This window comes from Coenobita brevimanus, chromosome 75 (genome assembly GCF_032717465.1).
Source record: "Coenobita brevimanus isolate Jiangsu-jjx chromosome 75, ASM3271746v2, whole genome shotgun sequence".
Lineage (NCBI taxonomy): Eukaryota > Metazoa > Arthropoda > Malacostraca > Decapoda > Coenobitidae > Coenobita > Coenobita brevimanus.
In genome coordinates this window covers 13,598,807-13,670,895 of record NC_137028.1, presented here as the reverse complement: position 1 = coordinate 13,670,895, position 72,089 = coordinate 13,598,807, and positions in this window count along the sequence as shown.

Below are 72,089 nucleotides of genomic sequence, written 5' to 3'. Positions count from 1 at the left end.
ACCTCTTTCAAAGACCATCACTTTACTCTTCCCTACATTCACCTTCAGATTTCGTTTCTTACACACTCTCCCAAACTCATCCACCAAGCCTTGGAGCTCCCCTTCGTCTTCACTCAACAACACAGTATCATCTGCAAACAACAGTACAGGGAGTTTCCAAACACTATCCTCTCTCACCAGGGCCACTCCAACATCCACTACCCTACCTTGTACCTCTTTTATTACCCCATCCATGTACAGATTGAACAACCATGGAGACATGACACATCCCTGTTTCAACCCGACTTTCAAAGAGAAAAATTCACTTAGTTCACCATCCACACGCACTGCAGCCTTCGCACCATAAGATGTGCAAAAAAAAAAAAAAAAAAAAAAAAAAAAAAAAGAGAGAGAGAGAGAAAAGAGAAAAATAACACGATATCAGAGGGAACAAGAAGGAAAAGTATGAAGAAATGGAAGGGGAGAGCTGGAGGAAGGCGAGAAAGAGAGAAAACTACCGTAAAATATGAGGGAAGAATGAAGGATAGGAAGCAAGGAAAGAAGTGCATCTGGGAGAAGAGAACATTAACGCTAAAAATGATGGAAGAGAAAGGAAGAGAGAACGCCAAAATATGAAAGAAGGAAAATGAGAAGGGAAAAGTGTTGGTGGTATTTTTGTTCTGACCCTTCTGGATGAACCCTGTGATTACAGGTCTGACAATAGTTAAATACGATGACAGATAAACCAGTAAATAGTTTGACAGGTAGACAGACAGACAGACAGATAGATCGATAGGTAGATATAGAAAGATAAATCCAGAGACACAGGTAGGTAGAGGCAAACAGATATCTAGATGTTAACTGAGAGAGAGGTATAGATATAGATAGTCATTTAAACAGATGGTTTAAAAAAGATGGATAGACAGAAGGACAGAAACAGGCAGATAGATATATAAAGAGACCGATATTAAAGATGGATAGACAGACCGACAGATAGAAACATAGACAGAGACAGTAGGTTACGTACGCCAGTGTGACAAAAATTAGATTACAGTAGTTGAAAAAAAGGTAAAAGAAAAAACTCCCAGCCACGGAAGATAAGAAAAGATTATAAAGAAAACACTACAACAAAGTAACAGAAAATCATGAATACATAAATGGGCGACCCTCCAATAACCACGAGTGGTAAACAAACTTTGAAGAAGAAGAAGAAGAAAAAAAAAGGAGAGAGAGAGAGAGAGAGAGAGAGAGAGAGAGAGAGAGAGAGATTCTGCCGACACATCTCTGGTCATCTTTTGGGTCACGGGCGAGTGAGTGAGTGGGTGCCGCCTCCGCCCAGACCCACGCCTCTCCCTCAAATCTGCGCCAACATCATCTCCACCACTCATACTCTATCTCCACCACTCTCCTGTATCAAAACAGCCTTCAAAATAAACCAAAACACATTCTAACCGCTAAACAGTCTTCCGTCAGTGCTGTGGTGGCAATGTTTAGCCGAATACGGGAATGCGCCGAAGACGTTTGTTTACATCGTCGTTAAGTTCTCGCCCCTCTGGCATCCCAGCTCGGATCGGTTATATATAAAAAACGAGTCTGGTGATCCGGGTGTCAGCACGAGCGGCCGGCGATAAATCACACATCACAACAGATTTTTCCAGGAATGGTCAAAGGGCCCAGCTTCCCTTCCTAATTGATTGATACGAGGCGGCTTTTATTGCCCTCTGCGCGTCCTACACCCCAGCCCTGGCCCGGGCCTGTCATGAACACTCCCAAAGATCATTTGGTACGCATCCCCACCTTACTAGTAATTAGCCCTTCACCGCTAGGATGAGGGCGCACTTAACCTCCCCACTACTACGCATTTCCTCCAATTACGAAGTTGTTCTCAGGTTGTCTACTGCTAGGATGGGGATGCACTTTATCTCCTCACCATCACTAATATCCACTACACATTTTTGCTTTGAATCAGTGCTGAGTTTCGTCCTTTTGCAGCTTATTTCACTTTGCTCAGGGGCAGACCCCCCCCCTAAAAAAAAAAAAGTACAACGGTTCCAACTATATTTCTTCGCAACAATTTTTGTAATAAAATGCATTGTTCTAAGCCTTCTTTTCTGATCCATATTCATTATACATATTTGTAAGAAAAAAAGTGTACTACCGGTATTTGCTTTCCGTCCCCATACAGTCATCATCACATCATATTTAATATTTTATATTGAAATAGGTTTATCATCAACACATCCATCTCGGTACGTAAAGGATGCGATGTCTGGATACATTAGGAGGCCATCCATCTCCACTAGTTCACCAGCACACTACACCGCGACGAATTCTTCCCCTCTCCCGGCACCCCTCCCCCTCATCCGCCCTTCCACACTCTTCCCCTCCACATTCTCCCTCCTTCCTCTCCTCTCCTCTCCTTCTCAACTACCCAGCCATCTTCTCTCCCTCTCCCCTCTTCCCTTCTTCCAGCTCCCTCGTATCCTTCCCCACCTTCTGTTTACATACTATTGTTGCCTTTATCAATCTATCTATCTATCTGTATCTGTCCATCTAATCATCTCTCCTACCTGATAAATTAAGCTGTGAATTTCATACACACCTATACAACTACCTCTATTTACCACTCTACTCTCACCTAGTCTCTCTCATGTGTGTGTGTGTGTGTATATATATATATATATATATATATATATATATATATATATATATATATGTAATATCGTATGTATGTATGTATTTGTATAATATATTTCTTTATATATTTTCATCTCCATTTCCCGTTATTTTTATATATCTTTATCTCAATTTCCCGTTATCTCAAATAAGCACTTGTTTTCTCTATCTCATATATTTCTAGTTACATTCTTGTATATAATTTACTCTTCCTCATACATTACTCCCCTTCTGTCCCACAGAACATCTTCCCTACTCTTACAGTACCCCTCCACCTGTTTCTCTTCTTCTCTTTGCCTCTCATAGGCCTACAGCTCTCCTCTTATAGATTCTCTTCTTTTTCATATGCAGTACATCACACTTCTCTCTCTTATAACTTTTCCTTTCTCCCTCTCTCTCTCTCTCTCTCTCACTCTCTCTCTTTCTCTCTCTCTCTCTCTCTCTCTCTCTCTCTCTCTCGCAACATCCCCACCCTCAAGCCGTGGTCTGGTCAGTACAGGCTATGAGGCGGCCCAATAGACTGGATACAGTATTTATGACCACAGCCAAATGGGAGATGTGAATCACTTCCCTTCCTCCCTCCCTCCCTTCTTTACTTCTCTTTCCTCTCTCACTCCCTCCTCCCCTACCTCCCTTGCTTCTTTACCCTCCCCCTTCCTTTATCCCTTCCTTCCTTCTCTCTCCCCAGCTTCTCTTCCTTCCCCCCTTTTTCTGCTCCTCCATCTATCCCTCCTTCCCTTCCTTCTTCATTCACTCTCCCTTTTTTTCTCCATCGACCTCTCCTTCACTTTTTACTTTCTGCGTTCATTTTCTCCGTTGTTTCATCACACACACACACACACACACACACACACACAACTTCCTTCCTCGCTTCTTTACTCACTCCCTTGTATTCTCCGTCCCCTTCTCTAAAATACCAACAGTTGCATCCATTTCCTGTTGATATTACATTATGAATTCAGATTTTGTTATTTCCAGGTTGTTTAAAAAAATGGCACAGAAAATTATAAAACTGAGTAAACAAAATGGGCACCCACGACAGCGACCACAACATCAACGACAAGGACAAAAACATCAATGATGAGGAAGAAGAAGAAGAAGAAGAAGACGAAGAAGGTTATGTTATTAACTATTGTTGTAGGCTATACAACACGTATAAAGCATCACCAAATGCAGTGATTAGTGATTTTGTTATTCTTGAGTCAGGTTAGATTTCCTTCCGTCATCCTCAGTTATTTCGGTCATAAAGCCTTAGAGTTAGATTTTCGCCATCTTGTAATGTTGTAACAATATATATATGTGGATCAGTTATCCATTTACCGCATACTTCAGCCACCAGTATAGGGAATATAATTTTAACTATTCCACGTGATCTTATCGTATTACCTCGAATCTTTGATATTAATATTGTGAATGACGATATATATTTCCCCACAAACCATCTTGCGTTGCCCGTACTGAAGAAGTGAAAATAATAAAAGGCTTGATTTATGTAAAACAGTTTCCCGTCCCAGCCCCGAAGAGGCTCGGTGATGGATATTGTTTTCACTTGGTTTGTTTGTATGTCTGTCTGTCTGTCTGTCTTAACAACTTGACACGAAAACTACTGGTGCTATACTGACTAAAATTACAGGGATGATGAACTATGACCTTCTGACCACCTGATTAAATTTTGGGCCAAATTGGGCCAAGGCCGTGGCTGTAGGCCCCAAAAATGTCAAAAAAAAAAAATCGTTTTTTTTTTTTGCCATAACTCCTTTCAGATTCGTCATATCGACGCGAAACCCAAACCTTTAGTTGCATCTTTCAAATCTGCATCCTATATGATGCCTCATCACATCAGGTGAGTCACCCCAGTTTGCGGTTGAGAGGTCAATGTCAGGTTGGTCGAGCCTAAACTTTCAAATGGGCACAAAATCGTCAATTTTCACCTGATTTACTCCAAATTTGATATGCGACATCTTTGACTAGATATCCTGTTGTGTTTATGTCAGCACTAAAATGACTGCCGGGAAAGGGTTTATTGTGTCCTGGCACCGCTTCTTGTTTTCAATGTTACATTATTGGAGGTGGTCGCGCAAGTGAGCTAGAAAAACAAAGTGCTGAGAGGTGTATATTAATTCCTGCTTGCATTGACATATATATTGTAGGTATGTATATACTGTCTTCAAAAACTATCATTATCCTGGTAATCTGTGGTTTGACACTGTCCTTCCATGCTATTTGCTTTTTTTTTCTTTTTTTTTCCCACACAGTCCGGCCAAATACAGTGTATGTCCCTCACAGTGTTAAACAATTACTGACACTGCACGCTTTTGAAGGTTGGGGTCCACATCCTATTGGGGGTATGCCGTTTTACCTCGGAGAGGGAAAGATAACACAATGTTAGACCTCCACCCACACTAGGTTTTAAGCATTGAGGCACCCCTGGCTAGGCTTCCACGGGGGACGGATGCCCATCAGAGATCCAGAACAGTGCCGGTACGCACAGCTACAGCTTTTTTTTTTTCTTTCTTTTTTTTATAGCTAGAGACACGACATTTTGCACAGCAGTACAGCTCTACCTAGACCAGGTTCAAAGTAGGATGGTACTCTCATGGACCACCCCTCATGGGAGTAGGTGGCCCGAGAGAGTCCCAGGCAAAGCTGTTATCTCTGGCTATTCCCCCCCACCCCCCCGAAGAACATGAAAAATGACACGCATTGGTAGACCTCCACCTGGTGCAGGTTCTAGGCAAAGTGGGATCTCAGACGACCGCAACCCACAGGAGTAGGGTTAAAGTCTGGTTAGGTTAGGTTAGGTTAGTTTACATTATGTCATGATACCTTGTATAATGTTAGGTTACATTAAGCTTGATTGGGATGATATACCGGTAATATACTTGTCACAAGATTGGGATATAATCAATAATTACTGAAAACGAAACCTCATGACTTCCCAGTAAAAAATGAGAAAAAAAATAAAATTAATATAAACTTCCGTTAGAAAAACGTTCGTTTAGCCAATTGTCAGTTTGTAAATGACGAACTGTGAGTTCGGAACATGTCCGACTGGAGAATACATACAAAGAGTTTTTGGTCATCAAATGTGGTGCCAGGCACAACAAACCTCGCCCAACAGAAGCTATTTTTATTGCTGTTAAATAATGAATCGGTACTAAGGCAATGGCGCAAATGAAATGGAACATGGTATCTGTCAATTCACTCAAGGTCAAAGGTCACGGTACCAATTAAAAACCCACATGGGACTTCCTACATGTTGATAATAGTATATATCTATCTGCAACCATTTTCGAGTTATTGCCCCCTGAATGATCGTGACCTTGAGTTTGACCTTTCAAGGTTCCTAAAGGTCAAAGGTCTTGGTGTCAAATGAAACCCCATATGGGAGTTCCTGTATGCTGATAATATATATATATATATATATATATATATATATATATATATATATATATATATATATATATATATATATAGATAGATAGATAGATAGATAGATAAATAGACAGACAGATATAGATACAGATATAGATATATATAGATATATATATAGAAAGATAGATAGATAGATATATCTATTGCCAGACGCCTCAATCCCGTTTGGGGTGGCCACAAACAAATCGCCTCCACGTCGTCCTATCCCCAGCCATTTCATTGCCCTGCTCCCAACTCACACCCCCCTCTCTCATATACCTCTCCACCCCATCCCTCCATCTCATCCTCGGCCTCCCCCTCCCTCTTTCCCCCTCCACCTCACTCACATACACTCTCTTCGTCAGTCTTTCACCCTCCATCCTCTCCACATGGCCAAACCACCTCAGTGTGTTCCTCATAACACTTCCTATCACATCCACATCCATACCACAACGCTCCTTTATATCCTCATTCGTCAGCCTGTCTCTCCATGTGACTCTAGAGGCTCCTCTTAAATAACTCATTTCTACATATATCTTCACCCGGGTTTGTTATAGCCCTCTGAATATCCGTGACCTTGATTTTGATCTTTCAAGGTCACTATTACCTCCAAATTTTAATTACTTCCTTTTTGAACCAGTGCTCACATATCCTGAAAGTTTTTTCATATAATTTCATTCAGCGGTTTTCCCGTAATGTTGCTAAGAAACAAAGACAGAAACAAACAAACAAACAAACAAACAACAAAACTCGACCAAAAACAATACCTCGCCGGACTCCGTCCCGGACGAGGCAATAATATTTTGTGCTGCACTGATCTTGATTAGACAAACTGGAAGAGTATGCTAGAATCCGAAAGCAGAAACAAGACAGGAGGACAGAAGGAAGACGTGGGTAGGGTGAGGACGTGAAAGGAATTCAGAAAAAAAAAAAAAAAAAAAAAAAACTTTCCAGTTTTGAGTGAAATAATGAGATTATGAAGACTTGAAGAAACGTCAATGCAGACTCTCAGAAAAGTGGAAACTGTTAGGGAGAATGAATGTGGGAAAAAGTGGGTAGATATGATAGAAGAAATCAATACTCACAGATGAAAAAAGAACTAAGGGAGAAAATGATAAATGGGAATGACAAAAGAAAATGCAGTGATAATGGCAGCAGAGTTGGGTAAACAGATGGAATTTTGTGTCCGAGAATAAATCAGTGGGAAGAGTGATGACCGGAAATTCTGAAAAAATGGAAGGCAGATACTTGATAATGAGCAGGATAATATGTTGGAAGAAATGCAATGACCACTTTATAATTTACATGCCAACTGCCTGTATGAATGGAGATATACTATACCACTGAACTTAAAAAAGGGCTGTGGTCGGACCCTTTTACAAAAATCATAAGAGTGCAATGACAATCGTTGAATAAACCTATCGAGTGTTGCAGGTAGAGTTACGGAAGAACAATGACTTAGAATGTACGACAGTTACTTCGTACAGAAAATCAGGTAAGTGATGAACAAGATTCTTTCCTAAGTGATGCTGGGTTAGTAAAAGTGTGAAAAAAAAGGATTGCAATATACTGATGGTATTTATAAGGCGGTGGTAGAACTGGCAGATAGGTGGTCTGGAGTCCTAATGGACCCAGGTTCGAATCCCGGCTGGGGCAGGGAACAGTTTAAGGATTTGAATGTCTAAAAAGCAGACTTTTCTGATCTACCAGATGACCCGCCGACATGTCATAAAAGTACCCCCGCTAAGTACACCAGTCCTGTATGAGACAGCCCTAGAATGTATTCAATATGGATGGTGGATGTTAGCGCCGAAGTGGTGACATATGGAGATGTAGGAGGGCTACTGGGCCCCAGGGAGGACTACTGAGACTTGAGAATAACCCTGAAGCTTTTGCCCAGAGTCGGACAAGTAAAAAAAAAAAAAAGTTAAAAGAAAAAAGAAGTGATTGGGAGAGATTATAAAGGTTGCTTATGTATTACGTGGAAGGAAAAATGAGTTGTAAATATTTCCCTTTCTCTTTCTAATGGTAGTGATGCATATGCAAATGTAGATGGATGTGTGAATGACCAGTTCAGTATCATTTTTACAATGATGGGAAAATGTGGATTTTAAAATAGCTATGCTCTTTTTTTAGTAGATAAGCTGTTCATGTGGGTATGGCTTTGTAAAATCAAAATACAGTACGCCTGACGGAAACTAGAGTGAAGAAGGCGAGGGGTAGTAAAAGATGAAAATTTCATCATATAGCTGCAGATAAGAGTATATTGCTTGGCGACTGTATAGAATCTTCGTAGACTGCTCTAGGCTTCTATAAAAGTTTGAGGTTTGTGGGATCTATTGGCTGGAAGTGAATGCAGATAAGAGTATAAACTATTGACTGCTAAGGATGGTAACACAGTATGATATGTTGACGAATGGAGTTCACACTGATAGTGAAAGTAGTCACAGGAAAGTGTGACTTGGAAGTAGAGTTGACAGGTGCAATAAAGAAAAGTGGCGGGAATTATGAATAACTTGATACGAAACAAGATATTTATTGCTATGATTGCAAGAGAACTGCCTGAGAATTAACGTACATTATGGGTGTGAGACAAAGGTAGGAATATAGCTTGATTATGAAAAGTCGAAAGTGACAGGTAGGAAATAACTTGTTGGGTAATATATTAAGCTACAAGGACTAGATAAACATGAACTGAAGAACATACTGAACAAAAGGCAGAAGAGTGTTTGCTAAAATTGTATGGTCGCATAGACAGAATCGTAGTGAAAAAAGGTGATATGAGTTAGACTTAAGGAATGGCTTGACATGGTGAGTAAATTTCTAGAAAGTTATGTATGTAAGACAAGGAAATTAGAGATACCGGCACGACGAAAGACGGAAATGAACGTATAAAGCATTTAAGCTCTGCCAACGTACTGTATATGCCAAAGGTTCCATCCCATATTTAAGCTGATATTGTTTTATAGACCTTCGTTTAAATTACTCAGGTGAAACAAATGCAGTGTGAATGGTTTCGGCTGTGTGGTGCAACCGAATATTTCATGGGCCTGAAAAATGAGTTCATGAATGCAATGGCTCATTTCACTGGGAACTGGCAATAGTGGGCTAAATGTTTGTTTTCATTTTTTGTAGGTGCTGGAACATTTCTAGAAGCACCCATTTCCTACGGTCTCTAACGATTTTTCGATGCTAGATGTTTCACTTCAGTAGACTTTAGCTACTTCAACGAAGCCCCACCACATAACATAACACTATGCCATAAAATATCGCCCTGCCAAACAACACAGCATCACACTACACCAAAGGCATAAACCAAAGGGACCATATGGCTCCTACATTAAAATACTTTCGTACTTCACTGTCCCCCACCCCTCCAGCACTGAATGTGCAATTGATAATGTCTGTTAGTAAGAAATATGAGTTGTGTTAATGATGATGATGATATTATTTTCCTACTGATATGGGAGCATTTAGATTCATGTAGAAGTAACACAGTGATGACTATCTGGTGATCCTTAAGGAGACATAGGACTATATACAATATTTTCCATTTTTATTTCCTTACCCTAGCTCTTCAAGGGATTCTTGAGTATTTTCTGACTGAATTAATTCAAAGATAGGAAATTTTTTAAAAAGAGGTGTTCTTATGTCTTCTTATTGATTACAGACTATCGTTCTTCACGAGCTCACAGTCAATTGATTTGTAATCTTTGCAAGGACGGTTTCTTCCAGGCTATTTCGGTTGAAACTAATATTTTATAAGCAGGAGACACTAACGGAATCTGAGTGTATTATGAAACTGGTTCTGGGTTCCTGAACATAAAAGTATAATTCGAGAACTAAAAGTTTTTGTCTAGTTAATGAATGTTTTACTTGTCAAGATAAGAACAGAAGTGATCGTATTTGCGTATCCTGTGGTATCGCAACGGAAAAGATGCCTGAACAGCAGCGACCACAGAATCCGCTTGAGTACTCACTAAACTAAAAGCGCAAGGAATGGTAATGAGGACAAATGTCGTGACAATACCAGTGTACCGGCAGCAGTGGGGGTGGCAGGCTGGGTGTCAGATCATTGACCAAAGTGGAGTATTTGAGTCAGTCTCGGTCACCCCAGCCTTTTCTAGCGGCCTGGATGGTAAAACTTATGTCGAAAATATAGATTCTTCAGTGAAATGATGTTCCGTATTTCCTTCACAAGAAAATGTCCTGAAATACCGAGTTTTGAAGCTGCTCTCTCTCTCTCTCTCTCTCTCTCTCTCTCTCTCTCTCTCTCTCTCTCTCTCTCTCTCTCTCTCCCCCGGGCGCGCGCGCACTTGTGTGTGTGTGTGTGTGTGTGTGTGTGTGTGTGTGTGTGTGTGTGTGTGTGTGTGTGTGTGTGTGTGTGTGTGTGTGTGTGTGTGTGTGTGTGTGTGTGTGTGTGTGTGTGTGTGTGTGTGTGTGTGTGTCAACAAATACATCATCATTATATCTTTGGCGTGTGGTCAGGGATTTATGATGAAGATTTAGTTATGGTGGTGCCATAAATATACTTCTCTTGAAAACTTCGTGGAAATGATGTCAACCGTCGACGGCAGTTATTCTCAAATTTGTTATTGCTTAATGGGTTTCTTAGAGCAAATATTAACGTTACATAAACCGACTGCACAGCATGCACACCTGAGGCAAGGCTTATTCTGTCATACGAGAGCTGTGGGAAGACGATTACAGACACAAGACTTCAGCCATGGTCAGCAAAAAGAACTTTGTTTAATTTATCACCTACCTAGCTTTTTCCTCCAGAAGCTGGCTTATTAAAGGTATAATTCTCCCCTCCAGCGAACAGTTTGTTGCAGCCGGCGGTGACTGCATCTTCAAAATAGCATATGATCACCGTCAAAAGCAGCAGCCGGCTCTCTAAACAGGATCCCGAATACTGACGCGTGTTTGCTTACCTCAAGTATCGAACCATTCAATCGAGACAGAGCTTTAAAAGCTTCGGAGGATCGCTAGGAGCATTCGCTGGTTATGAGAGAAAACGGTGGAGTATGGGTCCGATACTATCCTAACCTTCTGCAAAGTTAACTATTCCATACACAGAGTATTTAGGGGTTCCCGAATTCACGAGAACGTCACAAATAAAGTATATGAAAAGTTGACTGGCATTATGGTATGCTTGTAACGGGAAAATTAATAAATTACTGGAGACGGATTTTATAATCTACATTGTCACAGTTTGCTTGATTCGATTTATATGTCACGAGCTGTCAGTGTGAGTGGAGGAGTAAGGAAGTTTAGGTATTTGTATATTATTTTTTTTTAATACGTTTAATCCTGAATTTAATATGCTGTAGTAGCATCCGTTGGCAGGGCCAGTTCTTTTCACAACTGTGTTCATCACGTGATGATATTCCTGGTTAATGGATAGAACGGTGCTCTTGGGATTAGACACTGGAATACTGATCAAAATCCTTCATAATATCTGTATGTACAGTCAACAAGAGTTCCACCTGGAGCACCTAGTCGCGGGATATGGCTAACGTGGCAACAGCGCGTGAGTGTGTGTTCGTGTGTACATGCCCGAGAATTTATCGAATCATCAAGATTCATCCTCTTTGCCGTATTATTATATGGTCATTGTATTATGCTGTGATATTGGCTAATAAATACTGTGTGATTGGGATAATGAGTTGTGCACTATGCTATTTATAAAGTCTGATTTATATAAAATAATTTTTTTATCTTGTAGTGTGAACCACGATACAGGCTGAGCTGTGGTCCAGAAACAGTAAGCAAGTTCACACATAAATGGCGCGATGTTTCTGAACCACAACTCAACCTGTATCGCAGCTCACGCTAAAATATAAGAGAAGAATTATTTTATATAAATCAGACTTTATCAATAGCATTGTGCACAGCTCATTATCCCAATCACACAGTATTTATTAGTTAATATCACAGCATAATACAATGACCACATAATAATATTATAATACAGCAAAGAGGATGAAGCTTGATGATTCGATAAATTCTCGGGCATGTACATACGAACACACACACACGATGATGCCACATTAGCCATATCCCGCGACAAGGTGGTCCAGGTGCAACTCTTGCTGACTGTACTGTACATCACTGCAGTTTCGGAAAGTTTCGTGTTACCGAACGTAAGGGAAAATTACGGTGAAGAATAAATTTCAGGAACAGTCTGCATTTTCAGATTATGTACGACTACTTACGGAATAATACGCCATCTTATACTTTAAAGCTTATGAGTATTAATCAGGCAAGCTATATCCTGCATGCACATCCATTGTCTCTACTAAAGTGACCTTCTGGTTACGAAAAAGAAAACGCGTGACTCAGAATCTGAAGAATACAGGAGTAATTAGCTTTAGTGCAGCCAGAAAGCGTATCTAGAGTCAATGATAAATATGTGTTGTAGCTTGATATACGGTATGATGGTGCTATGATATACTAATATGTGCTTTGGGATATGTCAAGTGTTTTATAGCGTCGCTGTGAAGATCCACTCTAGCCCTTTGTTTCCGGGTAATGTCCTTCTTCGTTTATTCCTCCCGCTGTCAGACTGTCCTAATAATTTCAGGAAAGACCTCTCGTACTGAACGGGTTAGTTAACCCCTTGAACCGGGGGACGTCCTCTTTAGGTTTCTCGTGCAGCTACGGGACGGTTTTATACTGCTTAGGAAAGGCTTCCCGTACAGTACAGTCGGTTAGATAACTCAAACTCTAATCCTTTCAGTTCCAAAAGCCTCCTCAAAGTTGAATAAAATCTTCTAAGCTTTGCAAGGATAAAACGGAAAATGTGTCATAGGACTGAAAAGGCTAACCCTTTGAAGCTGATGACCTACTTTTGGTTCATTCTTGCTACTACCAGACGATTTTGTTCAGCATGATTAAAAGTTAACATAACAAAGGGACTGGCGGTAACATTTTTTTTTTCTGCAAAAGCTCACTCTTTAGTCGAACAATATCGTCTGGCAGCAACAAGAATAAGATCAAAGTAACTGACTCGGGTTGAAGAAGTAAAATTTTCATTATATCAGATGACTCTCAGTACAGTAATAATGATACTCAAATGAGTGGCATAATTTGAAGCGTTACACAGCTACTGAAAAAAAAAAAAAATTGTGGAGTGTGGTGTTGCCATGTCTCATAATGTCGAGTCAAAGATGGTAACGATACTTTTATATTTTAATCGACTTAATTGGTCCAGCTACTGCAACAGTTCATGGCGATTATCTTCCTACATGTCTCACCTTCACCTCGGCCTTCTACTTGCTCTTGTTAATCCAGTGTTTAGAACATTCAGCCTGGAGACGTTTTTAAAATGTTGTTCTTGATATCCCCTGATGCTTTTATTCAGGCTATGATACACTTTTATAACAGAAGGTGGTTAGTTTAACCCTTAAAGCAGCAGTACAACAGTGTATTTTCACTGAACCTGTGCGTAACGGTACTTTTATCAGCCCAACGTGTGGGGGAAGATACTATTATTCATGGAGATTATGGTCAACGATATTTTTGTTGCTGTTTGCATTGAATCTTTATTCACATGAGCTCACATCTGGTATAATTCTCTCGTTGGTTTAGAAGGCTCCCTTGCATCTCTTCCTTGCCAGGTTACTTTCGTCTGCGATATTTATGCAAACTGTGTCGACTTAAAAAGTCCATGACGGATTCAAAGGAGGATGTCAAGAAGCAACGTGCGAAGAAAAAATATCTAAGGAAAAGGTGCTCCATGAGACTACCGTGTCTGGGGTGCAGTTCCACCTGGTGCTACAATGTATTGTTCCCGCGATATTCCTGCCCACCTCTTGATTAGTATTGTAACCAGGCTGCCGCTGCTTCCATTTAGTTTTCGTTCTCTAATATGCAACTTAATTGTAGTGCTTAAGTATCTAGTTCGAAATGTTGCATATGGAAGTGAGGAACTGAGGGATTGCAGAATCTCGAGGATACTGCAACACACCGCCGCACCACAAGAGCACACACGTTACTGTCATTTCAAACGCTAAGTTATATTCTTTTAAATTCACCTGTTATAATCATTACATTACTTGAATTTTTTGCTCATAGATCCATCACTATCCAGAAAGTTATGATTAAGGGAAACAATTGTCATAAGAGTAAAGAAGGCTACCACCTACTGAAAAAATAGTCTGAATAATTACGTCTCTAAGAATGAACAGTACTTGATGTTCTGTATGTTATGTTCCAGGGGACAAAAACCCCATTAAGTTCAGAATTACTGTTAAGTATAAAACCGAAAGGTAACCATCGATTTTATTACCTGACTTGCTTAATTCCAGTAGTAAGTTTCATCAGCTCTTATTATCTTTTCCCATACCTGCGAACGTTTCGTTTGCGCCTCGATTTAGGAAAAAGTCTCACATTCATCATTATATTAAAGCAATACTAATCCGTGGCATTAGTAGCACTACTTTTGACTATATTTCGTCAATATATTCTACAAATATTTCAGCTAAAGAAATATATCACAAGCAGTACCAATGTATACCTGTAAGAACACGTTTTTTCTGTATATTTCCAGCATTACTTTCTGCAGATACTCAAGGCTTATTTATGCCACTAGGAAAATCAGTACGAGCCTATTATAACGTTCTCATTTAGTTTACATTCATTATCACTTTCTTTAGATATTCCAGGTAAATATATATCCGTGACAGGGATAAAACAGGCCGCCCGTGCCAGTCCAGCTCACGGCGGGAGTACAGGAACACACTTATCTCGTGAAACCCACCATCCCTCTGCATATCCCGCCTCTATCTCCAGCCACGCCACAAATTATCTCTCCGCTCATCTTAACGCCAAAAGCAGGGACGGGAGGACGGGGGGAGGGGCAGGAGTGAAAGAAAAAAGGATGGTGAGAAGGATGTGAGGGCGGAAAGGGTACGTGCGATAAATAAAGGAAGGCAAAAATGGAAAGGATCGGGAGACGGAAACGAAAGTGTGAAGAATTTTGCGATAAGCCAAGACAGGATATTTGGAGGAAAAGGAAAGGGAGGATAAAGCAAAAAGTAAAAGAAAGATGGAGATGAAGAAAAATGAGAGAGAGAGAGAGAGAGAGAGAGAGAGAGAGAGAGAGAGAAAGAGAGAGAGAGAGAGAGCTGCTTAATGCCTAGCCACATAATCTACCCACAATCCCCCTGCCCTCACGCCCGCCATTTTACACTGCCACGACCACGACCCTCACAGCCCCCACCTTGTGTCCCTCCCTCAGTCCCCACTCCATCCCCTCTTCCACCCCTCCATCAGTCCTCTCTCCACCTCATTCCCCATTCCCACTCCTCCCCCAGGCCCCACTCCAGGCTTTTTTACCTCAGTCCCCTCACAAGCCCCTCCCTCCCTCAGTCCCCTCTCCAGCCCTTCCTATCTCCGTTCCCTTTCCAGTCCCTTCTTCCATTAGTCCCCTTTCCACTCTCTCTCTCCTCAATCCCCTCACCAAACCCTCTCTCCCTCAGTCCCCTCTCCAGCCCCTCTCTCCCTCAATTCCCTCTCCAGCCCCTTCCTCCCTGTCATCTCGCCAGTTCTTCGCTTCCTCAGGCTCCTCTCCAACCCTTCCTTCGCTCAGTCTCCTCTCCAGCCCTGCTCTCCCTCAGCCTCTTCTCCATCCCTTCCCTCCCTCAGTTTCCTCTACAGCTCCTCCTTCCCTCGATCCCCCCTCTAACTCCCATTCCCTTAGCCATCTCCTCATCTGTCTGTCTGAACCATCTCCTCATCTGTCTGTCTGAACCATCTCCTCATCTGTCTGTCTGTCTATCTCTGTCTGACTATCTGTCTGTCTGTCTATCTGTCTGCCTCTCTTCTCCAACCTCTCACCTGCCAACGTCCCCTTTCTGGTACCTTCACTTAGCCAGCTCTCCAACTCACCTCCTCATCTCCCTTTCTCCCTCAGTCCCCTCACCAGTCCCCTTCCTTCCTCCCCAGTCCCCTCTCGCAGCCCCTTCCCTCCCTCAGTCCTTTCTCTATCCTTCTGCCTTCAGTTAGCTTCATCCCCACATCAGTTACATCACCAGACCCAACCCTCTCTCACTCCAGTTGCATCCCTCAGTCCCTTCCCCTCCCTCAGTTACCTCCCTTTCCTCATTTCATTTCCCTCTCCTCCTTCATCTCCCCCCTCTTCCTTAGTTCTCTCCCCTACCTTAATTTCCTGCCCTCCCTTAGTTCCCTCTTCTTTTCATAGTTTAAAATTTCAAAAGGATGCTGGTATTACGTGTTCATTATATCAATATCATGAATCTATTTTTCGAATATGATATTACTTTTGTACAAATCTGTGTATTATTATTTTGCTGTCTTGGTCACATGTATGTTTTGATATTTCTCCTTTAGTTTCTATGAGTAAATATATGGCTTCTGCCTACGGTATCTCAGCTTTATTTTCAAATTGCTCCAGTCCTTAGATGTTATTAGTTTTGTCTCTGTTAAGCTCCTGGATATTTCATTCTTCTTACTGCTGATGATTTTCCCTACATTCTGCTGCTTGTGTGACCTCTTACTGCCCATGGTTACCATGGTCTTTCAGAATCTCCTTCTTGCTTTCAGAAAGTTAATTCCTGATATTGTTTCTTTATCCTTACTCCTTGTGCTGCTTAGTTTCTTATTCACGTGAAATTTAATTCATCTGATCTTTGTTGTCACTTGCTTCATTCATTGACTGAAAGTGCGTGTTCTGAACTCTGCTGCCTCATCCTCTCACAGCAAAGAGGTGTCAACTTTATTTCCTTTGAATCAGTCTATTTCTCTCTTTTTCTTGACATCTCACCATTCAGGAGTAACGTCGTGGGGTTAGTATATTCTATCACTGATATATTTCACTGTATCTGCCGTCGAATTCTGTTCTGTTCTTCCTTTCACCATTTTGCTCTTTCATTGTTAAGTTTTTCTACTTTCTCTTCACTCGAAGAGGGTATTCATGATCTATGAAACTGTTTCTGTAATCATGTCCTATTATCGTATCTTACATTCCAGGTACCCTTTCTAAAACGTCCTACAAGTCGCACCAACCTCTTTCTTACCTTGTTGTAAGCTGAAATCTCTCATCACGAATATATACTGCATTTTGTATATGCTTATTGCTCCTTGACATCGGCGTAACGCGTTTATGTTTCGCCATATGCCTGGGTCAGTGTTAGTTCATCTGTTTGAATTATCTTACCTTTTAATATTTTATACTCACCTTTATTATTAGACCTGCTACCACTTCATTTATGCTTAAAAATTGTTAATTGTTGCCACCTAGGTGTTTGTTGATACTAATCTACATCATGTTCTTCTTTTCCTATTTCTATCACAGCGTTAGTGCACACTAGGTATAGGGATGGAGCTGACGCGCCTATAAACTTTAACAAAATTATCCTTCGTAACTTCCAAACACGGAGGTGTAAAAAAAAAAAAAAAAAAAAAACATTTAGCCTTAATCATCATGTTTGTCTATACCTAAATAATCTCCTACAGCAACCAAAACATAAGGCTAACACACTAAAATACAATCGACAAAAATTCCCATTTCTCAACATCCTTCCTCTCCTTTCTTTCTTTCTTAGGCGCCACTAGCTCTAAATTATCAAAACTGATCACGTTTCTCTTTTCATAAAGAGGTTTCATACCCCACTGGGTCGGAAGCACTGGAAAATTGCCCGATAAAGGCCAAACGTAATATGTCCAGAATAAGTCAACTTTTACAATTTTGACCATAGCGAAGACAGTCCATCATGAGTATCAGCTGAGCATCCACTGCTGGAACGAGCAAAACCACTTTCCTCAAGTGAGCCTGTTGCACTGGATCTCTGAAAAGGGTGAAGACTGTAGTGTTCCAATAGCTTTAAGCAGTGACCCTATGTGCTGAAGTAGGGCACTGGTGAAAGAACGTTTACCTAAACAATATCATGTCATTACTACTGCAATGTGTACTGCAATGGTAGAGGGTGGACTATGGCATTCTGGTACAAGAAAAGACAATAAGGCCAACACCAAGGCTTGCGAGTGAGTCGCCAGTCCCCCAGAATACAAGAATATAAGGAAGACTCACTAGCAAAACTCGTATCGGCGTGTCGAGAGCATGGTCCTCAATTATGTCTCTGTGCAAGTGGCTCTTGGATGGAGCAGCAAAATTTCACACAGATAGGCAGAAGGAAATTTCCACCCTGGTTGAGTGTGGATCTCTCAGGAATGCATCACAGAAAAGGAGCAGCGGCTCTGTAGTTATGAAAAACAGAGCTGAGCTGGTCAGTTCAATGATGGTTTGAATTGGTTAGTATAATGCCACTGAGAATACCTTACCGTGACTCCTGGGCCTGTGGCAAACCTTTGGCAGAATCCTAGAGGAAGGAAGTTAGAAAAGGTACATTTGACTTCATCATTTTTAGTGCTTCGAGAAAGTAGCTGAATCCTAGTGAGTTGTTCACTTATCCCTGTAAAGAGAATTAAGCAGTTGGTGCAACTGCTTGGAGGAGAAGGGGCCCACTTCTGACAGGCTTCACCTGATAACCAGAGTGAGGAAGATCAGCACCCTCCACTGTTGTACCTCCAGACATGGCGAGTGTGTCTGTACACCTTTTCTCTTGCGGCGATTTACCTGGCTGAGAGGCAGACACTCTTTCCCGACTTCCTCAAACAAATCATCCATGAAGGGCAGAATTCTTTCAACCGTTTCAGTCCACGCTTGTTTATGCAGAAGGTTGTCATGGGGATGTCCATCTCAGACAGGACTACAGACGACCCTACTGCCAGGCTGTCTTTGGAGAGATTCCATGCCCCTCAAAGTTGTTTGTTGTTGACGTGAGAGGTATTCAAGGGCTCTCCCCCTCCCCCCGATTCCTTGATTTCCGGTGGCCTCCTGATGACTGGTAATAGGTCTCCATTTGTAGTGTTGGCGAACAGGAATAATAAGGACACAAACTTTAACCAGCAATCTGACCTTTCTGTGAATCAAGCCCAGATATATCTAGCTGTGAGCTGGATACGCTAACTAATGCTCCACTGGCTCCTACTAGAAATGAATTTCAGGAGAAAGTTTAACTAGTAAAGGAAGCAAGAAAGACACATTCCCCCAGACTACAACATGCAACTAGTATCTGTATCAACCCATAGTAGGTTCACGGTAGGGATGGATCGCTTGCGTGGAGGAAGACTGATAGCCAGAATTAAGCTTTCCCCGTACTGACGAAGTACAAATGGGAATGCGGTGTCCGTAGGAGGAGGAGTTCATGTGAAAATCGTGCCGCTGTGGTGGCTATATCTGTGAGTGTCGGAGTCTGTAAATTGTACGTCATCAGCAGAAGTGATGATGTGCGAACATGATGCGTGAATACGAACAGACATACAACCAGCACCCACTGTCAGTGTTCACCACGGCGTGGGCTTGAAGCCAGACTCAGCTTACGTACCACCAAGCCACTGCAGTTCTCATCGATTTACAAGTCCAGGTCCTTATTTCAGTTCTTAGTGGAATATGTGTGCTGGGAGTTGAGGGGGGGGGGGTGGAGGCATTCTTCACATACAATATAGTTATAGACAGAAATGAGTGTAAGTCTTTTAGGCTCCTTAGCTTCCCTCGTCTCTGTGACTCCTTCAATCTCCCTTCCTCTCTCTTTACCGTAATTTGCATTTTTCTCCCTCTTCTATCACAGTTTTTCTGGTTACTATTCATCTTAGCTTTTACTTCGATTCCTCCCTCTTACGAGAGGCACTCATCACCTGTTTTAACTAGGCATTCTTGTCAAGAATCTGTCTAATTTTCTGATAAATCCCCCCAAATATGATTATTTTTTATAAATCAAGTCTGTTTATCAGCTCCAGATGCTAAGAACTTGGGGTAAATGAGGCCTTCACAAAGGTCTCATTGTCAGTCCGGGAACTGAATTCAAGACATCTTGAATGCAAATCGAGAGTGATGCCTAATACACCACCGGCATTCCTCAAAGGTCTTGTGGCCGGCACAATAAACATACAAAATTACTGAGGTCCCTTACATATGAAGAAAGGAATTCTGTGTTTTGTGTCGTTACTTGTATAGTTCACATGATCAATGAGGGGGGGGGGGATCTTGAATCTTTTAGAATGTAACACGTGCTCTTGCAAGTTGTTCAAAGAATAATGAAGGTAGCAATATTCTGGCTTACAATCTGTTTTAGAGAAGATGCATAATGTATGTCCATTCTCCTGTTACTGAACGGCATTAAAATAGTATATCAGACACATTTGTGCGGCCATTTTAAAAGTAATATTAGAACAATATTAGCACTATTAACTGAACACCGGAACATTAACCTTAGCATGTTCTCTCTAATGTGGGAAGGTTCGAAAGCAGTGCTGCTATCATCAAAACTATAAATATACAGTCTTCTGTAATTATATTTGTTCCTAAAATATACCATTTTAGATTTTTTTTTTTTTTAATAATAACAGCAAGGTGGACTCGTGGAAGGACGAAAAAGATTGCTCATTTTGTCTCAGATGCGGGTTATGCCCTGCTCTTGCAAGATTTAGGATATTTTTCTTACATCACGTGTGATTATTTCGATTCTGGATTCTAAAAGTAATAAAATTACTATAAATATGAATATTTCATCTTTGTGTTGAAGGTCTGCGGCGTGCGTGAAAGGTCTCGCTTACTCAGGTGATGCTGGAAAATAATACCCACCTGAATGAATTCTCAATGGCAGCACTACTATTTATTTCTGCCAGACTGTTAGCTTTAGAGATTTAAAAAAATCTCTTCCCCACTGTCTTACAAAACACCGTATATTATGATGGGGAAGGATGCAGGTGTCCAAGGCGCAAATGATGACAATACCAGCTACAGTGATTTCGGTCAAATCTCAGGTCAGGCCGTTGATGTATATTACTTTCCGGAAGACATAACAGAGCCTACACTGTTTTCACTTTCCATGTCTGTTATCCATCTATTTTCTTACTGAAGAACAGCTCCCAGCAATGCACACTCCAGCAGCCACTTTTGGGTAGATCCTTAATGGGTTTAATCTTTGTCCCTTATTCTGGCTAACATCAGATGTTTATATTCAAGTGATGAAAGATCCTTTAAGTTGAAGGGGAGAAAACAACCACCAGTAATCCTTTTAACATATTCCCAGTACATAAAAGCACCTGGGAATTTTGTTCTGAAAACCACCAACCAAAACCCATGGCAAGTGGTCATATAACTGTTAGGGTCTCTCTCAGCGAATAGCTATTGTGTTACCTGATTCGAAATAGTGTGTCATTCATGTTGGTGGTAGATGATACTGGGTAAGGCTCCTGTGGTTTCACATCACATAATCTCACCCGTTCCCCTTCAGTCCCTTGCCTCATAATGCTGACGGTCTCTCACCTTCATGAAGGTGATACATGGTGTCCTGGGTGAGGTTCCACTGGTTCGACATCACAGGTGGCTGTCATGTCCACAGATACACCGCACCAAGCCTATTCTCACCAATGACCTCATCTGCTTTCTGGACCAATATCTGTAACTTCAGTTTAAATACCTAGGCATTTACTATGCACTTACACACCAAGATTATTGGCAGCGTAAGAGATTGAAAGCTATACGTATAAGTACGAGATATGTAGTAGTAACTCTTGTAATCCCAGGTTTATCTGAATGTGAACCCGGCAGATTGCAGGCTGAAGTTGCCCACCCCCTACAGCCCGCTATTCCCTTTTGAGAGGCTAGGCAGGGAGCTGAGCGGCGTTTGTATAACCTGGCAGGGAAGCCAGCCAGCTATAGGGGTGCTACTGTTAGCAAGAAAATTAAGTACACAAAAGATGCGGTCTGACAACTAGGACTTAAATACAGATATCGATTTGCTGACCAAGCTGCTCTAAGTATCGCAAAGTATTTCAGCTCTACTGTCACCAAATGATGTACCAGTACTCCCTTCGGAGTGATACAACAGCTTCCTTGAAGAAGGTAAAGATCGAATGAACAGAGCAGCCCAAGTATGATTGAAGAGTCTCGGCTGTTGTAGAGAACAGTTTGAGAACATGAACTCCTTAATACAGCATCCACAGCTCTCCCAGAAGGCGAAACCATCCAATAATAAAAACACCCACAACAACACGGTTACATATCCTTAAGTGTACTGCACACCACAACAGCAATGGTTGGTTCTAGAACCGAAGAAATGATATTATATGAGCCTCTCTCTCTCTCTCTCTCTCTCTCTCTCTCTGTAAGTGCCTGAAGAGATTTGTCCCTTAACTAGACTCTTGTAGGAAAGAGAAGCCAAGATTAGAATACACCCATTTAAAGGTCCTATACCTAGATACATGGCATATGTGTTGTGTGTATAGTACTTGATGAAATTTGAATCTTGGAAATGGGCTTCCAAGACTATATCCAGTCCATTGCATAAACAGTAGAATACAGCCTAATCAAAGAATGTTTATGATGGGTTTAATTCTACGAAAAACTTGTGTGCGAAATGTTTGAGTTTAGAGTGTGTGTGTGTGTGTGTGTGTGTGTGTGTGTGTGTGTGTGTGTGTGTGTGTGTGTGTGTGTGTGTGTGTGTGTGTGTGTGTGTGTGTGTGTGTGTGTGTGTGTGTGTGTGTGTGTGTGTGTGTGTGTGTGTGTGTGTGTGTGTGTGTGTGTGTGTGTGTGTGTGATGCCTGGCATGCAACAGAGAGAATATATTAGTTTGTGTGTTGTTTCATACTCTCTCTGTGTCTGTGTCCGTGTGGCGTGTATGTAGGTGTGAAATTGCTTGTTCGTATGGATCCCGTTCAAATGCAACAGTATTAGTACAAATATATAGGTACGTGTGTACAAAGGTATATGTACTCCTTTTTATTCTCCTCTCTCTCTCTCTCTCTCTCTCTCTCTCTCTCTCTCTCTCTCTCTCTAAGGTATCGTGGCTGGCATGCTTCACGGGTGTTAGTCTGTTTACCTGGTCTTGCTGCCTTTCTTCCTCCACGCCTCATATTTTGTCTATTTTAATTCATAACCTGTTGGCTGTCATGGAGCTGTCTATTTTCTTAACTCTCCCTCATTTTGTTTTTCTCCTCCTTAGCTTTTAGCATCACTCTTGTTTCCTTTCACCGTTACTACTGTATTAGTATTCTCGTTCTTCGTTATTTTCTCTTATGCTCCTTGCCTTTCCCAGTGCTACTTTCGAACTTATCTGTTATTCTCTTACTGAGATCTACTTCTCCGTTTTGTCTTTTATTCATGGTCTTTCTTTTGTCCTCTTCCTTTTCCGTTCCTCCTTCCTTATCTTTCACTCCTCTTTTTCTTTCATAATATTATCTTCGTTCTTTTAATGTCTTTTATTTTCTCTCTCTCCCTGCTTTCATTCCGTAACTTTCCTAATCCCGCCTCTTGTTATTCTCCCATCTTCCCATTGCTGCCCGTCCTTTCCTTTCCTTTTTTTTTTTTTTTTACCTTCACCTTACCTTCACCTTTTTTCTTCCCATCCTGTTTCCTCCTTTATTGACATTTTTTAAGCCTCGCAGTTGTTATTATTTCTCATTTACCCTATTCCCTTCTCTTTGCCATAATGCTTCTCTTTTCACCGCCTTCATGGACTCTCCTTCCTTTTCTCCCATTATCATTCTCGTGCTTTCATCTCACGACCGTTTCCCCCATAAATTCTTGTTACCATCCACTCTGCTTCATTCTGAATTTTCACTTGTAAGTCTTCTTCCTCTGTGTCTTGGCTTTAGTTCTCTTTCATTACTTGATTATATTTCACTCTTGCAGCAGTATATGTGCTAAATTCTCATATTTCCTAATAATGAACTGCACTTGTTTCAATCCATTTCTTCCAGTATTAATGAGATGCAACTGTCTACTATTTTTTGCTTTCTTTTTTTTTCAGAAACGTAGTAGCTTTCTTGCTGTGGTATATGCTAACAGTTTGATTCAGTATTAACGTAATACTTTTTTTTTTTTTTTAGCAACTTCATCGATCAAAATAATAACCAGAAGTTTCTTTGTATTGACTTTTGGATCGGTTGCACCAACCTTCGATTTTAAGATCTCATATCATGGCAGATTTGTCTCTATGTAGACGTGTAATATAGTAATCCCATTCATTATGACTGCGCCTTTTATATTTTTTTCTTTTGTTACGATTATGTCTTTTATACTTCATTCTGTGTTAGACTTTTCAAACTCGAGTTTATTATAGTCTTTATGAAATCGTTCTCTACTAGGGAGCTTTTTTAAGCAGAATGCAATCGTCCGGTAGCAACAAGAATAAGCAACATAGAAACGTCACCACATTGAAGAGCTTTAGGATGCAAAACCAAAATCCTGAGTTCGTTTTAGATCGATGACCAAATGCAACAATTTTGCTAAGAATAATCTTGGCAGATTTGCTAACATACATAATTCTGATAATGACAAAAAACTAGATTCTGAAGTCGCTCGAGGATTGCATACGAGGAACATGAATGTGGAAGAGTTCAGTTTGCACTAACTTAAGGTTAACAGCTTCAGCTGTACTAAATGTTCCTCGTATGGTTCACAGTAGTTCCACTAATGTCATTTTTATCACTCTTCACTGTACTCTCCCGAGTTTATCCACATCTTATCTGTGATATGGTGACAGAACTTGACGTAATAATCAATGTGCGGGCATACTGGGGAATTAAAGTGAGGATGATATATTCCGATATATATTTTATTGATCTACCTAAGTAAGAATTCGAACTACTTGTCTTTCTTAACAGCATCTGTATGCTGTTTCCTGGTTTTAATCATTTGTTTATTATAAATCAAGTCTTTAATAAACAATTATATATATATATATATATATATATATATATATATATATATATATATATATATATATATATATATATATATATATATATATATAAAGTAGGTTCCAAACATGCTCTAAAATTTCCCCTGTAAGTCTTCTTTCGTTATTCCTTTTTAGATTATCGCAAGGTTTTCCTGAAAACTCGGTGTGCCGCTGTGGAAATAAATGTAAACATTCAATAACCTTGTTTCAATTTATCTTTTTCTGGTTTTCCTCGTGTAGGTTTTAGGTTACACTGACCTCACTGCATTTAGATGGACATATATATTCAGCAAGACACGACCATCACTGACCCTGGGCCTCCCACTTCACTCAAAGCTCTAAAATCCACTAGTTGAATTGAAGAGGCGCCAACCAGCCCTTGCATAGCCAATGAAAACCTCTCTCGGACTCCGTTTTGTCAGTCTCGTGCTCATGATTGGCCAGATTTCCCACGAGCCCGAGCTTCACAGAGAATACTCGAGAACCAATCAGCATACGGCTTTTAAACTTCCCTTTGGCTTGGCGGGAGTTGAAAGGAAGACGCACGATGAGTACTAAATTATTTTGACGGGATGGTTATGAGAGCGTGAAGCTTTTAGACGATGTTATGGTGAGCAGCCGAGGGATGACCGAGATGATGGAGTACGAGAGACCTAGTGAAGCTAAATGAGGCTGCGAGGAAATATGAAAATGACAGGAAGAAGTGACTGCTTAGTTGACACATACAGGACTAAATGCAGGGTTTGGGTTAAGCTACAATACTGCACCTTTGTTACTCTACGCTGCCTAATACCATCGCACCAGTTGCCAATGCCGTATAACAATGCAAATAGTACATTAAGTTCTCGTGATATCTCGACGATGTGTTAAAAAATATCACAACATCTGGCACCGTAAATTCAAGAAAACAGACAAACCTGGTTATAGGTAGCAATGAAAATTAAATAAGTAATCTTTCTCTAGTTTTCTATGGACATCAAAGCAATAATAACTAGAAAGCACTCAGAGAGCGCATACCTCCCCCAATACCATTGCAGGATCCTGATGCTGATCCGGATCCGTCCCACAACGTAATCAATTCTTTCTTGGTCCATGGCCCACCCTTCCACAAAATTTTATTGTAATTCACTGAGAACTTTTGGAAACATCGTCTAGACAGACAAACAGACAGACAAACATAGGTGAATACATAACCTCACCCAACAGTTGGCGGAGTAATAATAATAATAATAATAATAATAATAATAATAATAATAATAATAATAATAATAATAATAATGATGATGATGATGATGATGATGATGACAATACTACTACTACAACTACTACTACTTCTACTACTACTACTACTACTACTACTACTTCTACTACTACTACTACTACTTCTACTACTACTACTACTACTACTACTACTAATAATAATAATAATAATAATAATAATAACTAGAACTCTGTAATTGTCCTGCGGACAGTCACTAGTCTCCACCTACAGTTTCTTACAATGACCTTAAGCCCACTGGGGAGAGTTGGATTTTTTTCCTATCAGCAATGGTCCATACCAGGACACGTAACCTGAGCCATTCAGATCCCTTGCACAGGTTCTACTGAAACCTCCAGTAAACACGACCAACTTATCACGTTCACAACATAAAACTGATATGACTCTTCCTGACATGCCCTTCCACTGTTCATATAGGAATTGGATTTTTTTTTTTTTTTTTTTTTTTTTTTTCTGTTAGCAACGGCCCATGCCAGGACACAACCTGGACCCTTCAGATTCCTAGCGCAGTTTCCGATTCTCCTGGAATCGTTGCGGGGCTCTGAGGGAGGAATTATAATAATAATAATAATACCTGCGAAAACAATAGTCTATAATAAAAGACGATACATAACGAGGGCTGTCTGTGTTCATTAGTGGTCAGATGGTGGCGGCTGAGGTAAAGCAGTACAACGTGTTAGCACAGTGGGTGAAGTGCTGGATATAAGAACGACTTTACCAGCATATATTTAGAGCCGCAGTTTATTTATATTCTTGTATTTTATCTCTGTCCGTAAAAGAATAAGGTATCTATTCCCAGAGTTCCAGCAATTCTCCCACGTGCACCGGATGACATACACATACCTTGGCATGTCACCTTTTTGGCACTAATGCTCACAGTCCATAATGAGTATATGTAATATTATTTAAAAATGGTGTAACGCAAGGTCGCTGGGTCTAATCGAAGGTCACTTACGAAATTAGGTTCATCGGCCTGTTCTCTGCTGCACCTTCGGATCGATCTCGCGTCCTTTTGGTTCGCAGTTCATTCTACAGTGCTAGTATGCGAAAACTTTCCCCATATAAAATGGAGATAACCGAGTGAAAGAAGAGACGGATATTAAATAGGGATTACTAACGACGATAAAGGCTAGTAAATCTCTCTCTCTCTCTCTCTCTCTCTCTCTCTCTCTCACACGCACACACACACACACACACACACACACACACACACACACACACATCTACTGTGTTTTCGTAATGGTTCAAATCGTAGCATCGAGGGATGAGAGAGAGATACGGAGGAAGAGTGAGAATACAGTATATAAACTGAGGATGTTACGATAAAAAAAATGGTGACAAATTTAGGCAAATACGATCACGGCATGTGGAGACGGAAGGAAAAGGAATATCTTTATGTGTGTGTGTGTGTGTGTGTGTGTGTGTGTGTGTGTGTGTGTGTGTGTGTGTGTGTGTGTGTGTGTGTGTGTGTGTGTGTGTGAGAGAGAGAGAGAGAGAGAAAGAGAATCACCAATAATGTATAATATTTAACATGGACCATAGCTTCAAGTATGGAAAGAAAATCTGGAAAAAAAATATTAACAGGTCAGGAGACATTACAAAAAATCACACATCGTTCTAGGGACCGTGATAGGTTGTATAGGCCGACATACAAATTAATGCCGTGTCTTTGTCATGGGCGCTCGCTGGTGTTTCAGTCAGAGTAAATACAGACGATTTAGACAACTGAAGGAGTCCTAAGAGTCGAGGGTTACAGAGGACCTTCACTCTCCCTAATGTGGCCACGGAGGCACTTAGGTGTTTTGATTTTGACGAATACAAGATAGATTTATAACACAGCTGACATTCTAACAACCAAAGGCTTACCATGAGATGTGAGATAACAAAGGGGGAAAGAGAGATCAAACAAATGAACAAAAAGATGGCAAGGGTAATACCAAAGACTTGATGAAGTGATGAAAAGGCCACAATAAATTTTAAGAGTTAAGAATAGACGAGATTCGAGGCCACAGAAAATGAAGAGAATAATAATCATGGAGAAACGTACTGACTGTGGTCGACTGAAAAGATATGAATAAGTGATAAGATTGGCAGAAAATAAAAAAAAGTTACATGGGTGAGGGAGGCACGAAGTATGCTCGTATGCTATGGTGAGTAAGGCATAAAGATGTTAAAAACGGAGAGTTTGAACGAAGGTATGGTGAAAAGCCTGACAGCAAGAAATGATAGGTTTGAAAGGGATGGTTTGAAGGGCAAGGATGCAAGCAGACTGAAGTGAGACGTAATGAAGACTCTTTGGAAGACTACTGTACGTATGATGCGGGAAGGAGTGTTTTTTAAGAAGCTGGAAGAGGGATGGTATCAAAATGAAGAAGAGAAGCAACTTGGGAAAAATGCGAGGAGAAGACAGGGATCGCATGGGGAGTATGACGGGGGGAAGGGAGGACAAAGGTGAGAGTTGGTGGGGATTTGATAGGGTGAGGGATTATACGGAATTGCACAGGTAAAAAATGAAGGACAGTTGGACTGTGTCGAGGCCATATAATAAATAAACAGAACGACAATTTAAGTAGGTTATTATTATTATTATTTTTTTTATAACCATACCTTGACTCATGTATTCGCAACTCTGACGTCAATGCAACACACGAAGTGTAGACAAAAAAAAAAAAAAGGAAAGGGAAGATTACTGTAAAGGATTAATGAAATATTCTACCTATAATCATCGCGACGTAAGGGAACTATACTGATATGACAAACTGGTTTTATATATATTTCGAGTGGCAAGATTTGTTTTTGATGGAGTTAAGGAAAAAATTCTTTACTGCATAGCTAGATTTTCTCCGTTTTTATTTTTGTGGGAATACGAGTATATAAAAAGGTGCGCTGTAGGTGAGTGTGACCAATGCGTTGAGACCAAGAGTCGTGAAACTTGTTCAGTACTTGCTTGCTCTGGGCGGTAACCTTGTATAGCATGGTATGCTCGTCGCAGTGCATGTCATTATTACTGACTGTTTCTTTACGCTGTCACTATCGGCTACTTGAAGTCCTGACATACAGGACAATATATACTAGGACATATTGCCATTTCAAGGATAGAAGACATTTTTGATTGCCAACACATTTCATAAAGTGTCTCGTGGTCAGTGACCCATCTCGCTGTTCAGACAAAAAGAAAAGCCTTTGCAGCACTCCGCTTGTTGGTGTAAGCCACAGTGATGGCTCAAGGTAAAGGAGGGGTAAGGTGGGTGTGGGTGTAGGTGTGGGTGTGTGAAGGGTGGCGTGACCCAGCCTTCGTGTCACCACCACCCACACCTACTCCGGTGGGCAGGTGGGTCGCTATCTCAGGTGCATCAGCCGCACAGTCCCGCCCGCCTCTCACCACGAGTCACCTGCACCCCCATCATGCTCTGCTCCACCGCCCTCCCTCATACTCACTACGGTTTCCCTCTTGTGTTCCTGTTGCCTTTCCTTATTGTTGTTATTGTTACTTTTGACTTGTTGTTCGTCTTTTCCTTACAAGGACTTCTGTTTGCGGATTTTGCCATATACTTCCTCATACTCAATTCACATTCTTTCTTCGACCTTGGAATGCACTTGCACAGAGAAAAAATTAGATTTTAATCCATCATTCAGTCCTGTGCTCCTACATAACGAGCACAGGGGGCAGGGTCTAGGTTATTCACTCTCGACACTGAGGGTGAGGGGATCAGCCATTTGTCAATGAGCAGTATTCAGCGAGCGATATTAACCCCAACCATCACTAGAACTGAACCCTTCTGTGCCGCATCCAGATGGAGTGCCTTAATTCATTAGAACACCAGGCTTCCAGTTTTAGGGTATGTGGTTTTCATCCAGCAACGTCAATTGATTCCTGGAGTATGTGAAATCATTTGGCTTTTCACTCAATGTATGTTCACCTGAATGTTGCACAACACTGAATAAGCGAATGTTGTTTTGAGAATACACCATTCCTGATTGCTGAGGTTAAGATGAGGTGTGGCTGTTAGATGTGGATGAACAGTGGATGTAGAGTGAGCTGGGAACATTTGGTGAGGCTTGGGTACTGGGTGTGGAAGTAGTGGATGTGAGCTTTTGGTGTTGGATGTGAGTATGGATTGAGGAAGAGGTGTTGGTGAGATGAAAATGAAGCATGGGTGGAAGGTGGGTGTTAAGTGTGGTTGGTGAGTGAGGATGTGCTATGGGTGTTTGATGAGGGTGCTAGGTGTGGATGCTTGGTGTGAAATGAATGTGAATGTAGGAATGACTGTTCGATGTGAGTGTTGGTGTTGGAAGTAGGTGTTAGGAATGGTGTGGATGACGTTGGGTGTGGCGTGGACGTTGTGCGTGGTGTGAATGTTGGATGAGGTTTGGATGTTGGGTGTGATGTGGGTGACAGGTGTGATGTGGGTGACAGGTGTGGTGTGGGTGTAGTATGGCTTGGATGTTGGAAGTTGTGTGGATGTTGTGTGTCTCACTCTCACTCTCTCTCTCTCTCTCTCTGCCAGTTTCAGTGTCAGTCTCTCTCTCTCTCTCTCTCTCTCTCTCTCTGCCAGTTTCAGTGTCAGTCTCTCTCTCTCTCTCTCTCTCTCTCTCTCTCTCTCTCTCTGTTATTTGTCTATCTTTCTGTCTGTTTGTCTTTTATCTTTGTCTTTTTATCTGTCCGTATTTCTGTCTGTTTCTCTGTTTGCCTGTCTGTCTCTGTCTGTGTGTCTGCTTCAGTGTCTGTCTCCCGCTGTCTCTGTCTGTTTGTCTATCTGCCTGTTTCCCTCCCTCTCTCTCTGTTTTCATCTATCTGTCTTTCTCCTCCCCTTTCTCTCTCTCTCTCTCTCTCTCTCTCTCTCTCTCTCTCTCTCTCTCTCTCTCTCTCTCTCTCTCTCTGTTGTTTGTCTGTATTTCTGTCTGTCTTTTTATCCGCCTGTTTGTCTTTATATCTGTTTCTCTGTTTGTCTGTCTCTCTCTCTGTTGGTGTGTCTGTTTCAGTGTCTGTCTCCGTCTCTGTCTATTTACCTGTTTCCTCTCTCTCTCTCTCTCTCTCTCTCTCTCTCTCTCTCTCTCTCTCTCTCTCTCTCTCGTCTATCCATCTCCCCTCACTTATAGCTATACCACCACACCAGCGGGGAGGCCGTCTTGTCGCATCCATCACGCGGCCTCTCACACGATTTCTTTTCAATTACGAATATCTGAGGACCGTGACGAGGGAATTAGGGGCTCCTCATAGATATTGTTTTTTTACTGGGGAACATGAGAGATGAGGACTTGTATGGTGGGATATCGCTGTCGAAAAAGAATTATTTTATCGGATACAATCAATTTTTTATATATGTGTGTTGTAGACGTTTAGTGCACATTTCTATTATTGAAAGTAGTAGCTAAAATACTTCGAAATTTTGCTGACTATAGGAATGCATCATACATCCTAGCTGTTATTGTTCTGTTCTGTGAAGTTGTTTATGTATTAATCATTCTTCCTTCTGTGTCTGCTCTCTCCTACAATGTCTTTTAAAAGCCTATGTAAGGCCTTCAGACATGATAGGAGGCAGGAGCACCAAGATTCACAACTGCCTGCTTTAAGACTGACTTCGGAAATGATACGAGATTAAGTATTGCTTGTGACTGTTAGCCAGATTGTACGGTAATGCAAGACCTGACCGGAACCAAATACGAGTATTATGTTTGTTTCAACGGAGACTGCTGACAGGAATATTTTAGCTTCTTAGCTTCTTGGAAGTGACTCCCCATTTCTTGGCAGCTACAGCTGTTACAGGCAGAAGTACACAATTTCTAATAATCGAATTCAGGCCTGAACATTTAAACAATAAGACCGTCTCCATGATTTAACAGACATCCTTTGTCCCCTAGAGAAAATCATTCATAGCTGTGAACTATCAGCTGTTTTAAGTTTGGATGACTGGCTGATGATAATAATAATAATAATAATAATTAGTTACCAACTTACTTATTTTGTAGCCACAATAAGGAAGCTTCGCCATAACTATTTATGATATTGGTTGTCTTTGTAAGCATGGGTACATTTTACATTTGTCTTAATAACTGGCTAACTGTATGCTTAATTGTAACCATATTCCATTCAGATAATGAATGTAAAGTTACAGCCTTACAGCTTTTGTGGTTTTCTCTAAAACGTGTTACAAAGAAAACACTGAGAAGATTTGAATTCAGTACTTTCCACTAGACTAAATGGCAGAATATTCAGCCAAATTTCTCAGCAATCTTCTTTATCACAGGATTTTCAACCAAATAGCTGTATCTCAATTAGTTTCTGAGATATTTCAATTTCAAATATGCAATCTTTGCACCAAAAATGAGTATATGGCCTTCAAAAATAGGTCTAGGTCATTTATATTTGGCACAACTACATGGGTTACCTTAGGATACCTTCTTGTATAATATCATCAAGATCTATGAAAAAATGGAAAGAAAAATAATATTTACCAAAACAGGAAGCTTCGCCATATACAGTATATGGCGAAGATTAATAACAATACAGAAAAATTTTATTTATGGAGAGATTGTGAAACCGCAGTTGTTGTGTATTTGCACATACATATATAACATCACAGCTATAACTAAGGCATAAACATGACGAACCAGTAAAACTGTAACAAAAATCACACACACACACACACACATACCCTACCCCGCTTATCACCACCGTCACCCTCAAACATTCGCTCCCCCCATTTTTTTTTTTTTCCCCGCACACCCGTAGCATTTCCGCCGGTGAACTAAAACAGAATTTCGGCCCCTCTCTCTGTCTCTTACACTCGCTCTCTACCACCACCACCACCACCAGCACAGCACCACCACCAGCACCACCATCGCTCGCCTCGCACCGTAATATTTGTACTCCATAACGTATTCCGGGGCCTCTACCGCTGATCCCATTCAAATATGCGGCTCGGGGTGTTGATCTCTATGCATATATGTAAAGTCTTTTTAGCAGGTGTGTCCAGGGGCCGGGCGTCACGAAACTCCTGACGATGCAAGCTGCCAGGGTATTTGAGGGCGCGAGTCAAGGGTGCAGGGGCGAGGGTGTGTGTGTGTGTGTGTGCGTGTGCGAGTGTGTGTGTGTGTGAGGCAGGTGGGATGGACTGAAAGCGAGTACGACTGAGAGGGGAAAGAGTGGGAGAAAAATGAGAAGGGAAAGAAAGAGTGAGGGACTGAGAATGGGGAAGGAATGAGACGAGAAAGAGAGGGAGAAGGACTGACAGTGGGAAAGGAATGAGAAGGGAAAGAAAGGGGGAAGGACTGAGAGTGGGGAAAGAGAGGAATGGGAGAGGAAAGAGAGGAAAAGGTGTGACATATAAGGCGAAAGGATAGAGTGCAAAGGTTTGTGACTTGCAGAGGAGGCTAAAATTGAGTGGTAATGAGAGGGGAAGGAGTGGGAGAAGGACAGAGTGGGGAAGAAAAGGAATGAGAGGGGATAGAGCGTGAAGAAGAGTGAGACTGGGTAAGAAGAGAGGTGAGAGAGGAAAGAATGGGAGAAGGATTGAGAGTGGGGATGGAAAAGAGTAATAGGGAAAAGAGTGGGAGACGGACTGAGAGGGATGAGAGGGGAAAGAGTGGAAGAGGGAAGGAGGAATGGTAGGGCAGAAAGTGAAAGAAGGATTGAAAAGGGGGAAGGAGAAGAATGAGAGGGGAAAAAGTGGAAAAGGTGTGATATAAATGACGAAACGGGTGTAAAGATTTGAGACTTGCAGCGGGGAATAAAAGTGAGTGCGAATGAAAGGGTAAAGAATGAGAGAGCGATTGGGAGTGGAGTAAGGGAGTAATGAGAATGAACGTGAGAGGAAGGGTCAAAATGAGAGGGGTAAACAGAATTCAAGTGAAGACGAACGAGAGGGGATGGAGTGGGAGAAAAGAAGGGGGAGTGGGAAAGGGGCAGGAGAGGGTAAGAGTGACAGTGGAGCAAGATATTATGAGAGAGGGAGTGAGTGGAAGAGAAAGAAGGATTATTGTTAAAGGGAAGGGAGAAATGTGAGGATGTAAGGCAGGCAGAAGTTACTGAAAAGGAGTTGTAATGAGGAGTACAAGAGTGGAAGAAGGACTGAAAAAAGGGATGCGGAGGAATGAAGAGAAAGAGAGGGAAATAAAAAGTTGGCAGAAAGGATTAAATGTGTGTGTGTGTGTGTGTGTGTGTGTGTGTGTGTGTGTGTGTGTGTGTGTGTGTGTGTGTGTGTGTGTGTGTGTGTGTGTGTGTGTGTGTGTGTGTGTGTGTGTGTGTGTGTGTGTGTGTGTGTGTGTGTGTGTGTGTGTGTGTGTGAGAGAGAGAGAGAGAGAGAGAATGGGCAAAATGAAAGGGAAGACTGGAAGAGAGAATGAAATTGTAAATGACTGAAAGCAAGTTAGCGAAAACGGGACTGAAAGGGCGAAGTGAAACAGTGGGAGGGAAGGGGAAGCATGGGAGGGAAAGAGTGAGAGAGTGTGTTTGGTGAGAGGTCAAGAGTGTCTGCGAGGATGAGTAAGGGACCGAGCGAGTGTGATAGGAAGCTTGTGAGAGATTCAGAAATAGTGGGGAAGAGAATTAGGAATAGGGTACCAGGGTGAAAACTGAGAGAGAGAGAGAGAGAGAGAGAGAGAGAGAATTAAACAATACAAACGTTAACTAAGAGGAAAGAAAAAAGTGAGCTGAAAAGGAACTGGGCAGGGGAGAGGGTCGAAATAAAAGAGAAAGCGCGGTAGAGGAATGACAGTGACAAAAAGGATTTAGAGAAATATGAAAGGGAAAAAGTCAGTAGAAACGTGAAGAGGGTAAGGAATAAGTGGGAGTTAACAGATAACAACGCACACCACACCACACAACAAGAAGCAGTGCCGGGCACAGCAAACCCGTCCCCGGCAGTCACTTTAGTGCTGACGTATAAACACAACAGGATTTCTAGTCAAAGATGTCACATATCAAATATGGAGTTAGTCAGGTGAAAATTGACGATTTTATGTCCATTTGAAATCTTAGGCCAGACCCACCTGACAGTGACCCCCCTACCGCTAACACTGACCTCCCTGATGTAATGAGGCATGTTACAGGATGCAGATTTGAAAGATGCACCTTTAGGGGTTGATTTCATGTCGATATGACGAATTTGAAAAAGAGTTATGGCGAAAAAACGATTTCTTCCTACATTTTTAAAATTTTGGGTGGCCTACAGCTTGGGCTTTGGCCCAATTTGGCCCAAAATTTAATCGGGTGATCAGAAGGTCGTAGCCCATCATCCCTGTAATTTTAGTCAAAATCGCACCAGTAGTTTTCGCACAGAGCTGTTAACAGAGACAAACTGACAGACAGACAGACAGACAGACAGACAGACAAACAGACAAACAAACAGACAAACCGAGTGAAAACAATACCGCTCCTCAAGCCCTTCCGGTGCGGGGACGGGTAAAAAGGAACAAATTCTTAGCAACGACAAGTAATTACCCATCCCTCCGCCACCAGTACCCACCGCTCAGCAGTCAATGGCCGCATCCTTGTCGACTTTGAAGGCTCTCTAGCTCCACTCCCTAATCGGTTTATTTCTGCATGAGCCACAAAGAACTCCCTTCAGTGTTATTAACGTAACTATGCTGGTGTTAAAAAGAAATAAACAGCATAAAAGAGAACAGTGAGTATGATAACCAAGATAAATCGTTAAGAAAGAGATATTAGCAATCCTCCTAAGCCGACGAGAAGACGTGTTCAATCCTCCCTGGGGCCTGATAAGTACACGACTAATTACGCCTTGATAATTACGTCTTGCTAACTAATTGCGCCTTGCTAACCAATTGCCGGATGTCTTGTAGCACCAAGGTCGTTTGAGTCTCGGGTGCCAGTGCAAAATTAACTCCCTCAATACAACTTTTTTGTTCTTTTTAATTTCATTCTTTCTACAACCAAAGAATTTTATTCGTCTTATCGGTGGCCCCTCATAGTGATGGGATTAGAGTCTCCATTCACCTTTTCAGTAATGTGACTTTTGAATTCCTTCTGCTATCGATATTATCATATTTCTTTCTCTCTCACACTGAAGATATTGAACTGGCCTGATTGCGACAAAGTTGATGAAGCCTGTACAGTAAGCTGGTGTGTTGAAACGATTTGAGAATGCGGATATAGTGGGTACGGCAATGAATGTGAGTGATATTTACGGCAATGTACAGTTTGCTGGAATTATGTGATGAAAAACGGGGAGCTACAAAATAAATCGTGGAGAAAAATAACAGTAATAATATGCGTACTGTAGAATACATGGAAAGGAAGAAAATACTTCTTTAAAGCAAAAAGAAAGTATTTTATTCTACTTGCAATCTTTAGGAAGAGCCTGTGAAAAAATAATAAACCAACAAATACGACTGATTACAATGAACAGACTACTGTACAGTAAAACCACAGTGCATAAAGGATTTTTAAAAATGTATACCGGTATGCTCTATAAACAGGCTTCGTGTGCTAATAGAAGACACCTCTGTTCTTACCCAAGGAGAGACCAGAAAAGTTAAAACGCCCTCGAGACAAGCTTTAATGTCCATGATGTCTGACCTATGCCCTTCATACCTGAATATGATGTAAGTGTGGTCAACAGCTACCTACCTACCTAAAAAAAAAAAAAAAAAAAAAAAGTAGCACTCAGAGAGTCCATTACCTTCAACCGGCAATTTGTAAAAAAATCGAATATTTAATTTTTCCCTGTGACACTGACTTTGAACAGATTACTCTAACTGAACTACTTCATTCTTCCCTGACCCTTAACCCTTCCACCAACTATGGTGACGTTGACCTAGCCCACTGAGTTTGACTATGGACCTTTCACAACCTTTGATGTTTGTTCCAAAAATAGTCTCTTTAGTCTTGATTGGACCTGAACCCCTCAGCAACAAAGTTTAGTCTACGTTATATTAAAAAAAAGAAAAAAAAAATAAGGTGATCCTGCCATGTCACCTTGACCTTTGACTTACTGTTCTCAAAAAAAGCACCAACCCTCTGGGTGACTCCCAACTCATCCACCAAGTTAGCTTCAAATCAGAACAAATCTGTATTAGTTATTTTCTTCACACACAAACACACTGGGTGAATTTTGTCTTTGCCAAGTGATCTTGATCTTTGACTGTGTGATCTCAAAATTGATTCATTTAATTCTTCCCTGACCCTTAACCATTCCACCAAGTTTGGTCCAAACCAGATCAGAACTGGGCCTTTGACCTTTTCCTGTGACCTTGACGTTTGACTAATTATTCTCAAAATCATATCTCTTTATTTTTTCTTTTTCCTCAGACCTTCCAGAAAGTCTTACCTAAATCGGATAAAAACTGTTTAAGTTGACCCCTGTGGCCTTGATATTTCACAAACTGATCTGAAAAACAAGATGTTTACTCCACTACTGACCTTCAGTTCTTCCACTAAGTGTTGTTAAAATAAGATCAGAATTATTTGAGTTATTCTGTAAACATCCATGCGCACGAGTCGAACTATGACACTGCCCTGTGACCTTGATCTCGGAGTGAGTGTTCTCTAATAAAGTCTTTTTACCTTACCGTCAGTATTTCCCCTAAGTTTGGTCTAAGCTGGGCAAATGCTGTTGAAGTTGATTTTGCTAGGTCAGACTTTGACTTAGCTGGGATAATGACCTTCGATCAAGTAGTCTCGAAAATATTACGTTTACTCCTAGGCCACCCAGCTTTTCACTACATTGGGTTAAAATATATATATAAAAAAGTCATTTTGTTCACACACACACACACACACACACACGCACACACACACACACACACACACACACACACACACACACACACACACACACACACTGATCGAAACATAAGAACAGTAACACGACCGTTAAAAAAAAAAAAAAATCGTTTAGACTTCTTAAAAGCTGTGGCCAAAGCAGACAGAAAATCACACAGGTACGTTCACAGCCTGACAGAGGCCACAGAAGTACATTACACACCCGGCTGGCAATAGAAGTTAAGTACCACCTCTGTACCATTTCGGCTTCACTAAATGGTTAAGTGCATAAAGGAATAAGTGGCAAATATATCTGCAAATCACAAGAAGGATGCACAAAAATAAGATATAATTCAAGGGCATATTGGTAGGCCAGGAGTCATTACCAAGCAACATCTAAACAAACAGATCTCGTCGAGGACAAGGACATCATCTTGCTGCAAGTACCAAAGTTCTTATAATTTCGGTTCCAGTCTTTGATACATTCGTGCACATAACATCAGGTGATCACCATCTTTTCTTCTTGTTTTGGTACTGTTTGAAGTACCGAGCGCACTTGGAAGAGGATGACCTATGTCCCTGGCATGCAATAACTGGCTTCATTATAAAAGTTGGTTGCCACAGTCTGCCTCCTCGCTTTGGGGGACATATGAAACGTGAAGAACATTTGTATCTTGTGATATATATCATAATCTTAGATGCGTCATATCACAAACAAAGGCGTTCTTCATTACCGCCTGCTTTTTTTTTTTTAATTATAAAAGTACTTTGCAACATACTGAGGTCTTATTATATACCAAAAAAGGGTCTTTTGTCCTTTTACGATATAATATAAATATGTCTTTCCTGAAAAAGTAATTATAAATGGAGCAATATACAATACGACCGTGGTTTCGCAGATACTCGTGTGTAATCGAGAAGTACCGGTAAGAGTATAAACGAAATGTCAGAGGTACTAGATTTGGATGAGGAATGTGAAGGGGGAGTGGCAATGAACGGAACAGGAGGCGAATAGTAGGCTGGGAAGGTAAAATACAGTTTGGAATAAGAGGAGAAAACGAAGAGAGATGGGAACTGGGAGAGAAAATTAAAGGGTGTTGCAGAGGATGAAGGGAAAATGAAAGGCTTAGGGAGTAAGAAAAGAAAATGAAAGGCTTGGGGAGTAAGAAGGGAAAATGAAAGGATTGGGGAGTAAGACGAGAATATAAAGGGCTTGGGGAGTAGGAAGGGAAAATGAAAGGGTTGGGGAGTAAGACGAGAACATGAAGGGCTTGCGGAGTAGGAAGGGAAAATGAAAGGCTTGGGGAGTACGATGGGAAAATGAATGGCGGTGTTGAACAAGATGAGAAATCGGAGGAGGTGAGGGGTAGTCGGTGTAATAGTAATTGTAGCGCCAAGTTCATCTGAAACGGGAACCAGGTGGACTTCAAGATGAAGCTACCTTTTTCTGGCAGTCCACCATTCTCGGTTGGGGGGATGGGGAGGCAATTATCAAGAGACGTTTATATACTTGGTCAGCAGAACTGCCCGGCTGTATCGGTGCCACGGTATGAAAGCACCCCTCTTTAGTGTCAGGTGAGGGGGTAAGAATAGAAAATGAAAGGTGATAGGGGTTAATAGGGGGGAAAAAAATGGAAATGGGGTGCAGAAAAGGAAATGAATGAAGAGGGAATATCTAGTGAGAGAAGATTTACAACATGCAGGGTGTGAGAAAGTGTATACAAGGTAGCGAGAAGAAACAGACTGCACTGATTTTGCTAATTTTGCTTGTTTGTTTGGCGTATGCGTGTGAGATAGATACATAGACAAAAAGGTACATAGTATATATATATATATATATATATATATATATTAGAGAGAGAGAGAGAGAGAGAGAGAGAGAGAGTAAACCTTTTACTACGATGACATCTTTTGTGCTTTTTTCTTCCCACAACTAGAGAGTTCTATTCAGCTTGCAAGATACTTTTCTGACAGGAGTTTAGATTCTGTGTTCAGATAATCCTGTCACTACTAGAAATTTGTCCAAAAGTGAATTATCTGGATCAAGGTACAAACCCTAAAAATATCATCGTAGTAAAAGGTTAAATATGTCTTGGCTCTCTCGACAGACTGAATCTCGGAGGCATTGTAGTGTGACATTACTTTTGACGCTGGAGGCAGACGCCTTCCTGGGTGGCTCTACTACCCTCTTATACGAATGTCCCTCAACTCCCTTCCTATCGCCTGAGACAAGGATGGTGGATTGCAGAAGTTCTGTTTCAGCCTGCAGTACACCGAGTTCGCGTTCACACAAGCCTGGAGCCACAACAGCAACTTTTGACGTTACACCAATGAAATACACCAATACATGAGTTTGACTGAATAGTAGTACTGATTCCTTACGAACGATGACATATTATTATATTTTGTTGCGGCTACCTCAGCGTTATTATTTTATGCCCTCAAGAAGATCCCTCTGACTAAAATGCTGAAGAGTAGCCTCCATCAACTCCTTACAGAATGATTTTTTTTTTTCCTGTTATTATGTAGGGTAACTCAGGAAGGAGGTCTTACGGTGAAGGGGTAAAAATCGGTACGTAGCTGTTTTATTTGGACATTAATATCTGTCTTTGTTTTCATTCATGTTTAGGAGCATCATTTGTGGGGTCCATGAAATTTGTGAGTGTGTATTGTTTTGCTAAAAATAATAAAAAAAATAATAAAGAAGTTTAATGTTTCATAATCACCACTTACAAATGCAGAACAATAAAATTGCATTAAATATCTGCAAAGCTAACATTCGTTGATGATTTTTAGCCAGAAAAATCTCTATGGCTTCAACTGAAACTGCCTTAATTATTTTAGAGGGTGTACAATAATATGTTATGTTAAAAAAAAAAAAAAAAAATAAAGCATAAACATTCAATTTATTTTGGAGAACAAACTTTCTCTTTCCTTTTACAATGTACCACAGTACGATCTTCTCGATCTAAAATCCCAAATTATCAGCAAAGCAAGCAGGCAAACAACGAAAAAAAAAAAAAGGAATAAAGCAAAAAAAAAATTACTTCCGGAAGCCATGGCAGCAAGGTGAAGGGAGACTAAAGTCGAACATTCTAAGGTCAGTAGATATGCAGCATTCTTATCAAGGTTAGAAACTTGTTTCTCTTATGCGTTAGTATTTTGCCATAAAAAAATATCCAGCCAACACACACAGCGCACGGACTGAAATTTAAAGCAGGAACTATCTCAGTGAAACTGAGTATTGCTCGATCGGTGTTTCCCCACACAGCTTGCTACTGTAGCCTAAAAAAAAAAAAAAAAAATCTGATTAGTACCTTATGTTGTGCCTAATATCGACAGTGCACGGTGCTAAACACACTGTACACAATCCTGCGTGTATACACGTAATTGTGTGTGTGTGTGTGTGTGTGTGTGTGTGTGTGTGTGTGTGTGTGTGTGTGTGTGTGTGTGTGTGTGTGTGTGTGTGTGTGTGTGTGTGTGTGTGTGTGTGTGTGTGTGTGTGTGTGTGTGTGTGTGTGTGTGTGTGTGTGTGTGTGTGTGTGTGTAACAGGTCTGAAAATAGTTAACTGGACAAGTACTCTTGAGATTGAACGAGGGAGGGAGGGAGGGCGGAAGGAAAGAGAAGCTGGGTTGGAGAATCAGTGAGAGAAAAGAGAGAAAAAGAGGAAGAGGGGAGGGAGGAGAAGGTGGCTAGGTGGCAGGCTGGTAGGAATGTAAAAGGTCTCCAAGGCAGAGAAGGATGGCAGGTCGGCAGATGCACACCAGGAGTTAGCAGGTAGCAGAGTACCGCGTTGAAATGCGGCAAGGTACCAGAATAGCAAATGGCAGAGCGACTGGTGGCAGACAGGCAGGTGGCAGAGTGGCAGTGAAAATCGGTAGAAAAATAGGCAGGAATATTGGCCCGTAAAAGAAGAGAGCAAGATACTGTTCACAGATAAACTGATAGATAATGGCAGGTGGTAGGGTAGTCGACAGACAGGTAGGAAGATCAGTAAGGAAGTAAATAGAGGAGGAAGACAGGATATTGCTTACAGATATTGATGGGTAAACAGGCAGATTTAAGGCGGGAAGGTAGGAAGATCGGAATGCAGGTAGGTTAAGGATGAAGACAGGGTATTGCTCACACACAGACTGATGGGTAAATAGGCAGGTGGTAGGTCAGTAGGTAGACATACAGGTAGGGAAGATAAGAGGGTAAGTTGGCAGGTCGGTAGAAAGATCGATTTGTAGGTAAGTAAGCCCGTCAGCAGTTAGCAGTCCGATAACTCGGTAAGATAGGACGGGAGACAAAGTGGATGGCAGGTAAGAGTAGAAGGTGAACAGACAGGTGGAAAGGGAATGTGTAGGCAAGTAAGCAGGAAAGAGTGGCATGTGAGTCGGCATGTGAGTAGGCAAATGGAAGGCAGGTAAGAGTGAGAGGTAAACTGGCAGGTAAGCAGACACATAAAAGTGGGAGCTGAAAGAAGGTAAGTGTGGCAAGTGGAAGGCAGATAAGAGTGGCAGGTGAGTAGGCAGGGGTTGGGCAGGTCGGCAGGCAGGTCGGTAGGAGCCAGGCATCCCTCGGTGGTGTATCTCTCCGCGACCAACACTATAATTAAATGCAAATTCAAGTAATACATTACCGGTATAGGACAGCACTCAATGACAAAGTGGAGGGCAAGGCTGTGATTACCTGGGCCCCGACACGCTGCCCCGGCCTCTCTTTTATGGCCCACCGCCCCGACCCACCACCACCCTCACCTCCCTCTGCACCCTCCCTCACCCATCCCATCACCTCCCTCACTCAGCCTCCCTCTACACCCTCCCTCACTCACCACTGTTCCCCTTACTCACTCCCTTACTCACCACCTCTCTTCCTGTGCATCTTCCTCCACCCACTATCCCCCTCTCAGTGCACCCAACCCCCCCTCACCCACAACCTCCTTCCTTCCTGTGCACCCTCCCTCACCCACCAACTCCATCCCAATGCACTCTCCCTTACCCACCGCCTTTCTTCCTGTACACTCTCCCCCCCACCACCACCAACTCCCTCCTTGTGCACCCTCCCTCACCAACCACCTACCAACTCCATCCCAGTGCACTTTTCCTCACCCACCACCTCCTTACTGTACACCCTCCCTCACCCACCCCATTACCTCCCTCACCCACATCTCCCTACATATGCAATCTTCCTCACCTCCTTCCGTACATTCTCCATCACTCACCTCACCATTAACCTCCCGATCCATATTTCCTCACTCTCCACACCCACAACCTACTTAGAGAATAGTTTCCTCCATTCACTTTCATTCACAGCCATTCACCCGCACTAATATCCACGGGCCGGATTAATTAACCCCTTCATGACGATGACGCCGTTTAATTTATTTCCTGTTACGGTCAAAAGATTTTACTCAAGTTAAAAAAAGATTTCTCGTGATGAGGGGTTACCTCTCTGCCCTCTTCCATCTACACAGAACACCCTTCCCTAACACCCTCCGTCACTCATCCATGCCCTACCCCAGCCACCGACCTCAGCCAATACTTTACTCAGGAACTTCAGCCTTCACCTTCTTCACCTAGCCCTGTCAGTCACCTACCTCATTCACCCAAATCCGTCCATACCCATCACTTCCTTCTGTACCCTCATCCATCACCTCCACGTTCACCCTCATCCACTTCCTTGACATGTCACCTTCGGTCGATGCTCCTGTTTTTAATCTTTGTCCACCTATACTCTGCTTCCAACATGTCAATCATTTCGTTACCCTTACTAACCACTACTGCATAATACAATATGCCACGTGTGTGTGTGTGTGTGTGTGTGTGTGTGTGTGTGTGTGTGTGTGTGTGTGTGTGTGTGTGTGTGTGTGTGTGTGTGTGTGTGTGTGTGTGTGTGTGTGTGTGTGTGTGTGTGTGTGTGTGTGTGTGTGTGTGTGTGTGTGTGTGTGTGTGTGTGTGTGTGTGTGTGTGTGTGTGTGTGTGTGTGTGTGTGTGTGTGTGTGTGTGTGTGTGTGTGTGTGTGTGTGTGTGTGTGTGTGTGTGTGTGTGTGTGTGTGTGTGTGTGTGTGTGTGTGTGTGTGTGTGTGTGTGTGTGTGTGTGTGTGTGTGTGTGTGTGTGTGTGTGTGTGTGTGTGTGTGTGTGTGTGTGTGTGTGTGTGTGTGTGTGTGTGTGTGTGTGTGTGTGTGTGTGTGTGTGTGTGTGTGTGTGTGTGTGTGTGTGTGTGTGTGTGTGTGTGTGTGTGTGTGTGTGTGTGTGTGTGTGTGTGTGTGTGTGTGTGTGTGTGTGTGTGTGTGTGTGTGTGTGTGTGTGTGTGTGTGTGTGTGTGTGTGTTCTACCTAACATATCTCTAGAACTTCTTTGTCCGTACATTTTCCCTCCCTCACCTGTGCTTCTTTGTACGGCCTCACCTTCCTTACCCCCCATCCTCTCCCCCATTCACACCCACCAATCCTCTCTCTGGCTTACAACCACCGGCCTTCTCTCATCCATTCAGGGTCACATAGCTACTTACATCTTCTCACGGAAATTGCCTAAGCACACCACAGATTCCAAGGGCGGCCTCTTAACCTTCGAGGATTTACTTTAAAAGAAATACTATATGCAAAGACCATTAATATATCAGAAAATCATAAGTCCTCTTTACTGCCAATCCCTTTGACTCATGGAATCCTTGAGTTATTTACAACTTACCCTATAACAAACAACCTCGGAAGGAGCAATACCGTAGATCCGATGTTGTTTCCTTTCCTTTGCACTCCGTTGTACTCGATGGACAGGCATATATTCTCACTCGTATCAGAACTCCACGACCGGTAAAAAATCAACAGTTTGTGCTCATAAGATTTTGTATAACCTACAACGTCAAATTTGGAGGGTCTCAGTGAATATAATCAGCTTCAGAACTTTAGGCAAATTAAATTCCCTCTCTTAATCATCGGTAATCGAACCCCAGATGTAAGAATACGAGGATCTCCATTACTGATGAAGATGCTTCTTGTTCCTAAATATTCTGATTCGATTCCCTGAGAAATATACGAGTATCATGACTCCTTATTACTCCTCTTCACCTGCCCCCACAACATGCTCTTAGCTGAATAAAATTACAAGACAGCTTCTATATACAACTCATTCAGTATCTTAACGTCGTTTTTCGTTTTTTTTCTAAAATCAAATTATTTTATCCCGCTTAGAAGAGAATTCTCTTGGTAAAATGGGTGGAGAGGGACACGGGACTGACCAGGAACTCTTGAATATAAGAGACTGAAAACAGAGAACTAAATGCTGTGCATATCTTGGACTGCTGGTTTTTTCCCTTTAGCTGGAAACCTTTTTTAATTTAAATCTCTAATTCTTGTTACTAGGCTCCTACATGATTAATTTAGCTTAGCAGACTACTTTAGTCCTATAGGTGTTAATCAAGGCTGTGTCTGACGCCTGAAGTTCAACAAGCTTATACCAAGCTCAACATAATCGTTTGGTGGCCGCAAAAATATAATAATGATGTCCTCGGGCCCAAGAAAAAAAAAAAAAAAAAAAAACGTATCAAAGGAAAGCCATTAGTGGTGGGAATACAGACAGTGACACCCTCATCACCACTGAACCCTTAACACATTTACTTAACTAAAGCTAAATTAACAACCTAACCCAACCTACCCCAATCCAACCCTAACTGAGTAACACTACCTACCCTATTCTTAATCTAAGAGACTAATCTATCCTATCATAATCTACACCTAACAAACTAACCTACCCTAGCTAAACTAGGCTAACGTAACCCAACCTAACGTAAGACCATCCTGGAAAACAAGAGTGACTAAATCTACTTGGGCTGGGCTATCATGGGGCGGGATAAAGACGCTGAGATGCCCACCACCACCGCCCCCTGACGCCCTGACCCAAACACCACAAAACAAACGCCATCTATCCACGCCGATTGAGATAGAGGGATATTTGCCCACGATAATAGCTTCCCTCCGCTAGGTCGGGGGAGGAGGGGGGAGGGAGGGGTGGAAGAATGGAATGGGAAGGAGTTGGAGGGGGAGGAGGAAGAGAGGAAGAAATGGTGGGAGAGGAGGAGGAAGAGGAAAGAGGAAAAGGTGAGGAGATTGGGTCGAGTAAGACAAAAGGTGTGAAGCAGGAGACAGAATAAAGCATAACGAAAAGATATGAGTACGATAATAGGAATGAGAAGATACGAGAGGAAGAAGAAAGATAAGAGCAAGTGGGAGGGAGAAGGAAATAATAGGAAGACTGAAGGTGAAGACAAGAGGATGGAAAAAGGAACCAGGAAAAGGATGATGGGAGGCGAGAGGGGCGGGCAGAAGAGAAATGTGGAGCAGATACGACGGTAGGTAGGAAGAGATTAGAGGAGAAATAAGTAGGGAACGAGAGGAGGAGGAGGAGGAGACACAGAGGCGAGAGCAGGAGGGGAAATGGGAGGATGGAAGGCTAAAGGCGGGTAATTATGAGGGAGAGGATAAATTGATGGAGGCAAGACGAACAAAGAGGCAAGGATGGGGTGGTGTACCTGAGATGAGAAAAGGCAGGGGCGTGGGTGAGAAGGAACTGGAGAAGGTAGATGAAGAAGGAAAGGAGGTAGAAGAGGGAGAAAAGAGTGAGAAAGGGTAAAAGAGGGATGGGAGAGAAGGGAGAGAATCGGGGAGAAAGAGGGCTTAGGTGGAAAGTAGGAGAAGGAGGGGAGAGGGTGCTGGAATGAGGAAAGATGGGGCAAGAAAAGGAGGGGGGGGGGTGAATGGCAAAAGAGAGAGGGTAGAGTGTAGGAGAAAGGGTATGGGAGTAAGAGGAATGGTAAGAATACAAAGGAGTACAAAGGAAAGCAAACAATAATAGACCTGTTCGTCTTTTCGTGGCTGTTTGGCAAAGGGAAGGTTATAACTAACAAAACTATTCTATCAGCTAAAGACAGAAACAGAAAAGCATGAAGGTATGAGAGGGAGGTGGAAAAGGAGAGTAGAGTGTAAGACAGAGACGGCTGATTGTAGGAAAGAGAAGGAAGAGGGACAGGCGAGAGAGGGGAAGGGAGAATGTAGGAGTTGGTTGCAAACAAGGAAAGAAAATAGGGAAAGGAGAATGTAGGATTGGGAGGAAAGAGGGCAGGAGGGCGAGGGAAAGGGGCAGGAGGGGAAGGAAAGGGGATAGGAGAGGGAGGGAAGAAGGTGGGAGAGAAGATAGTAGGAGAAGGAGGGATGAGGGATGGAGGGGGAGGGAAGGGGTCTGGAGTGGGAGGAAAGGGGGGGGAGTCAGAGGGAAGGGAGTAGGAGGGGGAGGAATGGAGGCAGAAAAGGGAGGGTGAGGAAGAGGGAGGGTGTATACGAAGACTGAAGGGAGGGGAGTTATGATGGAGGAGGGAGGGTAAATAGGTGTGGAAAGAGTGCGAGGAGTGAGTGAGAAAGAAGATGAGGATGAGGAGAGAGGCGAGACTTAGAGGGTACGAGGATGGTAGAGAAGCATAAGAAAGCGAGAGCACAGGAACAGGCTGAATCAAACGAGGAAGACAGCTTATGGAATGATTATAGAGGGTAAATTGGATTGGCGGTGGTGAGACAATGGATTTCTGGTTGATATCACTGTTTACTCAATTAATACGAGAAGATTCTCCTACTTCTGTGTATATGTATCTGTTCCTGTTTCTGCATCACACCCACATAAAAAAAGGAAACTGGATTAGAATGAAGATGACGATACCGCGAACTTTTTCATATATAACTGTAAATATTAGTCTTACTTTCTTCAACCCTGAGGCCCCATGACACTCTTCTCCCACCCGGAAAATTGCAGGCCGTGGCAATAACCCTTGAAACAACGAAACCTCCACTAATCATCTACAAAAGGCTTGTTACACCACCCGTCAACAACAACGTAAAGAGGATACGTAACAAAACATACTCGGGTGTTCCAGGCCAATTACCACCGCTTGAATGACTGTCTCTACATCACAATCACTGTCTCATCATCACTACGTGCATTGCCATCATTATCCACATAGCCGTTTCTATTATCAGTATCTTATCTACATCATCACCCTCAGACAATCGCCACTGGCCTACTACTTTCATCACCACCACCACAGTCTCTATAACGCCCCTACTACCTCCCCCTACATCACCATCGCCATTATAACCTTCATCACCACCACCACTGTCACCACCTCAGGACAAGTTAGGAGGGTAACCAGCAGACACTTACTGCGTGATTGTGAGGTGAGGTGGATCTTGGAGTTTGTGTAAGTCAGTCAGTCAGTAAGTCACGCAGACATTTAGTTGCTCATGCTTTCAGACATACGGTCCTTCTACCTTTTCACAATGCCACAAATCTTCACAGTTTTATTCTAGCTACCTTCTGACGATTTTATTCAGCTCAGGAGCAACCTCTCGCTTTCTAGGAGTATAAACGTTCTCCAATAGTCCTTTCCCTGACGTGAGGTATCTTGGCTATTTTGTTTTAGCTGCCGCCAGATTATATTAGTTATTACTGTTATTATTAATTATTGTTATTATTATTATTATTATTATTATTATTATTATTATTATTATCATTATCATCATCATTATTGTTATTATTATTATTATTATTATTATTATTATTAATTATTATTATTATCCATCCATCCATCATGCAAACCTACGTTGCCCCATGAGGAGTGTAGGAGCCCGGGCTAGGCAGTTGGTCCTGACATTTAAGATGAGAGTGAAACTATTATTATTAGTTTGATCTAGCTTTGGAGTGGACACCGATTGCATAATGATTACAATTGTTTACGATGACGTGTTTATCTATTTGTTGTTTCCTTGCCATCGCTACACCATTGTAATCATCGTTGTGAAAATGCAGGTAATGATAGGGATTAAAAATAGTCTTCAGCAAACATGTAGAACGATAATATTTTTTCACTACCGTACACACTTACTGCCCCCAAGCGTTGATATTCAGCTTTGGGGAGACTGTCATAGTGAAGGGGTTAATCTGATGGTAATGAAATTCTTTAATTAGTCAGTTATCCATTCATACAGGTATATGAATGTCCCTCGATAACTGATTTTTGGTCATCCAGTAAATAAACTTTTTTTTTAAATTAATTTCTTAGTTCGTTAAGCAGAAAGCTGATCTGATGTGTAGCCGAACAAATTTGTTGTCAGTAATTTGTCATGAAGTCATAAAAAAAAAATAACTCATGTAATATTCATGAGCTAGAAGGCATTTCGCTAAGTCTTTCATTTAAGATAGTTCGGTATATATATATATATAATCTGGCCACCTCCATCCGTTTTGATTCAGACTATAACAAGGGTTAAGACTACAGTACTTTCAATTCCCCTTTAAATAAAACAATTTTATATGAAAGTCTTGCTACTACCAGATATTTTTATTATACTTACAAAAGACCTTTTTCAGTGAATGATTTATTACCTTCATTGCCCTCCTAGTTTCATCTTTCATCTGCTTTTTAAAAGACTCAAACACGTTATTGCTAGTATTCTTAAACATATCTTAATCTCTCTCTCTCTCTCTCTCTCTCTCTCTCTCTCTCGTGATTACCACCTATTTTATTTAGTTTCTAGTTATCAAAAGGTCGTATTTTCGTAGATTTATGAGGCTCCTTAGCACTTCATCCTTACTAGTGCTTCAATATAGGGCATTCTAATATTCTTTTTTTTTTTTTTTTTTTTTTTAAACTCTGTCAGTGTTTAATTATATATATACAACACCAAAGAGAATATTATTTCATTCACAGCGATGACGTTTTTTATATTTTACTCAGGATAATGCCAGACGATTGTATTCAACACGGGAAAAATTTCTTGTATTCGAGAGGTTAATTAGGTCTACATCCAACCTCTCCTATTCAAAAACTCTCATCAAAATATAATCAAATCGGCTGACGGTGTTATGGAAAAAAAAAGTCACCGGGTAGACAAGGTGAAATAAGGTGCAAAAAGCTGCAGTATACAAAATGAATCAGCAAGGAGGAGGTGCCAGTCAACCTCGTAAACCAACGTAAACACGGGCCAGGGTCTCGTATTTCAGCCTTCCGTCCTGAGCATCCCCTGTTTCCCACCACATCGTCCTCTCCTTTGCTCTTTAGTTTTAGGTATAGTTGTAATCATTCTTTTACGCCTTTTAGAAACCGAGACTGAGCTTTTATGAAAGCTTATTAAAGAAACTAGAACTGATGAATGGTTGAAGAAGAATACACGAGGTACAGTCAAAGCTTATCTCTGACTACTTTCGTTGTCAAGCTTCATCAAAAAAATTATACGCACAATTCACTTCGAACGTCGTGTTACCTTCAGACAATTCTGTTAAAGTTAACACAAACTTCTCGTACTGAAAAGGCTAATGTAGGCTAAACTATAGGCAACCTCACCACTTCTTGAACTCTCTCTAAAGGGAATAAAATCGTCTTGGGATGAAACACAGAATAAGTCCCTGGGCTCACCGAAATATGCCAGTTGGAGTGTTCGAATCACGCTTCACGAGCTCCGAACCCCTGACCTGTGAAAAGCATCCTTGACCCCAACTGTACACCACTTGTTTTTGCTGTCTGTTTTCTTCCGTCCCCATTGTTGTAGAACCCGAAACCTTGTACCATTTAGCCTACATGTATAAGTGAGTTAGCGGTCACTACAAGGACAAGAGAATGACAATGGAACGATTAAACAAATAAATCAGTAAAGTAAATCAATAAATAAATACAAAGCGACAACAAACAAGGGATAATAAACGACGACAACGTAAAAATAAGAAGAAAGCAAAGCCGAAGAACACAACAGAGAAAAATAAAAGCAAAAGAAAAGAAAACAAAACAATACAGCAGTATGGCAACATAATAACAAAGCAGGTAAAAACATCATTTAATTACTAACAGCTACGTAAACATCAGAAACAAAGTAACAGCAGAACAAGAACAAAAAAAATATAATAATAATAACAACATCCTAGTAAAGGATGACCCATTTTTTTTTTTTTTTATGAAATATGAAATAATCTTGCTCTTGCCATCACCAGTCAGTTACGTCTAGAGACAGATCTCATATTGGTGGAGTTCGACAAAATCTTGGTTAAATCTTTCTAGAAAAAACATTTTCAGCAGTACCGGTACATTAGCTACCTCCTGACGGCTTTATCCACATTAGGAGAGACTTCTCATAATGAAAGGTATACATCTATCTATCTATCTATCGATCGATCGATCTATCTGTCTATCTATCTATAGGCCACTACTCTGTAATATTATTTATCTTAATAAATGTAGCAATTTTGCTGAAGGGGTTGATGCACCCGTCTATTATGATGTCTTTTTTATATTTTTCCTGCTACCAACAGACGACATCATGCAGCTTAAGAACCACCTCTCGTGCTGTAAGGGATATTTGCAAGTGTCCGAGTCCTTATTCAAAAGTCACCTGTTGTGTCAAAGGCCGTCGTCTGTAAGAGGAAAAGTCCATTTTATCCACGAAGCCTTATGCAACCAGCTTCCCAGTATAGGCCTTCAAGTCGTCTCACACTACGAGTATGCAAAAAACACGCTCCCATTATACAGTCATCATTAAACACACAGAACTTTACCATTACTAAGAGAATATGAAAATAATGTCCCAGTAATATACATAAAACATCATATTGTACTACTCGTGAATGCCACTTTTCATTATATAATTAAAACCACCCATTTCACAACCAGAGCGTCCCACTATTCAACAACAGTGTTCCTTCATACAAGAGCCTACCATTAAAAACTCACTTATAACAGCAAGGTAAGAAAAAAATAAAAAGGAGAGAGAGACAGAGAGAGAGAGAGAGAGAGAGAGAAAGAGAGAAAAAAAAATCTCTCGCTTCCCAGCCACACCTCGCCCTGGCCCCTTCCATCATCCAGCGGCCTCCTCCTCTCTCATTTCCCTCCTCTGTCAGCATTCCTCTTCTTTTTCTGCTGAGGCCGCCGTCAGCCTGTCTGCCGGGCCTCACCTGCGAGTGTTGGGGAGGTGTCAGCTCATCAGCCTCGTGGGATCGGCTGACAGAGAGGGCGTGCCGGGCTGACGATAGGGGTTGGAGGAGAGGGAGGGAGGGAGGGAGAGAGAGATGGAGGGGGGATACCTACTGCACCTCTGCCCTTCCCTGCCGTCGCTACTGCTGCTCTTGTTGACCCGGGTGACAGAGAGAGAGAGAGAGAGAGAGAGAGAATATCAGAGTTGTACTGGTTTTAGTTAGAGTACTTGTTGTGGACAGCAATGTCGAAAAGTGGAGGCGGTGGGAAAACTAATAACAGAAGAAATGGAGGAGGAGGAGGAGGAAAATGAGAAAGAAGAACAAGAAAAAGAATTAGGCATATCAAATAAACGAGAGTTATTAAAGCACACAGTTAGTTTTTGGCATGATCCAATATTCCTTTAGTACCAAAAAAACGCAAGAGAAATAAGTGCTGTAGACTGGGAATGGGAGGGGGGGAGGAGGCATGGAAAAAGTGATGTGAATGTGATGGTTAGGATTCGAATCTTTGGGTATCCGATTCTTAGGCTCATAATCATTGCTGGCATCATAAAAGTTTTCACCCTTGAACTAATAAGCAAAATTAGATAATGCAACAGAACCAGAGCATCGTCAGTCAGAGGTAGATAATATGAAGGTGGCAGTCATGTACAAGAAGGATATAGCAAAACTACAGAAAAATATGAAATGCTGACAGAAGATAATTAATGGTCTACTAACACATGATATAATGTTACATAATTTTCACTGGCTACTTTGGAGACTGAAAGCATGCTGTCTGGTACAAGTCATACGTCTGGTTGGATTGGCTTCCCTTGAATGACCTCTCTTATTAACCTTTTCAGTAGGGGGACCCTTCCTAAGTTAAATATTATTGTATGGAAACTGGAAAAAAGGTCGTCATTATTCTGGAAGTCTTAATATATCAAGCTCGTGCCTCCTCTGTAAGAGAGGCTTTTCCCAAGATGATTAAAAGACTCTGGATAAATGCCGTTATTTTTCATGTTTTTGCCTAGGTTTAGGTACATTGTTACTGAGAGTAACGCTTATTCTAGCCACTGTTTATGCTGATGTATATGAAGAAAACGAGTTATTATTAACAGTTTCGTCAACGCCCTTCCAACAGAAATGGAAGATGAAACGAACTATACTGGAGTGATCCCACAAACTCATAAAGCCATCATTCTTCCGATTCTCTGTATTTCTTAGCATAAGCAATCTATATTATTGGTGTTGTAATTATTATTATTATTACTGGGTAATTAAGGCGCTCCAATCGGACTGGGCCGGTGAAGGTTTATATCCAAGGGATGGTTGAGGTTTATTGCTCACGTAATGCCATTCAGAGATGAGTGAGGCTGGTCACTCTCATCTTAAATGCCAGGACCAACTTGTCTAGCCCCAGCCTCCTACGCTCCTCATGGGGCAAAGTAGGATTGGATGATGGATGGATGGATGAATTATTATTATTATTATTATTATTATTATTATTATCATCATCATCATTATCATCATTCGGACCTCCTTTCCCACTCTAGGGACCCAGGATGAAGGTGAATCATAATCCTTTCGGGGGATAGAGAAGTAACTGAGAGACGTTTGTATAACCAGGCTGCTAAGCAGCTTAGTAACATTCGTGTAACCGCGTGAAAACGTTCCTTTCCACGACCTTTTTAAAGACGGCATCGTAAAGCTCCTCACACCTCAATTCCAGCATCTCAGTTGAATGTATAAATTTGTGACCTGATATGGATGAGACGGATACTAGTCAGTCTTGAAAACTGACATTTCTACATTAATAGTTCCATATCCACCCACCTACTGATTTCACATTTAGCATCTTATAAACATGTCATTCAGTTGTTTCTGTCCCATACGTTTATGTGGGTACTAACATACTTTTAAGGCGCACAGACTGTTCTCTTACAGTCTTTGTACTCAGCTTCCTCTACTGTGTCATCTTTCGTTCTCTACTTTCCACATCCTCTTCACACTTCGGCTTTGTTTCTGTTGCTACATCTCTCACCACTGTTCACTTGCTGTACACAGTTTTTTTTTTTCCCCACTCTTATTCTTACCTCCCTCATAATTCAATCCATGTCCCGATTGTTGTTCTCTCATATTCACGGTTCGAAATTAAAAGGTATCCGAAGGGTTTCTGTCATCATATATATATATATATATATATATATATATATATATATATATATATATATATATATATATATATATATATATACTTCACAGGCCTGTGACGTGTATGTATATATATATATATATATATATATATATATATATATATATATATATATATATATATATATATATATATATATATATATATATATTTCACAGGCCTTGCCCCAGTCTTGACTCCTAACCAGTCATTGTCAAAAACAGAATATAACAGATGGCAGTTTTCAATACACGACATACATAAACATAACTTTTCATAATTCCTTCCTGTTCACCTTGTCGCATGCAGTTTCCATATCTGCAATTGTCAGATTTTAATTCTGTAGTTCTTATAAACATTTTTTTTTTTGCTTGTGCTACTGCATATATCTAATCCATACATCAATTTTTTTTTTTTTTAAGAAATCTACCTGGCTCATCACTAACCAGACGCTTTGATACGTATATCACTTTATCAATTAGGCTATTGTGCGAACATACATCTACTTACAGTATGCAAATGATTTCTTTGCAAAAGAGTTTGTGCTCATCGGTCACTCTTGCACTAAGGCACAACCACAATCACGGATCGAATCCAAGATGTGGCCGGATGTTTTTAGTCGTGTACGATGTTGCCAGGGAAGTAAGATAGTCATTAACAGCGCAGATAACCTGGACTAAGATAGCCTAGCCTCGGGCCCTCACATCTCCCGGCCTTACGGGGTCCCTACAGAGGTAACAAAGGATTGGCTGCTCTCTTACTTTGTGGTGAGGGCTTAAAGATGCTCGGCCCACTCCTTCCCCTCCAGCAGTGTGTTCTTGTGGCTCAGCAGGAGAAAATATTTGTCTGCGTCCAGCAATAAACTTTTATGATTAAGCCTTTCAACCCGACGCCATCATTTGCATTGTAATCAGGCCCCGACCGGACGATTTTATATAGTTTAAGAAAGAATAAATGTAATTAAGATATTAAGAAAGGCTGTGTTAGCTTCTCCACTTCGAAATACCTCTCTGAAGCTGGAATAATGGAAATAGCACGATTAATATAGCCTACAAATACGCTATCGAGCTGAAGAGGTCACTGAAGAGGTCATTGATCAAAAGAGGTAATAAAATCCTTCCTTTCTAAATTTTACCGAAGGGAAGAACCTCCACTGCAGATTTTCCTTTTTGGTTAACACAGACAGTTTTGGCCGACCCACTTACTGGCGGGAGATATGCTGCACTGGTGGAGCCCCTGGTTTTCCTCTAGTCCGGAGATTCGGTCTGGCTCGGTACAGCTTTGAGTCTACTTGTAACCAAACTCCGGTCCGTGACGGTACATGCATGGCGCCGCTATGGTCGCTCCAACAACTCTCACCATATTTCAACGCCTGGGTCCCGGGGTGTAGTTTGTTTTTATCAGTTGATTGACTTCGGAAAGCGCAATGATCATAAATTTTAATTCAATTATGTATTTTTCCACTTTATTATTGCTTTCAACACATGAATATATTGATCTCAGGGAAGATAGACCCCTTCGTCGTGAAAGTCTCAAAAGCCATATCTTACTCTCCAGTTCGAAAACTCTCTCCTATACTGAATGAAGTAGACTGAAGGTAGCAAGAACAAAATAAAAAATACAACATTCGACTGAAGAAGTTAAACAGCTAAAAAACTTCTGAACGTTAGATATGAAAGCCATATTTCTTTGTTTTTATTCCTACTATCTTGTAAGTAAAATTAAGTGAATCTCAAAAGAATAGTACAAGAAATATGTGCAGATGGTTAGGTCTGTGGTGCAGAGTTAGGATTCTGGAAGTCTGAACGGTGAGTGCATGAGTGTCTGGCCTGTTTCACCGGGCTATCTCTTTCTATTGCGCTATCTCTTTCCAAGCTTTCTGGGCCTTATCGCACCCCATCCTTAAATGGGGTAAAATATAGGATGGTGACGATGTTTTAATACAAACCATTTCTGTGCTGTTTACCAGAATAATGTTTCCGTGGACTGTTTAGCAGAAAGATATTATACAACCTTGTACTATCTCTAATAATTTGATTACGATGTGAGTAAATCCTCGACATGTCTGTGTAATTTCGGCTTTTGGCAGATATGGGCGCCCAACATCCATTCACTTGATGTAATATTGCCTTTACGCGACTTTATACTGAGTGATAAGTCAATTGGTTTCTTGTAGTCCAGGAAACCATTTTACTGGGGTGGTAACCATATAACAATACGGACGCGTCGATGTCTTGTGGGATGTTGCCATGAGGAATTAATCTGAGAAGTGGTTGGGATTAATGCTCATATGACACCTCGCAGGGGCTGGCAACTGGTCATTCGTTTGAAAACTTTGGACTAAGCAGCCTTTCCTTGGGCAGCTATGCTTTTGATGGGACAGAAATGGATTACACGATACGACAGATAGACAGTTACAACAGGCTGAGAGAGAGAGAGAGAGAGAGAGAGAGAGAGAGAGAGAGCAATTATTCACCCCGGGCCGCCAAACGTGAACACGAAATGCGAAATGGTTCCAACAAAGAACAGAAGAGAGCGAAAGGGGGGGAGGTCGAGGGGAGAGAGAGTCACACAATGAAGGAAAGGAAGGATTTGGTAAGACAAACAGTATCAATCACGAATAAAACGGTTCACATTCTCAGTCTTCTTTGCTTATTCTCTGCTCATTATAGTAGTTTGGTGTTAGCTGGAATAGAACGCTGGAACTGTCCCCACCATGAAAGCGTTAAGGTAAGGAAAAGCAAAAGAAGGCTGGACGGTGTTAGGTTGAGAAATCAGAGGGGTGTCGAGCAGCTCCCTCACTATGAGAGATCTTTGCTAAGCTGAATAAAATCATCTAACTATAGCAAGAATACAATCATCTGGGGGAAGAAAGAGTAAAATCACCTGGGGGAAGGAAGAAGAAAATCGTCTGGTGGTATCAATAATAAAACTAAAAAAAATCGCAGTATGAAGGAGTTGAAATTGCATTATGTAATCCTTTCGCTCTAAGTCGAGAGGTCTCCCTTTGTGTATATTTGTCCCGTGGTAGCAAGAATAGAACGCACAAGACGCAATCCTATACGAGGCTTGAAGAAAGGAACTGAAAAATAGGGTTGGAAGTGGGAAGGATTTGGGTTGGGATTGGAGGATAGGGAGTTAAAAGGCTATGCAGGGCAAGGAACAGGAGACCACAGGAGGGGAACGGAATGAGGTAATAGGATGAAACGTGAGGAGCAGAAGAAAACAGGTAAAGGAAGGGAGGGTCAGGGATGGTGGAACGGAAAGGATAGGGGATTGGAAGACAAAGTTGGAGGAATACGTAACGGCACAAGAGATCACGGAACTGGAAAGGCAGAGTAGGGCAAAGGAATGGAAGATTTAGTACGAAACGAGAGGGTTAAGAAAAAACAGAATAGGGCCAGGGATGGTTAGACAGAACAAGGGGGAAGGGAAGACAGTAGTGGAAGAATGGGTTACGGTACAAGAGACCATGGAATAGAAAAGCAAGGCAGAGTGAAGGAAGGGATGGTTTCGTACAAGAAAGAACAGGTCAGTTGAAAGGGACAGAGATCAGGGTCTAGAAGGAGAGGTCTGCATGGGCGTCCGGAGGGGGGGGGAAGGGGGGGCAGTTGCCCCCCTTGGAATTCCAAAGTGTGGAACTTTGCCGGTCGTCACGTATATTTCCATGCATTGTCACTTAATGCATTGATGTAAGTCATGTAACTCATGTAAGTATATGCCTATGCCTATTTGGAGTGTGTGTACTTTGATATATTATAACCGCTTATGTATGTATAATTTCTTTTACTTTGCCCCCCTTTACAAAAAAAATCCTGCGGACGCCCCTGGAGGTCGGGGTATAAAAGGGAAGGAAAGGGAAAAGAATGGAAGGAAAGAACAAAGTAAGACAAAGCAGTGAACAGTTTGGGGCGGCAGAGGAGGGATAGCAAGGGGAATAAGGAAGGCAGTGGAAATGGAGTAGTGTAGAAAGGTGGAAATAGGGAAAAGGATAACTTGAATGCGTGTACGCACTCACACACGCTGGCAAGCAGGCAAGCAAAACGCATACACACAGGGAGAACACATGTATTATATATGTATATATAAGTATATACTCACAGACTACGTTCACACACAATAACACGAAAAGGCAAACAAATACACACATACCGGGTACCGACATATGATAAGAGAGAGTAATTTCATCGTTTTACCTGGAGTGCATATTTATGCTATCATATGACTTACGCATAAAACAGCAAATAAAAGAACATGCTAAACCACAGCGATAAAACAAACACATGATACTGAGGTACAAATATCAACTTATACACAGGTCAAACAAAAAATGCGCACATATTAAAAATATTGCAGCACATACACAGTACAACACACAGTGAGTATACAACTAAGAGTACATATTTTAGAGACATACAGAGTATTCTTGAGATATACAAAGTATGACACACCAATATCACTTACACACACACGCACACGCACACACGCTCTGAGAGAGAGAGAGAGAGAGAGAGAGAGAGAGAGAGAGAAAGGAGAGAGAGAGACAGCGAGAGATAGAGCCGGGGTGAGTCCAGCGACGTCCGCGGAGAGAGAGCAGCGTTGCGTCGGGCGGGCCTGTTAACCTTCCCTCACTCTGCTACAAACGAAATGTAATATTCAACTGTGTGAGATCAGAACCCATTAGAGGCATTCCGACCCTTTACCCAGGCACGTGTGTGATGCGATTCCGTGCAGGGCGTGGGATTACAGTCCACTTTGGGCGTCAGGCTGTGAAAAAAAAATCCGCCCTCCCCCCCCCCTCCTCACCCTTTAGCTCTGACCCCTCTCTATCCCCCACCCCCTTAGCTCTCCCCCCTCTCATCCCCCTTTGGCTCTGACCCCTCTCTCCTCTTAGTCCTGACCACCTCTTCCCCCAGCAATGACCCCTCTTCTCCCCCCTTTCACCTCCCCTTCCTCCCTTCCTCTCCTCAAGCGCTGGACATTCCCTCTCTGCGCTGTCCGTACGGGTTCCACTCATCCGTCTATCTGCGTTGTCTATGTGCTTTGTGTATTTCTGTCTGTGTAATGTATCTGTCCAGCTGTGTTTTGTAAATTTACCTACCTACCTACCTACCTATCTGTCTATCTATCCCTGTGTCTCTCTGTTTGCATGTCTGTTTGCTTGTATGCCTGTCTGTCTGTATCCATCTACTTGTTTGTATGTTCGTCTGTGTGATCGTGTAAATGTGTATGTCAGTATATCTAGATTTGCAGTGTATCTATCTCAGTGTCAACCTTATTTAAGCGTTTCAGTTTGGCTGTCTTTCCATGTGGGTTTAGTTCGTGTATGTTCTCTGTCTGTCTGTCTGTCTGTCTCATATATGTACACAGCATTATGGCCTATATCTTTACAGTAATTAAGAACATTTATCAGAGTCCTCTTTTGTTTGCGGTGTACAATCTCTCCAGAATGAAGCGTTTGGCTCTTTAGGAACAATATCGTCAATGGATCATTTTTTTTTTTTTTTTTGTTACAATTTGTCCCGGACGTTAATCTGCCTCTTTACCCTCTGTACTTTAGCTTTTTCATCTGTTGTTTTGGTGGTCTCTGTACATACACAATCTCCTCTTTTCAGCACTCTCAGACTCTTAGGCTTCACCCTCAGCTTAATATAATCGTTTAACGTTAACTAGAATAAATAATAGTCTTGTCCTGATCCTGGGAGAGTTAACGGTAAAAGTATTAACACTTTCAAACTCTTGAAACTCACTCACAGCTGAATAAAATCGCCTCACGTTAGTTTGAATAAAATATAACAGCTGTCCCGATCGTGAGAGTTAACTTCGTGAGGATCTCCAGTTATCACTGTTCATGGTTGCTATTTGTGTGTGTGTGTGTGTGTGTGTGTGTGTGTGTGTGTGTGTGTGTGTGTGTGTGTGTGTGTGTGTGTGTGTGTGTGTGTGTGTGTGTGTGTGTGTGTGTGTGTGTGTGTGTGTGTGTGTGTGCAACTTGAAGTGGGCTCGAAAATTAATAAAAATAGGTCTCATCATGTATTTTGAGCTAGACGTCCAGTTCCAACACAATTCAGGGTGACCACCTTGTAGGGATCTTCAGTGTGTATCTAAATAAAGTCTTTCTATGTAAAGCGTAACTGTATGCCTCTTATGACTTACCTGCAGCTGAATAAAACCCATAGTATTAGCTGGATTACAATACTAGCGTTATCCCGATCAGTATCAACATTCGGGGTCTCATGCTCACTCATAACTAAATAAAACAGCTTGACGTTAACTGGGATAGAATACTTGAGGTGTGCCGACTATGGAAGGGCTAATGGTAACAGTATTAACGCTGGTTCTGTCACTCCCTCTTAGCGGAATATAATGATCTGGCGTTTGCTGGAACAAAATACCAGAACTGTGCTGACGACGAGAGGGCTAATTAGGTGCATGAAAAATTCCAAAATCATGACTATATGAGTTTCCTATCTCCTGTGTTTACTTTTGTTTCTTTACACACACTTATTTTCTACTTCTCTATTCCATTTCAGTGATATTTTATTCTGTACACGCCACTTTCATACTCGTCCTCCTTTCCCCAGTTAATAGCAATCTCTCTCCCCTCTATCCCTTCTTTTTTTTTTTCTGCAATCGTCGTCTGACCCTCTTCTTCCCTCGCTTCCCCTCGTTTTCTCACACTTTTCAATCCCCTTCATCTGTAATTCCCTCTTCCTCTCCCCTCACACACTTGCCTCTACTCACAGCCTCTCCCCTCGACTTTATCCTTGCTACCTCCCCTTATACCCCCCCCTCTCTCTCTCTCTCTCTCTCTCTCACACACACACACACACATACACACACACACACACACACACACACACACACACACACACCCTACATCGTAAGTGATAACAGACATCGAATCATCCGTCCATCATGAAATCTATTACGCGTATATTAATTCTCTCATGGTAAGGACAGCTTTAATATTCTATTGCAAGGACTGACAGACTATTTTATTCACCTGTGATTAAGTCATAAGAACCTGATTGTATATGCTGCCACCGCTCACCTACTCATGTTTGGATCAACTCTAGTATTCTCTTCCAGCTAACGCCAGGCAATTTTGTGCAGCTGAGAGTCTGTCATAAAAACACCGAGAGTGCCAAAATCTTGTTAAACAGGCCATACTTATAAAACATTTGTCTCATGCTGAATTTCATGTGCGTATGGAAGGCTAGATTCGGTTACACGTTTTTTACCCTAGCTGTTAATATTTGCTCTGTTGTAATAATTGCAATATGCTACTGTACAACAGACAATACTAAAGCTTTACATCCTTTCCATAGTACTTAATCGTGACTAGTATCATATTCTAGTGGTAATCTACTGTTACAGCAAAGAAATCAAAATGCAGAGCTAGTAATTTTTCGCCTAGTTAAAGAGAACAGTGAATACTGTCCAAGGCATCTATCGATAATACTGGCACTATCATATTCAACTTCATCCGCTTTTATTCATATCTATATCTGGGCATTAAACAGTCAGACCATTCTCTAGGCCAATGACGCCCAACACTTTCACATGTCACGTCTGGACACTATACCGTCCTGTCATTATAATGCATGCTACGGACATCTCATTCACGACCGACGTTATGATACTGGCGGTGATGTTTTTAGGACGTGTTGGTGGGCCTCATGGCTGACCGGTCCATGCCAATTGAACGAAATTTAAATCTTCAGACTGTTCCCTGCCCCCAGTTGAAAGTGATCATCCACCCTAGTGACTTGCAGTTCAGAACTACAATATTTCATCACCACATTCCCAGAACATTACCAAGACAAGGCTATACAGTAAGGAGAATCGATTTCCAACTTTAACAGCAGCTTTGAATCAGGATGCTATAATCTTCAGAGACTTTCATGGACGGAAGGCTTGTCCTCACACTAAGAATTAGACTTGCAAACTATCTTGCAGGAAGATCATTATATCAGCGCGGAGGTCAGCTAACGTGTGGAAAAAACATTTTGAAACTTGTTTTGGTCACATCAGAAAACTTAGTAAACACGTTTAAAGACCTCCTTCGGCGGCCTCCGCTCGATGTCATGCCAATTCCTATTTTCAGTCGAAAGTAACAGACATTTGAATTACTCATACCGTGAGCGAGACGGAGCGAGGAATTTTCCTTTATTTTTATCCTGCTGGGACACCCGTTGAGGAGAGAGAGAGAGAGAGAGAGAGGGGGGGGGAAGGGGCACGATAGTAGCGTTTGCTATTATACTAAATTATACTACAGCATTATAGTATACAATTTTAGGAGTATAAGGAGGGAGGAAGGAAAGGCGAGCGAGTGATAATACAAACAAACACGTCACTCTTCTCTCTTCTGTCATGCTTGTAATTTCAGTGCCGGACCATGGCCGAATCCATCCTCTCTAATAGAAGCAAATACTAAACTTGAAGCAAAAAACAAAAATGAGTCATAACTCGGGAACCGGTGGCCCGATTGGACTGTGAAGTTTTATTCTTCAAGTTGGAACATTTAACGGTACCTCGCTCTAACAAAAATTGAGCTACGTTGCGCCGTTTTTTATTTGTTACGGTAACAAACAAACAAACATACAGAAATAGAGTCACTATAATATAGATTCATGTTTTTATACATGAGAGACAGAATAAGATAGTGCTTTGCTCAATGCAGAGTCAACTTAAGTTGTTTCAAGTGTAAATGTATGAAGTAAGAGACCTGATATATTTAAAGCAAGAAAAATACAATTGCAGGAACCCAAGCGAAAATATCAGATATCAATGATGCATGAATAACATATATAGATTCTCTGCAAATCTGCTGTGAATGTCAGTCAGCACACTCACGAGCTGACTAGCGCAAAGGTGGTATGCCAAGTACTAAACTTCGTAGAAAATCTTAGAAAAAAAAAATAATGATACATACATATTGCGTGTCTCGGTTAGTCAACCACAAAAATGTTAAGGGTAAATGGGAATATACAAAGGTACTAACCTCATAAACTGAACAGTCCTAAAACTGCCACTATCCCAACACCCCACGACCCCTTGAATTCACGACCCACGACCTGTCAAAAAAGAAAGAAAAAAAAAAAGGTTACAATGAAGGCCACCACATAATCTAAAGGAGTGACAAACCGTCAGGCAATTGCCACAACTAGAGAATTCAGCAGGACCTTGCAACTAAAGCCTATCAGAGTTTTTGTCTTTGCAGCTGATTGGATCTCAGAATAAGGAGAATTCATTCAGTGGAATGCTCGTCATGTCTTTATTTTTTAACACATGTTCTCTTGGTGCAAATAATAGTAACAAGTGATTATTTCTCTCCACATGACGACAGAAGCTGGAAGAAAGTAGGGAGTATGTGAAAAACGTTAATTAGAGAGAGAGAGAGAGAGAGAGAGAGAGAGAGAGAGAGAAATATATATATATATATATATATATATATATATATATATATATATATATATATATATATATATATATACACAACTTTTGTGGTATCAAAGATACAAACGAAGAAAAAAGTTGGCGATAATTCTTCACACAATTTTTGTTTCTCTATTTACAGTATAAAATTCAGTATGACTCCTTCATGTGAATATTGTATATACAGAGTCAAACACAAATAAATAAAAATCCTGTTGTATATTTATATGAACTGAGTTGAAACACTTTCATGATTACTGAAATGAAGTATTTTCAGTCTAGTTTGAAATAAACGAGACATCTGGGCAAGATTAGATAAATCTTAAGTTCAAAAGAGGCAAAATTGCTTGCTCATCTTTTCAACATATCCAGGAAATGTTTACTTCACTGTGTAGAGAGGATGGGAAACCACAACCAGGTATGACAACTACCATCCAATTAACCTAAAGCTTATGTCATCTACAAGGACTTGACAAAATATTCCATAAAAGATTCTTTGGAGATCTGAACCACATTGTGGCAATTGCACTGCAGTCAGAAGGATCAACACTTTCCAGTGGGTTCCGAAAATCTTTATATGCAGAAAAAAGCTGGGGAAAATTTACAACTGGTGTACCGCAAGATTTAGTAGCAGGCCATACTTTGTTTCTAACTGAACAAGTGATAATGTTGAAGATTTTTGTAGCAAAAATATCATAATAAGTAAATGCCACAAAACTTAGTAACACAGTTACTTCTCTCATGCAGTGGTAGTTGATTCAGAGTTGCATAAATTACCTGAAGGGACCTAGCTTCCCAAATGACTTGTAATAATGAAAAGTGGGAAATGTTGGAGAACTGGCAACAAGAAGAATGTTAGCTGTACTATTACTAGTAATTAACATGTGGGTTTATGATTAATGATATACAGTCAAGCCAGCAGCTGACTTTGGCAAGAATGAAATCCATCAGAACTGGCTCTATAGGTAAAGTATTCAAATTCAGATTACAAAGTGGAAATTTTGTATGCTACTAGCAGTGGCGGATCCAGGGTGGGTTTTATGGATGCCATGGAACCCCCAGTGATCAGTCACTTTTCAAAATAAATTTCACTTCCCCAAACAAGAATTGCTTATCACGATAACGGAAGACGCGACTCAGAAGCCGTAGGTACACATTCATATTCCTAGCAGAGAACCCACCATCATACTATTATTACCTCCACCAAAGAAAATTAGAGGAGGTTATGTATTCACCCCTCTTTTTCTCATTATCCACAAGATACCTCAAAAACTTAATGATGGATTAAACGAAATTTTGTGGATATGTGAGTCATGGGCAAAGGAAGAGTTGATTAAATTTTGGTGGTGATCCGAGTAGTCTGGAATAGGCGTTGGCGCAGGTATGAGCTCTCTGAGTGCTTCTCTCTTGTTGTTAACATACTACGCAATCGGCTTTTCGACAGATACTGAAAATTCAGGTACTGCCCATTCAAACAGCATCATAATGCACTAATTTATTTAATTCTCCACGAGAAAGCTCTGAGACCCTCTGCACCTTCCGACATGCATTACTGGTGTGCGTCCGACTCGATCAGAATGTTTTAGAACATCTCTGATTTCTTTTCTGGATCCACCCCTGACTACTTAAGTACTATATTCATTTCCATTCACAGTATTAATAAAAAGAAAGAAAAGAAGAGAAAAAGCTGGGGTTTTTGGTTGCATATCACTACAGGCATGGATAGTTATCCCAGCAAATAGTTCCTCATCAAATTAAAAAATTTCCTCTTCAGAAAAGCTACAAACATTGGAATAAGTTGCCATGCGATATGTTGACTGCAGTATGCAGTTAAACTTCAAATCACGTTTTGACATATACCTAGATTCAAATGCAAAGAAAATTAGACTCATTGTAATAATAACAATAATAATAATAATAATAATAATAATAATAACAATAATAACATCCTGAACAACAACAGAAGTTTTTTTTTTTCGTACATATCACAGAGGAAAAACAGATAGTAATATCAGTACGCAGTAACTGCTACAGTCTTCACCTGATTAAATTAGTAGCATTAATTTTCTACCATTCCTTTTCTAAAACTTTCAATGCCACGTTTCCTTATCTAAATGATAGTGTTTCCCATTCTTTCCATCCAATTATGATTTATGGAGGGAAGTGTAGGACGGAAGCATACTGCCCTACTAAGCTAAATTCGCAAAACATTTGCTACTAACTTTCAAGCTGCCTGAAAAAGAACAATACATCTGTTTTGTTAGCTGTATGTGCTGTGCTCTTCCCGACTTCTTCTCTGCTCTGGGACAGACAAATTATATTCTTAAAAATCTCTTTCATCAATATTTAGCAGTGATTCAGTAATGTCACCTATACTGTAGTCACCAACAAAAGCCTGAGCCTAAAAATCAGTAAATTCATCATGCAAACTATGCACATTAAATGCCTCCTTTTTTTTTTTTCTGATGGAGGGAATCAGGAAAGTCTATATTACCTTTACTGTAATTAAATTGACTCACTTAGGCTATTCATCCTGAACAGTGACCATTTTTTGTCCGGAACGAACTGTCAGTGTCATTCGGGAGTCGGCTTTGGCACAATGAACTAATCGCAGTCAAGTGAAGACGATCTTCACTTGACTGCTGGTAGAAGCAGAAATACCGAAGTAAAAGGAGAGAGAGAGAGAGAGAGAGAGAGAGAGAATCGTAATGAAGACTTCAAATGAAGTTTACAGTGCAGGGGCAGTAACGAAAGCTGACAAATTAGCTGGATTCATAGGTAGAGCATCCGAATTCAGATCAATGGCAATAGTCATAACTTTGTACAATTCATTACTATACGCATAATTGGAATATTCAGAGTTGGTCATACTCGTATATTAAAAAAGGAGGGGGGAATATGGAAAAATTCAAGAGTGCAGTGAAGAGGATGGAGAATGATGCCCGACTGAGGAACATAACATGCAGGCAACATTTCGAAAAGAAAGTTGTGTTTTACTTATTATAGTACATATTACAAGGTGATCTAGTTCAAGTATGCAGTATTTTAAAAAGAACCTTATAATGTGGCAGTCGATAGGTATTTCACAACAGACAAGTAGAGGAAGTGATTTTAATGAGGGCAACAATGCTAAGCAGCCGTACTCCACAGTAAGTGACTATGAAACCTTGTGGCTCAAAGCAAAGACAAATGATACCATATGTAGCCCTGAAAGATTTCTGCAACATAATACAGTCGTAAAAGCGTTTTCCGTAAATGAACCTACCCACTGCAAGGCAGTGCTTTCTCCCGAGACTTCTATCCTCCTCCTCTTCACGCCACTGGTGTGCCTTGTCCCACTCCTCTTGCACGCTCTGGAATGAAGGGGAAAGCAAGTGGCTAACGTTTCCAGTCATATGAAGTTAAGCATTTTTCGTTAACTGAAATGTAATCATATATAACAAACTACTTAAGAGTGTGGCAGAACAGGACATGATAATGACATTAAAGGTCGCTTCCCCAGCAAATCTCATTCACAGTTGAATCCTTTAAAAAAATCTACCTGATTAAATTTATTCATCATTTAGATCAGAGAAAGCAGGACAACAACGCAACAACGTTAAACAGTTAATGAAAATATTCCCTTACAAATTACGTAAACATAATATACAGTTTTCGTTTCATCCTTTCATGTGAAATTTCCACGAGTTTTCTATGCTGCAAAATCGCCTTTCTCACCTTTTCCTTCCAGCTTTGACTAGAGGGTTTGGTCAGGGGAGGAAGTCTTCTTGCTTAACTATCCCAGCCGTCAACACACAGGATGAGACACGATAGTTATGGTCTTTTCTGTAACTAATAACATCGAAATGACTACTAGGTCAGTTGCTCCTTGCTTCCTTTCCTTCGTATTTTTTGAACTCCTATATTCCTATCTACTGTCTGTCTGTCTGTCTGTCTCTCTGTCTCTGTCTGTCTGTCTGTCTGTCTGTCTCTCTCTCTCTCTCTCTCTCTCTCTCTCTCTCTCTCTCTCTCTCTCTCTCCTCTCCCCTCAGAGGCGTCGGGAACCAATGAATTCAATGAATATGAAAAGCCTGTTGCGTATTGGCTATTTATGACCTGATATGAGAGACCAAAACCCAACAAGGCTGTATAGACTAGAAGGAACCTGGAAGCTGGGAGAGGAGGGGAAGGGAGAGATGGAGGTAAAAGGAGATGGAGAGAAGGAAAAAAGTAGATGTAATGTGGGGAAGAAAGAAAACAGGGAAGGATGGAAGGACGACAAGAGAAGAGAGAAGGAAGGAGGGAAGGAAAGAGGGAAGGAAGGTAGGAGAGGGAGGAAAAGTGGAAGGAAGGTGGGCACAAGAGGAAATAGGGCATGAATTAGAGAACAGATGAAAGAAAGAGAAGGAAGGTGGACAAGAGAGAAAAAGAGAGGGAAGAAAGAAGGGCAAGAGAGGAAAGAAAGGAAGGGAGGAAAAGAGAACGGAATAAAGAATGAAGGGAGAGATGAAGGAAAACGAAAAGAAGGGAACAAGAGAGGTAGATGAAAGAAAGGGACTGAGGGAGAGCAAAAAGTATACAGAGTAGGAAGGGAAGAAGAGTACAGGAGCGAGCGAGCGAGCGAGAGAGAGAGAGAGAGAGAGAGAGAGAGAGAGAGAGAGAGAGAGAGAGAGAGAGAGAGAGAGAGAGAGAGAATGAAGACAGGGAGGCAAGGAAGAGAAATACACTTAAGAAGGCAGGAAAGGATGGGAGAAAAGAGGAGAAGGACGGGAAAAGAAAGTGGGGATGAGAAACGAAGGAAGGCAATACGATTACTGATAAACACCAGGATGAGACTGTTGGAATGAAACATATGGAGAGATGAAATGGTGGAGGAATGGATAAAGAAGAAATGATGGGAAAAGACGACAGAGCGTGAGAGAGAGAAAAGAGATTGATGGATGGGGGAATGAGGGGGTCAGGCAGAATGAGGGCGATACATGGATAAAATACCAACTAGAAAGAAGTTGAAAAATAGAAAGGGGTGAAGATAGATTGGGTGCAGGTAGACGCACGTGGAGAGAGAGAGAGAGAGAGAGAGAGGGGGGGGCGCACCAGAGGATTTCATAGAAGAAAGACTTGAAGTGTGTGTGTGTGTGTGTGTGTGTGTGTGTGTGTGTGTGTGTGTGTGTGTATATATATATATATATATATATATATATATATTAAACTGAATAAGACGCCAGGACTGCTGTAGATACGGTGGCGGTAAAGGGAAGAAGCGGTACAGATGGAAGTGAGATAAACGAAAACTGACTTAGGGCAAAATTGAGACAAAGATGGAGGAAACCAGAGAGAAGAAAATTATACCCAAAGAGAATAGAAAAAAAAAACAGAATTATTACGGGATAGCCGACATTGGATAGGGAACGGAGGAAGATAGGAGAGAACAAAAATGACAGAGAGATGGGATGAGAGACGAATGATAAAATAAAAAAAAAATGCGCTCGCATGTTCATAATATACAGTAAGAAGTGAGTATAACAGAGGTAATGCATGAAACAGGAGAGAAAATCAATGAATTTTATGAACCCAACCCTACATGTGGGCGTATGGTGATGGTTGTGAGGTGGTGGACGTGAGAGTCGTGGAGTGAGCTGCGTCAGGAACAACCATGGGACTCCAATAATAAGGACAAGAAAGTGTGAAAAAGAGAAGAAAGACACATGGATCAATGACCTGTCGTAGTGAATAGGTAAATTCATATGTAATTAGTCGTATTCTTCCTGAAAGTATAGGAAGTTGTCTATGACCTCTCGTCTGCAAGTTCAATTTTCTTTCATTATTCATTTATTTACTTATTTATTATTCAAGCATCTGATTATGGGCACAGATTTGGTACTCCAGTCCTTGAAACCCATCCTTCCTTCCACGCACCAATAAATGGCTGAACTTGGACTTTACTGTAACCATCTGCACTAAAATATTTTATGGTAATATTATCCAGACTCGTGTAATGGTACTTGTAGGGGATGGGGTAGGAGGAGGAGGTGTTTATGACATATGGAAGAGTCTCGTGGAGAATATTTTAACCCTCTCGTGGTGGTGTATTCTGTTGCAGTTTGTTCCAACCAGCACAAGGTGATGTTATTCATATAACATTTATAGGAACCTGAGAATATCAGTGTTATCATCATTAATTCTTTGATGGTTGCAACAACTCCAGTGCTGTATTCGAGATAAAGCCAGACAACATTATTCGTCTGATAGTAAGTCATAGGAACCCGAGGGTTCAGAATACTTCAACAAAATTCAGATCCCCACACCGTTCCCTTTCCCACCCGGGATTCATCTCGCGATAAACAGTTCACCTTTCAACCACCTGTATGTTATTATACAAATGATGTTGATGTTAAACTGATGTAAATACCAGTAAAACGCCATTGCCGGTGAGGTAAGAGACAAGGCATTTAAGTTCGAAAGCAATGAAATGTCGTCTTACACCCTGAGGATGCCTAGAGTATACTGATGGCTATCTACGTACCAAGTTCTGTGCCTTTACGACAAACTGTCTGGCCTGCGGCCCTCATTTGAAGATTTTCAGCATGTTGCACTTGGCGCGTGTCAGGTGCCACGTGCACCTCTCTGGTGTGACAAAACCTCCCAAAAACAAGTTTTAAAGAATTGGGCTATCATATGGTGCAAACAACACAGTGACCGGCACTGTTCTTGCTGAGATATAAGTTTCTCAAAAGCGTTACGTTCGGGCCGGACAGAGTTGGGCCGCTCATACGTGAAAATGCCACTACTTGACGACAGGCTCGCGAGGGTTTCGCCCTCGCTCGTAATTACACACGTAAATGAGAAGATGTAATATCCAAAGTACATTGTTTAGAAAAAGGTGCTAATTTATTTGATATTTACGGCTTTGCTCTGATTTTTTATTTTCATTTTTAATTCTTCCTCTATGCAGCCAGTTTTCTTCAGCATAAAGGAAAATATTTAAACTGGTGGGGTTAGATATGGCCTTCAAAAGTGATGGTTGGTTCTCAGTGAAGTAAAACAATTTGCAGATAAAATAAATATGATTGAAAAGAAGAACTGCCTTGGATTAAAGGGATTAGAAAATATATGCACAAGGAGGGCAACTGAGAGAGTAAAACACAAGCACCCTATAACTGGTCTAATCCTAACAGACTAACCTAACCTAACCTAAGGCTGACATAACAGCCTAACCTGAACTAAACTCTCTCGGAAAAGAAGTATCCAAATCTATTACAATTCGGGAAGTTGCATCTAAGAGCATTTTTTTTTTTTTTTTTTTTTTTTTGTGCTCATCATTTTTCATGCTTTCAAGTAGTCTGTTTGAGCGACTGTTTGATTTCCTTCTTCTTCTGTTGCTTCGTGTTCTATTCTGGTCGTTTTTATTTTGCTTTCCTCTTCTTTTTGTTTGCTTTGTGTACTGCTGTTTCTTTTGTTTTATTTTGCGCTTTGTTAAGTATTAATTCTTTTTCTAGTTTTGGTCATTTTTTTTTATAGTTTTGTGTTATGTTCTTCTATGAATGACGCCAAAACTTAGTAAAGATGCATTTTTAAAACGATCTGGCATGGGCGATGACAGGAAATAACGTCATCATCATCCATTTTCCATCACCTTAAGGTGCTGGGTACATAAAAGAAATGGGAAAAGGGAAAATATAAAGTAATAGCCACTAACTGTTGCTTGGTCGGGAAACTCTTAGTACCATATTCCATTTAACACCTGGCGAATTTAATGTGCTGAGTCATAAGGAACCTGTGAGTGTTAATACTGTCACCATCACCCTACTCATGATTGGGTCAACACCAGTATTTCATTCCAGCTATAACCATTTGACCTGATTCTTCTGACAGTAACACAAGCCTGAGTGTTAACTGAGTGGCCTGTGAAAAAGACCACGCTTACAAGTGAGTTCGGAAACTGTGAACAAAAGATCAGGTGACATTAAAAAAAAAAAAAAAAAATGAAACACGAAAAACAGAAAAGACCATAGCAGGACTTACGTGGACTCTGACGATATACACAAAGAAAGGTACGTGAAAAAATAAATAAATAAAAGCATTCCTTTCTGCGAGGTGAGTGAAACGAGTCTGAGCGAAACCGAGAGAGACAACGAAACTGGCGGACACAAACCCGGCCGTGAGATATGGAAGCCGGGGTCGTGGCCGCGGCGAGGGAAACGGACGCGGGCGCAAGGTGGTGTCCATTTGCATAACTATTAGTCGATGTTATCTTGTAATGCCGGACATCAGCGCGTATTACCTTCAGAGAAACATTGCGGGTCTGTGTTTAAACCGAGAAGCCAAGTGGAAAGCGAGAGGAGAGGAGAGGAGCAGGAGAGGGAGAGAGCTGGGAAGGGAGAGGAAAACTTGAATATCCGTGTTTCGTATGAAGTGAGAAGTATGGTAGATTTCTCGTGCCTGGTTTTGTGACAGTTTTTATACTTTACGGTGCAGAGCGGAAAGGAGGAAAGGTTAAGAGAGGAGAAGGGAAAGCTGGGTAGAGAGGAAGGCTTACGTATTTGTTGCATATGAAGTGAGAAATGTGGTAGATTTTCTTGCCTGGCCAAGGTTGATATTTATGTATTTTAGTTCATATAGGAGAGAGAGAGAGAGAGAGAGAGAGAGAGAGAGAGAGAGAG